The 71,438-nt window shown below is 42.6% G+C and overlaps 2 protein-coding genes across 2 annotated transcripts; both read left to right on the top strand.

Annotated features, from left to right (window-relative positions):
• Positions 1–2,038: 2,038 nt before the first annotated feature.
• Positions 2,039–6,707, top strand: EIF4E1B (eukaryotic translation initiation factor 4E family member 1B). Its single transcript, XM_044661635.1, has 7 exons — positions 2,039–2,059; positions 2,236–2,336; positions 2,655–2,750; positions 5,029–5,092; positions 5,714–5,827; positions 6,315–6,454; positions 6,593–6,707. The coding sequence occupies exons 1-7, from the start codon at positions 2,039–2,041 to the stop codon at positions 6,705–6,707; spliced, it is 651 nt and encodes a 216-aa protein (XP_044517570.1).
• A 6,202-nt stretch (positions 6,708–12,909) lies between these two features.
• TSPAN17 (tetraspanin 17) lies at positions 12,910–42,399 on the top strand. The gene is made up of 8 exons (XM_044661634.1): positions 12,910–13,106; positions 16,090–16,140; positions 16,280–16,426; positions 19,317–19,487; positions 24,083–24,208; positions 38,443–38,490; positions 39,785–39,901; positions 41,978–42,399. Exons 1-8 carry the CDS (start codon positions 13,020–13,022, stop codon positions 42,041–42,043), a joined length of 813 nt encoding a protein of 270 aa, XP_044517569.1. The 5' UTR covers positions 12,910–13,019; the 3' UTR covers positions 42,044–42,399.
• The last annotated feature ends 29,039 nt before the right edge of the window (positions 42,400–71,438 follow it).

Genomic DNA, 71,438 nt, shown 5'->3' with positions numbered 1-71,438 from the left:
ACCATAAGTAAATTAAAGGAACATAGAATAGTTTACCTGGCAGATCTATGAGGAAGTAGAGAAGAATTTATGACCAAACAAGAGATATGGAACATTATAAAATGTAAAATGAATAATTTTGATTATATTAAATTAAAAAGCTTTTCTATAAATAAAACCAACGTAACCAAGATTAGAAGGGAAACAACAAACTGGGGGGATGGTATATCTCATAGCAAATTTCTCTGATAAAGGTCTAATTTCTCAAATTTATATAAAATAAAGTCAAATTCATAAGAATACAAGTCATTCTCCAATTGACAAATGGTCAAAGGATATGAACAAGTAATTTTCAGATGAAGAAATCAAAGCTATGAATAAGCACATAAAATTTGTTCTAAATTCCTATTGATTAGAGAAATGCAAATTAAAATAACTCTGAGGTACCATCTCAAACCTAACAGATTGACCAGTAGGACAGTAAAGGAAAGTGATAAATCTTTTTTTGGGTTATAATTCATTTATTTAGAATATTTTTTACATGGTTACATGATTCATGATTTTTCCCATCTCTCTTTCCTCCCTCCCCCCAGAGCTGACAAGCAATTCTACTAGGTTCTACATGTATCATTGTTCAAAATCTATTTACACATCATTCATATTTGCAATAGAGTGATCTTTTAACACCAAAACCCCAATCATATCCTCATAGAATCACATGATTGATTATATGTTTTTCTTCTGTATTTCTCTTCCCACAGTTCAGAAAGTGATAAATCTTAGAGGTGATGTGGCAAAATTGGGTCACTAATGTATGTTGGTAGGATTGTATACTGATCCAAACATTTTGGAGGGCAATCTGGAAGTAGGTCCACAGGGCTATAAAACTGCATACCCTTTGATTCAGTAATACCACTACTGGGGCTCTATGCCAAAGAGATCATGTAAAAGAAGAAAGAAGCTACTTGTACAAAAATATTTATAGCAGTTCTTTTTGTGGTGGCAAAGGATTGGAAACTGAGGAAATGTCCATCAATTTGGGGAATGACTGAACAAATTAATTGTGGTATATGATAGTGATGGAATGCTATAGTACTGTAAAGAATGATGAACAGGATCATTTCAGAAACAGCTGGAAAGACCTTCATGAGCTGATGCAGAGTGAAATAAGCAGAACATGATACACAGACTGAAATATTGTGGGATGATCATCTGTGAAAGACTTAGCTATTCTCAGCAACACAACAATTCTGAAGGACTTAGGACAAAGAATGCTAGCCACCTCCAGGGAAAGGACTCTTGGAGTTGGATGCAGACCAAAGCATACTATTTTTCACATTTCTTTATGGTTTTATTTTGAAATTTTGCTTTTATATGAGTATTCTCTCACAGTCAATGACAAATATGGAAGTGTGTTTTGCATGATAATATGTGTATAACCCAGATCAAATTGCTTGCTGTCTCCAAAAGGGCGGAGGGAAGGAGACAATCTGGATCTTATAATTTCAGAAAACATGTTGAAAATTCTTATCACTGTAATTGGGAAAATAAAATATCTTTGAATTAAAAAAAAAGAAATATATGGCCTTAAAAGATGGGTAAAAAATTCAAAAGGCAAAGAGGCTGAAGGAAGGCCCCAATAGTATTAGGGTATATTGGAGTTAGAATAAGACAGACAGTGTCTAAAATAAAATAATATTTTAAAAGTCTGGAAAAGTAGAGCAGTGCTAGCTTGCTGAGAGAGCCTTGAATGCCAGGCAACTGAGTTTGGTCTTTACTTAGTCAATAGGGAGCTAATGAAAAATTTCTGAGTAGAGAAGTGACTTCATTAAGTACAGATCCATCTCTCTCCCACAAAGCTAAGCTGCCCTGGAAACCCTTCCAGTACCTAGAGGTAGGGAAAAAGAAAGGAAGATAGGGCTGTGGGATCAATTCAGCCTGAAACACTCCTTCCCTCAACTGTAGAAGTGAGGCAGGAGATGGTGACTGCTCCTTTAAGAGCCATGCCCTTTTATCAGAGGATAAAAGGAGCCCCCTGGGCAGAGGTCTTAGGCTAAGCATGGCTACAGCTGCTCCAACCGTGAGTCTGACACTCCCCCCTTCTTACGCATCTTTCATATCCCCACCTTGTTTTAACTCTGGCCACCAACCTGGCAAGGGCTTTGTGCTGAGAGAGATGGGGGAGGGAAAGGGAGCCCATCATGGATCTTGACTCTCCATATCCCCATCTCTGCCTTCTCTCCCTCTTCTGGCCAGGTGGAAGATGTACAGACTGAAACCCAAGTGCTGGAGGAGTCCCCAAAGGGGAAGAAGTTACCTCTTGGGGAAGGACTGGAGAAGCATCCTTTGGAGAACAGGTACTGTCAGGGACTGCCTCTGTGTATCTGCCTCAGTTTATTAGTAAAGTCCTTTCCTTCCCTTTGGGTTTAGAAGGCCTTTGGATCCTCTAACTCAACCTTTTTATTTTAAAGAATAGGAACCTGAGGTTCTTGAGAAGTAAAGTTATTTGCTTAGTTCCATACTGAGTCAGTATTAGAGCTAGAATTTGAACCCGGGTCTTTGGATTCCCAAACCTTTATACAAATTTTTCCCATTATATTTGACCAATTCTGCATTACTGAATTTCACTGTTTTGCTTTCTTTCTGTCTTCCTTCCCTTTCCCCACCCCCTCCAGGTGGGCCTTATGGTTCTTCAAGAATGACAGGAATAGAGCTTGGCAAGACAATCTTCATCTAGTTACCAAGTTTGAGACTGTGGAGGACTTCTGGGCGTGAGTATCTGGGGTATGTTGGAGGACTGTGGGAAGGAGCTTCAGCTGGGCCCAGGGAGAGAAGAAGGGGGTGGGTTGTGGATATGAAGTACACTTTTCTACTTAGAAAAATTTTTCATTAGCTCCCTATTGCCCAAGCTAAGCTAAACTCAGTTACCAAACTCCATCAGGAGAGGAGGGACAGCTCTGTCTAACCCTCTTTCTCTTCCCTAAAAAAAATAACAAAAAAAAAGAACCTCTTTCTTCTCTGGAGTCTTTCACTCTGCTAAGATACCTGGGTTTTCCTTTTCCTTTTCCTTTAGTGGATAGGAATCCTATGTCCTCCTGGCAAGACTTCTCTAATTTCTGCCTATGACCAGTACCATCGTAAAGATCCCACCCAATAGCACAACCCAGCTGGCCATTTGAATAATCTCTCTTTTCATAATGTGTGTATCTGGCTGACTAGTCTGACCAGGAAGCCTCTATGTAGGAATGGGGTCCCCAGGTCTAAGACTTAGACTCCATTTGGCTTATGTGAGCCTTGAACAAAGATGAGTCCTTGTTGCTAATGTGACCTCAGATGGTAACCTGCAGTTAAACGGGATTCCTTCCTACAACATCCCTAAGTGGTCTTTCATCAATCTCCTTCAAGATCTTCTCTGAAAACTCCCTCCTGAGGCATCAGTCACATTTTCTACTTCAGGACAGCTCTGATTATTAGGAAATTTCACCTAACTTCCAGGCAGAATCTAGTTCCCTCCTCATTGCTCTGCTTTCTGCCCTCTAGGGCCAACCAGAGCAAGTTTAATCCTTCTTTCACAAGAGAGCCTCCCTTCAAATCTTTGAAGACAGCTATCTTGTCTCTGCTAAGCCTGTTTATCAATGATGGGAGGCCATCTGGGGAAACAGAAAGACAGTACTGGTCTTCGTTCCAATATCCACAAGCTCTCTGAGCTTGGCTGAGCCAGATAATTATTGTTAGCATAGTAACTTTCACTATTAACATAGTGAAGTGTCCTGACTATGGTGACATGGTGAGTCAATGGCAGAGCTAGCATTTAACCCCATCTGTAAAATGGAGACAATATTGACTCTCCTACCTCCTTCCCAGAACAGCTGTGAAGAAAAAGCATTTCATACCTTTAGACTCTAAAATTTAGAGTCTAGTATACACGTGAATGAAAAGATCTCTTTTGGTTACTGGGGAAGAAGATCCCTTCTAGTCTTGCCTCGCTCTAGATTTTCCTTAAAGATTGGTGGAAAGAACTCTAGATTTAGAGTCAAAATGTCTTATTGTGATTCTTGGTTCTGTTGCTTTTTCCCTTGGTGATGCTGGAAAATGTGTTACGTGGGCTGGATGGCATTTGCTGACATTCCTTGCCTTTGTGGGTCCCGAGCAGATGGGCCCCTTAGTGGAAATGAAAGTGAGCAGTACTTTAGCCTCTGTTGGCTCCGAAGTGGTTTTTGATCCTGGACAAGCCCACACATCTAATACTGAACAACCATAGGGACACCAATGAAGAAATGCCACCCCTTCCCCTTGTTTCACCTAATGGACCCAGGACCTTCAGATCTCTCAATTCCCAAGGTCCGCTCCAAGCCTCTCCACCTCTAGACTGATTGCTCAGTAATCTACTCAGAATAAAAAACCAAAGCAGAAATATCAGCCAGGGGTCTAGGTACAAGCTCAACTAATTGAGTTCCTGCTCCATATAGGAGCAACCTTGGGATGGGGAAAGAGTGATACCCCATTTCCTTTAGCCAGAAAGTCTGGTGACCACTTGTGACAGATTTGAAGGAAAAGAGCCAGAAGGCCTCTTTTCTTTTAATGGATGTCATGGTAGGCCACTTCAAGAAACCACTGTGCCACACCAGACTAAAAAGTCAAACCCTTTCAAGGTTGACTTGTGACCAGAACTAGATCTCTGAGGTGCCCCTGTGGCAGGGAGTATCTATGCTTTCTCTGTTAAATCAGGGGGCCCAGAATGGAGAGGCTCCATGGTCCTTTACAGCTGTATTGCCTGTGATCCCTTTGAGGGCTTTAGCCCTAAACTCTTGCCCTTGGGGTTCTCCCATCCATCTGGTACTTGGGGCTCTGCTTTGGGACTTGACTTTTCTTCTGGGCCTTCTACCAGGTTAACATACAAAATGGTTTCTATACAGCATAGACTCCCAGCGCCGAGGGTGTTATGGTATCTCTCTAGGCTTCAGTTTCCCCACTTATAAAATGAGGGAGTTGGACTCTGTGGTCCCTTCTAGGTCTAAAACAATATGAGACTTGAATTTCTTTTCCCAGGATCCATAGCCATATCAAACTGGCCAGCAAACTGTCCTCAGGCTGTGACTATGCCCTTTTCAAGGTAATATTCCCCATCCTACCAAGCACCTGAGGGAGATTGGATGGGTGGGTGGGAAGTCAGGCAGGGAGAAACCTCCTGGAGGAATTAGCATCATCTTGTTGCATTGTGGTGCAGTGGAAAGAATGCTCCATTTGACTTCAGAAAGCCCAAGTTGAAATTCCTGACTTTGACATTAACTTGCTGGGTGACCATGGGTAAATTCCTCCTCCTTCCTGGGCTTCAGTTTTCTTACCTATGAAATGAGGGACTAAATTAGGTCCTTAAAGGTTCCTTTTAGCTCTAAATCCTACAAACCTGGATGTTAAGGCTCAGTTAAGCCTAGTTTCCCTTTCCTTGGGGAAAGGGATGAGAGCTGGGGGTGGACGTAGAGATATTTTGGGGATGGTTCATCCCAATGGCCCTAGAGAGACATTATTCCCCTCAGTTTTTCCCTACTGGAGAATACCAAGTCTGGGATGGGTGGGGGAATTTTGCCTTTTTAGGATGCAAGGGAGAATCTTCTCTATCATGGGGAGCTAAGTGGTAGCAGGTGTCTCTGATTCCTAGTAGGAAGGAGGCTGCTATTAGCCCAAGTTGGGATAAACAATGTTATCTTCCCTGTCCCCTGACCCCCATTGGCAGGATGGCATCGAGCCAATGTGGGAAGATAACAGGAACAAACATGGTGGCCGATGGCTGGTCAGCCTGGCCAAGCAACATCGTCAAAGCAACCTGGATCGGCTCTGGCTAGAGACGGTTAGTATGGGGGTTGGGGTGGTGGAGCAAGGAGAGAAGGTACCCCTTACAGGTTCCCCAGGCTGCAGCCATCTCCACCGAGGCTATATCCACAGTCCATACAGATAGATAATGGGATGTGGTCCAGCCTAACCTGGAATGCTAAATTTAAAGTCAGGACTCAAATCACTCAAAACAAAAAACAAAAACAAAACAACCACCACCAACCACCAACCCCAAACTGTGACTTTTAAACAGATACTATCCATCCTTTTCTTTGTAATGAGGGGATTTGGTCCATATCTACTCACTACCTCTCAACTGGGGTAGGAATTCTCTCTACAGGAATTCTGTAGGAATATCCATCGCTTTTAGGAGGGGATGGGTCAAGGGTCTGACTTCAGAGAAGGATTTTAGTCCCAGGGTTTGCCTGCCTCAAAGATGGCAGCTCTGGTCTCTGCTAGTCAGCACCAGGACTAAGCACTTCGTTCTTCTTTCCTGGGGCCAGCTTCTTTGTCTGATTGGGGAGGCCTTTGAGGAGTACAGTGAGGAAGTGTGTGGGGCTGTGCTCAATGTTCGCACCAAGGGGGACAAGATAGCCATCTGGACCAGTGAGGCTGAGAACCAGCCAGCTGTCACCTTTATTGGGTAAGTGGGGGTGGAGGAGGAAAAGCTTTCCAGCCGGGAGGATTGGGTGTAGGGGGAGAGGAACAGAGAATGCTGGAACTGGAGGGAGGGAAATACTGGGGACATATGGAGAAACCCTCTATTTCCTGTGTCTCCTAGACGTGTCTACAAGGAGAGGCTGGGGCTCTCTCCGAAGGTCATTATTGGCTACCAGGCTCATGCAGACACAGCCACCAAGAGCAACTCTTTCACCAAGAATAAATTTGTGGTGTGAGGCCCTAGCATGTATATAGGTTCTTCTTACTCCAGGCTATAGTAGTGTCCTCCCTCCCACCCCAACCCTCATTTCACCTGAATTAAAAACGAATAAAAATCAGTAGGTTGTAGACCATTGAGTAGTTCAGATCTGATATTTCTAGTGGAGAATCAAAGGGGAAAATTGTGGAACAAATGGGCAAAACCTATTTCCTGCAAGTTTAGGGAAACTAGCATCCCCTCTCTCTCTTATAAATTAAAGAAATAAAATCAGCCCAACCCTTTTCAAATGGAAGCCTCCATGTGAGGTCACTTAGACATTTGGGGAAACCTTTCTACCCACAACACATCTCATCTCGGGGGACACCAAGGTTACTCCAAAGCTAAAATGTGCTCTCCCAGGCCCCCCTCAAATCACCTGACAGTCTGACCCTATTACTCAACCTCCCAAATAAGCAAAGTGTCTGATTAGCCTCAGTGGATTCTTTTTGCTATTTGCCTTAAAGAAAGCTGTGTAAAATCTTATGTAGAATAAGAGCTGACATTTATGTAACACTTGCTAGGTGCTGAGGCTACAACTAAAAAAGCAATCCCTGCCCTCAAGAGTTTACAGTCTAATGGGGGAAGATTCTATACAAAAGGAACTGAAAATGGGGTGGGGGTCAGTATACAGTTCTGGGGCATGTTGGAGAATTTCAGAGAAGTCCAGAAACAGTGTAACTGGTGGGAAATGAGAAAAACAGACCTGAAGCCCTGGAGCCCACGGTCCTGGTTTCCTTGGGAAGGTCCAATCAAAAGGCCAGAGTACTGATGGGGTAGGAGTACTAGGGAGGTTCAGTCTGGCAGCACATTTCCCCAACGATAAGTTTCTTAGCAAAGGAAGGAAGACATGATAGCCCCTGAAAGTCCAAAAGCTGATAGGAAGTGGGGAGAAAAACTATCTTTTTGATACATTTCCTTTAAATGCCATAACAATTCTGGGAGTTGGATGTAGTCATTATCTCAATTTTGCAGAAAAGGAAATCGAGGCAAGCAGCTAGTAAGTATCTGAGGTTAAAGTTAAGCTCAGCTCTTCCTAATTCCAGGTCTGGTGTTCTACCCACTGTGCTACCTAACTGATTCACACATGTAAACACACACGCGTATATATCAATGTAGTCCAATCTTGGGTATCTATAGGCATGTATGCATGCCCATATATGCACTCATACGTGTCTATGTATCTGTAGCTTCCTCTGTTCTGCAGAAGTGCCAACCATCAAGCAATTCCCATCAGATGATGCTAATTAACTTTTTTTTTTAGCTTCTTTTAAAAAAGGCAGTGGGTGCAGACCTAGAGATGGGAGGTCCTAGGTTTAAATCTGGCCTCAGACACTTTCCAGCTGTGTGACCCTGGGCAAGTCCCTTAACCCCCATTGCCTAGCCCTTACTACTCTTCTGCCTTTGAGCCAATACACAGTATTGAATCCAAGATGGAAGGTAAGGGTTAAAAAAAAAAAAAGAATTAAAAAAAAAGTCAGTGGGTGTTTGGCTTTGTGCCTTACAGGCTTTTAAGATTTAAGGGTAGAGCAGATAAAACTGACCTAAGGGTCAAGAAGAGGCAGCTCAGTGAATAGAGCGCCAGGCCTGGAGATGGGACATCCTGGGTTCAAATGTAGCCTCAGACACTTCCTAGATGTGTAACCTTGAGCAAGTCACTTAACTCCCATTGCCTAGCCCTTATCACTCTTCTATCTTACTGTCATAGAATTGATAGTAAGACAGAAAGTAAGAATTTAAAAAAAAAAGAGAGAAGAAGAAGAGGCAACTACACACACAGGGAATAGAACTCTGGTACTAGAGTCTGGAAGATGAGTTCAAATTCAGACTGAGACATAAATTGGGTGACTGGGCAAGTCCCTTGACCTCTCTGTCCGTCTCCTCAATTGTAAAAGGGGGATAATGTTAGTCCTTACCTCCCAGGATGGTGGTGAAGGTCAAATGAGATAATGTTTGTAAAGCACAGCACACAGTAGGTATTCTATACATGCCAACTATCATCATCATTCAGGTCTTCTCTCTGTCCCTGGCTGGGTGACCCTGGGCCAGTGTTTCTAGACAAAATACAGTCCTAGTGAAAAGGCAAAAATAAATAAGTAAAAACATTAAGGTTGCCATGGATATTTTAGCATGAAAAAATTGGATTCAAATCCCACCTAAAATACTAAATGTGTGAACTTGGGCAAGTCATTTAAGCCATGTGTCTCAGTGTCCTCCTCTGTAAAACTAGGGGGTTGAACATAATAGCTTCTCATGCTCTTTTCAGTTCTAAACCTATAAATGGAGGCCCAGAAAAGGAAAAAAAAGTCACTTGCCCAGGATAACACAGTGAGTTAATGTAAGCTCTTTGAAGGCAGGGACTCTTTTGATCTGTTACCCAAGAGCTGCCTCTCCCAATTTTACTGGGATGAGTTCTTGGGTACACTGAGGGGGAGAGATCATGTTTGGGATTAGAATGGGATTAGCTAATCTCAGTCAGCTGTGTGGTGGTCCGGTGGATAGAGCACCAGGCATGCTCATTTTCCTGAGTTCAAATCTGGCCTCAGATATTTATTAGCTGTGTGACCCTGGGCAAGTCACTTAACCCTGTTGTTTGCCTCAGTTTCTTCATCTGTCAAATGAGCCAGAGAAGGCAATGGCGAACTGCTCCAGGATCTTTGCCAAGGAAACCCCAAATGGCATCATGAAGAGTCAGACTCGACTGAACAACAACAATCAATCCCCAAGGTCCCCTCTGGTTCCTCCTGGCTATAGTCTTCCTCTGTGTTCATCTCCTGAGCAGGGTAACTTGAGTATTTGGGCAACCTTGAAGACAGTAATGTTTCTGAGGTAGTTTTTTTTTCTTTGACCTCTACATAGGATTACTGAACAAGTCCTTGTCAAATGTTCCTCTGAAATTTATCACAATGCAGATTGAGCTGGAAGGAGCTAGCTTCAGTCTCCACTCAGATACTTATTATCTGTATGACCCTGGGCAAATTATTTAATCTTTCTAAGCCTCAGTTTCCTTATCTCTAAAATGTAAATAATAATACCTACCTCCCAGAGTTGTGAAAATAAAAGACATATTTGCAAATAAATAAAAGTATATAAAAGATAATTTTTGCAAAGCACTTTGCAAACCTTAAAGCACTAAATGCTATTATTCAGTTGCAGCCCATTCTTTGGGACCCTATTTAGGTTTTTTTTTGGTTAGAAAATTTTTTTCCATGGTTACATGATTCATGTTCTTACTCTCTCCCCCCATAGCCAACACCCATTTCCATTGCTTTCTTCACGTATCATTGATCAAGACCTATTTCCATATTATTGATAGTTGTAGTAGAGTGGCCATTTAGAGTTTATTTCTATTTGGGGTTTTCTTGGCAAATATACTGGAACAGTTTCCTTCTCTAGTTCATTTTACAGATGAGGAAACTGAGGCAAACAGGCTTAGGCGACTTGCTCAAGGTCCCACAGCTAATCAGTGTCTGAGGCCAGATTTGAATTCAGAAATGATGAGTCTTTCTGACTCCAGGTCCAGCATGCTATCCTCTGTGCCACCTAGCTGCCGAAAGCACTGTGTAAATGTTAGCTATTGTTGATGTCATGGAGCTCTGGCTAGTTCAATTCTCCTCCCTGTCCTGTGCCTCGTAGGCCCAAGGTCTTTCCCTGAGTATGGGCATGAGAGCCTGTCGTATTTGGGTGACAGTGGGTCAAGACCCACCAGAATGAGGATGTTTCAGAAGGGGAATCAGCAGGATTTAGTAACTGGATGTGAAACACTAGATAAATCAGGATTTCTTTGGAAACCTGGACCTAGAGTGTGGTCAGGCTAGGAGAGGCAGAGCTGGGCATTTATCTGCCCAGAGGGGAGTGACTGCAATTGCCTGGGGAGTAGGCACTGGGGACTGGAAGAGAAGGGCCAGGAAGATAAAGACAGCAAGGAGTAAGAAGACTCAAGGCCTCTGAAGCCAAATGGGGAAAGAATGTTGAGGTAGGAGGGACCAACTCTGTCCAAAGCTACAGATAGGCCAAGCGTGAGAATGGTAACAAGTGATGATCACTGAGGTTTCCCAAGATTTCAAGGCACTGATTGTGGGAGGGTAGAAGGAAAGAGAGACTTATTCAAGAATTCAAGAATTTTATCAGAGAATAGGAGGAAAGGCTAGGGATGGTATTGCCTAGACGAGGAAGAAGAGTCAAAGGAGAGTTTTAAATTTTCTTTTTGGGGAGATCTGAGCATTTTTTACTGTTTTTAAAATAAATTAATTAATTTGTTTGTTACATTACAATTCCCAGGTTAACCTCCTCCCCTCCCTGTACCAGAGAAGGCATCATTTGATAAACAAGTACACACACACACACACACACACACACACACACTATCTTCCTTATTTCTCAGATCTTTCTCTGGAGGTAGACATACACAAGTCATTCTTCAAACATTATTTCTGTTTTTGTATATAATGTTCTCTTGGTTCTGCTCATTTCACTCAACATAATTTGGTGTGGGTCTTTCCATGTTTAAAAAAAAATCATTTCTTATGGCATAGCAGTATTCCATCCCAACCATATGCCATGACTTGTTTAGCCATTCTAAGCATTTTAGAAACTTTTTTCCCAGATGAAAGTACCTGAGAGAGGGGATGCATGGAGAGCCCAGAATTCTAGACCAGTTTAATGGATAGACTTCCTGCATGGAAGGAACTTGGGTTTTATCCTTTGGAAACTTCATAGGAGGGGTCACTATTGAAAATTCCTGAACAAGGAGGTGACATGATTACAGTAAATGAGGAGGATGACTGACCTTGTAAAATGGATTGGCAGATGAGTAGCTCAGTGGATTGAGAGCCAGGCCTAGAGATAAGAGGTCCAGGGTTCAAATTTGACCTCAGACACTTCCTGGCTGTGTGACCCTAGGCAAGTCACTTGACTCCCCTTGCCTAGCTCTTACCACTTTTTTTCTTGGAACCAATATGCAGTACTTATTCTAAGATGGAAGGTAAGGATTAAAAAAAAAAAAAAAAGATGGGTTGGAGGAAGAGATGAAGTTCTGAACTAGGGGTAGAGGGAAGTGGAGAAAGGGAGTCAAATAATGTATTATCTTGGAGCAGCTGGGTGACTCAATGGAATGAAAGCCAGGCCTAGAGATGGGAGGTCCTAAATTCAAATATGACCTCAGACACTTCCCAGCTGTGTGACCCTGGGCAAGTCACTTGGCCCCCACTGCCCTTCAGGACAAAACCATAAACATTATCCTTATCTTATAGATTTGGATACCAAGACCCATAGAACCATGCTCAAAGTCACAAAGCTACTAAAAGGCAAAGAAAGGATTTGAACTCAGGTTTTCTGATTCTAAATCCAGTCTGCTTTGCCTCTCCATGACTTCCTCACTTTGGTGAGCTTCAGGTGTTGCTGACAAACGGGGTGATAAAGATACTTGCATCAAACCAATCCTCGTTTATTAACTGTCTGGAGGCCCCATGGGGATACAAAGACACAAATGAAAATAGACCTAGGCTTCCATCAGGGGAACAAACATATACACATATAGATACAAAATAATTTCACTTTTAGTAGCCAGGAAGATGAGGCAAAATCTGGGGTCAGAGTTTTAAAGGAAGCTGGAGATTCTTAGAAGCAGGAGGTGCATTCCAGGAATAAGAGGCAGCCTGTGGAAAGGCTTGAGGAGGAATTCAGTGTAGGAAGAACAGTACATACTTAGGTCAGTTTGGCCGGAATTGAAGAATGCCTGAAAGAGAGTAATGTGGAATAAGCCCGGGAACAGAAGATTGAGCCAAATAACGAAGTCTTGGATGCTAAATAGAGCAGTTTTTATTTTATCCTGGAGACAATAGGGAGCCACTGCAACTCCGAGAAGAGGGTAGTGACATGGTTAAAATGGTTAAAATGTCTTTTCGGAGGCGTGGAAGGGAGGGATTGGAGCCTGAGGTAGAGACCGAACAGGAGGCACGGCATTCCCAAAAGCACAGTTGCATTAGCATTGCTGGGGGTGGGGGGTGGCCGATCCCGGTCAGACTGGTGCCGCTAGGTGTCCTCGCCCGAGGAGCCGCGGCGATAGCGGCAGCGAGGGGCGGAGGAGGAGGAGGAGGAGGCCGCCCGGCGTGCAAGCCGGAGGGCGGGCGGAGCCGGGGACGGGGGCGGGGCCTCGCTGTGGTCTTAGCCATGGAGCCGAGGCCGCCAGCCCAGGCCCGGGGCCGGCACTAACCCAGGGCTGCTGCGGGCCACGGGCCCCGGCCCCGGGCGAGCGGCTCCCAGTGTGCGGCGGCCGCCCCGGCGGCTCACCATGCCGGCCAAGCAGCAGCGCTTCCAGGAGCCCGAGGTTGGCTGCTGCGGAAAATACTTTCTGTTCGGTTTCAACATTGTCTTCTGGGTAAGTGGGGGGTTGGGGAGGGTGAGGAAGGGTTCGAGGCCCGGGCTGGGGGTAGGAGGCGGGACGAGGACTGACCATCCTTCAGTACCCTGCCTCGGAGATCCCCCTAAACCACCCTCCCCCATTCATTTCCTGGGCTTCCCGGGGAGAGTAGCCCTCCTTCCCTTCCCTGGGAAGAGGGGGGGAGGGGGAGAGCTACACCCTACCCCCTTCTTTCCCTGGGGTTCCTGGGGAACTGCCCTGCCCCCACCCACTTGGCTGTTTTTTCTGGGGAAGGGGAAAGAATACTGAAGAAAGGGGTCTGGGAGAGCTACTGGTAGGCTAGACCTGCTGTTCCTCAGGTCCAGAAAGCCCCCCATGTTTAGTTGGGGGGGCAGTTCCCCATAGATTAATTGCATGAGGTCTTCCGCAGGGGCCCATTTAAAGACCCAGCCTGCTGGCTCCTGGAGGCCTGAGAAGGAAAGGTTTAAGTATGGGAAGGTATTTATTTGAAGGATCTTAGAGATTCGCACCCCCCACCCCCCTTCTTCCCCCCACCCAATTTTCTCTGCAAGATGAGAGCCATTCTTGTAGGACTTAGTTAATTGGGATTTGAGTACTTGGCTCTCCCAGTCACCCAGGAACAGTTGAGTGGAGAGACAGTTGCAAAATCCCACCTCTGCCCTCACCTCCACATTTGGGGGTAAGGTGTGGCCCCTGTGCTGAGCAGGGCCTGTTTCTTCAGGCCATTTGCTAGCTCTGGCCTGTTCTGTGTACCATATTCTCCCTCTCCCTCTGTCTTTGTGTCTCTCCCTTTCCCTCTCCCTCTCTCTGTATCTCTACCTCTCCTTCTCCATCTCCCTCACCCTCATCTTCTCTCTCTCCCTCTGTGTGTCTCTCTCCCTCTCTCTGTGTCTCAGTCTCTCTCTATCTCTCCCTCTCCCTCTCCTTCTCTTTCTTTTTTTGTGTCTCTGTATTTCTCTTTCTTTATCTCTGTCTCTCAGATTTTTCCATCTCCTCTAGACAGTAGCCTAGTCCTGGTTACCCTTCTTTTCCTTTTGCCTAAACCCAAGACTCTGCTCATGGGAGGGCCCTCTGCAGCTAGAGTTGGCTAATGATCAGAGAGTAGGCACAAAGGGTTTTATACAACCCTTTCAACTGGCAGAGAGCCTGGGTATCAGCTTGTAGCATAGGATTTAGAACTGGAAGGGACCTTCAAGACCATCCTAGGTTGGATGATCTAAGTCTGGGAGGGACTTCTCATCTAACTCCTTAATTTTCTAGAGGGAGGAAACAGGCCAGAGACTATCTCCAGGCCATATGAACAGGCTATAAGTGGCTGAGCCTAAATTTGAATCCAGGACATTTTACTTCTTGCCTAGAAGGCTGTGCATGGGTGCATTTACAACCTTTTGAGAAAGAGATGGGTGTAGAAATCAAGCGGAAATTGGCCCTTCTTCTCCAATGTAGCATATATTTATTACTCATCCCACCGATGAGAAGTCTGAGGCTCCCTGATTTGGTACCCTAGTTTCTGCCAAGTCATCTGTGACTCGTGTTTCCCTGCCCCTCAAAGTCAGACAGTCACTAAGTCTCTCATCTCTCCCTCCTTTTCCATCCCTTATTACTTTTCCATGGGATTATTGTGTTGACTTCTTAGCTAGACTTTCTACCTTTAGGCCATCTGCCCCACTCATTTGGCATCTATCATCATTTATTGCCTTGTGTTGCTGGTTGAAATGATCCTTTATGAACTAACTATAGCTGTTTTTGCCCTTTAATGACTCCAGTACCCTATGCAAATATATATGTATATATATATATATATATATATATATATATAGTTACTAGTAATTGGGTTATTAGCTAATTTCCAAAGCACTCTAAAGTTTTTTTTAACACATTTTCTTGGAAATGGTATGAGGTACATAGTGCCAATATCACCACTCCTGTTTTTTATAGATTTTAGAGAGTCAGCATAGAGTAAAAGGAAGGAGTACTGGCTTGACTTAAAAATGAGGCGATAGCTGGATTTAAAGGCCATTATCTGGCCCTTGAGAGTTGTGTGACCTTCATTAGGTCACTTAGCTACTCTGCGACAGATGAGGATATCTGTGAAATGGGCCCAATATTTTTCACTGTGACCTCCACAGGATTGCTTTGAGGGAAGTGTTTTGCAAAACATAAAGTGCTTTTTGTAAGAGTGAGTTATTATTATTATTTTCTTTTTATCTTTGTTGTATTGCCATCCCTTACCTTGTTCTCATGTTTTTATATAATATAAACATTGTTGGTAGAGATGAAACTAGACTCATCCAGGATAGAGTTTCTGCCCATGTTATAAAGAGAGGCTGGCCCCTTCTTGTTTTTTTCTTTTCCTTTTTCTTCTCCTCTCTTGACCTTCTCCTCTCTTGTCCTTCTCTTCTCTTCTCTTCTCTTCTCTTCTCTTCTCTTCTCTTCTCTTCTCTTCTCTTCTCTTCTCTTCTCTTCTCTTCTCTCTTCTCTTCTCTTCCTTCTCTTCTCTTTTTTTTTTTTCCTCCCTTGCCTTCCACCTTAGAATCAGTACTATATATTGGTTCCAAGGCAGAAGAGTGGTAAGGGCTAGGCAGTGGGAGGTAAGTGACTTGCCCAGGGTCACACAGCTAGGAAGTATCTGAGGCCAGATTTTGAGCCTAGGACCTCCTATCTCTAGGCCTGCTCTCAACCCACTGAGCTACCCAACTGCCTCCCTTCTTGTCATTTTCTATCTCCCTCTTCATCCCTCTTGCTCCAGACCCCTGAAGGCCCAAGTATCAGGAGAGCAAAGGTATCTGGGGACCAAGTAGCCCCTGGGAACAGTGCCTTGCTCTTTCAGGTACATGTTCTCCCAAGTTGGGGTCAAGGATGGCTGGGATAGGGGGAGTAGCATTGGGTGGAGGACTTAATGGGGATAGAGAGTGTGGGGTCTTTGCCCCTCTTTGTTCCCAGCAGACATACCCTGAGCTCCCTCTTCTTATTTCTCCAGCTGTTGGGGGCTTTGCTACTGGTCATTGGCTTGTGGGCCTGGGGAGAGAAGGTAAGGTGAAGGAACAAGGGTGGGAAGGAAGGGGCTGGGGTGTTTGGGGGAAGGTGAGGCAGCCTATAGAGGCCTTTGGGGTAGGGGTGGCACTTTTTTTGTGATTCTCAGCTTCCCTCTCACAATGCCCTGTGTTCAGGGTGTCCTGTCCAACATCTCCTCACTCACGCACCTGAGTGGCCTGGATCCCGTGTGGTTCTTTGTGGTGGTCGGAGGTGTCATGTCTGTGCTGGGCTTTGCCGGCTGCATCGGGGCCCTTCGGGAGAACACCTTCTTACTCAAGTTTGTAAGTACGAGGGGTCATTCCTTCTTCCTTGGAGGTTGGGGGTGCTGAGTTACTTGTTTAAGGATTGTAGGCCTCTGACTGGGGGTTGGGGTCATCTATTGAAGCGAGTGAGAAGGAAATCAGGACCTGTGATTCGTGTAGGACTCGGGGAGCTCAGCCAAGATAACTTGGAACAATTTGAGAAATAATTTTAAAGGGGGAATATAATTAGAAATAAATATTTCCCTTGCCAGGCTAGGCTGCCCTTAGATTTCCTTATTTTCCTGTTCAGTCTCACTGGGCCAAGCTTGCCCTGTAGTCCTTTCTGTTCTGGAATCCCTGTCCCAAGGGATCCAGTTGCTGCCTGGCAGAGAAGCAGACCTTGGGGTTAGAGGGTCTGGATGCAAAGTTTGGCTCTGCCACTTACTCCCTGTGCCATGGTTTCCTCCTCATCTGTAAAATGAGGGCACTGGGCTAGCTGACTTCCAAGGTCTCTTGTAGCACTGGATCCTTGGATTCTTCCTACCCTAGGAAAGAAAGATACCTCTAGCCTCAGACTTCTTCCCCCAATCCTTGACTTGAGATTTGCTTATCTGGAACCATCAGCTCCTGATTTTTGGTTCATTCTATAATCTCAGGCTCATTCCCAACCAAGTAGGCAGCCTCCCAGTGGCACGGCAGGTTTAGGTAGTTGAACCTACTGAAATACTTAAAGGATTCAGCAATCATTCAGCAAGATTTTTGGTTTTTTAATTTTTTTTACACTCCTGGGTGCCAGGCACTGTGCTAGGTGCTGGGAATAAATTCTTGGTAAACTTTTTTATCCATGATTCTGGGTTGGCACAGAGTGGCGCCATACCCTCATCAAGTCATCCCGTGGTGATGATCTTCCCACTGAGGAGCTTCCAGAGCACACTTAGCTAGGCTGGTCTTCTGACTGTAGAATATACAAATCCATTGCTGGGCCTATTCCCTGCTGGGAAGCACCTGTCAGAGGTGCTGCTCTTGCTTTGACAAAGCCTCCTGGAACCACAAATCATGCTGTGCTAAAACACTGGAAGAAGACTTTAATAGGGGGGTAAAAGGCCTGGCTCTGGATTCAGAGATTTGCTGTTGTTTAGCTGTTTTTAGCCATGTTCAAATCTTCAAGACCCCATCTGGTCTTAGTAAAGATACTGGAATAGTTTACCATTTCCTTCTCCAGTTCATTTGACTCTATATGCTTTAGGCATATAGAGGTGGGAAATGGAATTCTGTGTTAGGGGAACAGCAAGAAAAGCTAATTTGGTCAGACCATAGAGGGAGAGTAGATGAAATTAAAAAACAAAAAAACATTTATTAGATGTTTACTATGGGGGAAACCCTGGGGATAAAATGGAAAATGGAGATAGTCCTTGCTTTCAAGGAGCTCAGACTCTTAATTGAGGGAGACAACATCTATAGCAGCATTCATGTTCTTCAGAGAGAAGACCAAGCAGTATTTGGGCAGGGGAAGTAACAGGGCAGATGGCAAGGCCCAGAGGACTTGGGAAATAATGACAGAGATATGGTGCCCTTCTAGGAGGAGAGTGGCTGAAGATTACAATGGGCTCTGGCTGGGGGTGGGAGCAGCATTGATCTGATAGCAGGCAGAGAATATAGTGAGGCTTGAAAGGTTTGAAGGGCTTTAAATGTCAAACAGAGGAATTTATATTTGATCTTAAAGGGAATAGGAAGGGCAGCTAAGTAGCACAGTGGATAGAGTAGAGCTGGAGGCAGGAAGACTTATTTTCCTGAATTCAGATCTGGCCTCAGACACTTCCTAGCTGTGTGACCCTGTAAAAGTCACTTAACCTTGTTGGCCTCAGTTTCCTCATCTATCAAATGAACTGGAGAAGGAAATGATAAAGTACTCTAGGATATCTGCCAAGAAAACTCCAAATGGGGTCATGAAGAGTCAGACACAGCTGCCTGAAATGACTAAACAATAACAACAATGGTAATAGGGAGCCATTGGAATTTATTGTCTAGAAGGGTGACATGGTCAAACCTGTGTTTTGGGAAAATCACTTTGTCAGCTGTGTGGATACAAGGTTTTCATCACCTTAAAAATAGAAGACAACATCTCTCCCTGTGAAAGGAGCCAAAGTCTGGCTCCTCCGGCACTGAGTGTAATCGCTTACCCTCAGTGCCTTTCTCTACTTATGTGCCTGTGACTTCTGATCCCTAACTGTGGGTTTCCAAGTCTGAGGTGGTTCTGCTAGCACGAGACAGTTTATGGGCATTAAGAAGAGCCTGAGGAGCAAAATTTGAATCTCCAGCAGGCTTTTGCCTGCCCCAAACCCTTTCAGCCTTCTTGTGGACCATGGAGCATGAGTCACCTGCCTCAGGGCTGGGGACCATAAAAAGTCATTGGTTCTTAAAGCTATAAAGGCCTTCAGAGTTCCTCGAGTCCAACATCCTTATTTATTTTAAACCTTCCATCTAAGAACCAATACTATGTCATCTTAGGATCACTACCGTGTATTGGTTCTAAGGCAGAAGAGCAGTAAGGGCTAGACAATGGTGACTTGCCCAGGGTCATACAGGTAGGAAGTGTCTGAGGCCAGATTTGAACCCAGGACATCCTGTCTCTAGGCCTGGCTCTCAATCCACTGAGCCACCTAACTACCCCAAACGTCCTTATTTTACAAAGAGGAAACTGGAGCCCAGAAATGAAAAATTATCTATATCAGGTTAGTGGTAGATCCAGGACTAGAACCCAGGTTTCCCCACTTCCAGTCTGATTCTCTTTTCACTGCTCCAGCCTGTCTGCCTTAGCTCTTGTCTGTTCCCTCCATGATCTGGGTGGGTGCAAGATTGGGGGTAAGGTCCAAGCTGGATTCTAACATCTTCCGTTCACTCTGTGCCTGTCTCCTCCTCCTCCCCACAGTTCTCAGTGTTCCTCGGCCTCATCTTCTTTCTGGAGCTGGCCACAGGAATCCTGGCCTTTGTGTTCAAGGACTGGATTAGAGACCAGCTCAATTTATTCATCAACAACAACGTCAAGGCCTATCGTGACGATATTGACCTGCAAAACCTCATCGACTTTGCTCAGGAATATGTGAGTCATCATAGTTTCAACTTTGTCCTTGGTCTTACTGTACTCTCAACTTCTCTCCAGTGTGGGTGGTAGAAATAGGAGGGCCAGGAGGGAGATTTCACATTGAGAAGAGAATCCAGCAATTTTATCTCCCAGATAAAGGGTCCTGATCCCTGGGAGCAATCTGATTTAGGTTAGATTAGAGAGAAAGGGGTTTTTTGGGGGGTACGGGGTGTGGGCCGTCTAACTTGATCATTGTCTTCAAGTACAAAGTAATAACTCAAGATTCACATTTCTTTAAGGTCTTTAAGGTCTGTGAAATTCTTTCTTCACAATAAGCTAGTAAGATAGTACATCATAAGAATTATCCCCATTTTACAGAGGAGGAAACAGGCTAAAAGCTGTTAGTTTTGTGACTTGCCTGTGGCTAGTAAGTGTCAAAACTTGCCAGTCTTTAGTTTGAAGAATCACCTTATTCTTCTCTTTGAAAACTGGGACATTTGCCCATCTCCAGTCCAACAGCACATCCTCTGTTGCCCACAATTTCCCAAAGATCACTGTAGGTGGCTCAGCCTGTCCTTTCAGTTCTGATGATATAGCCCATGTAGGCCAGAAATCCAAATCCTGCTCTCAGACGTGATCTTCTTAACCAGCTGTTCACTTCCCAAATCTGCCTTTCTCTTCTGAAGCCTTCACCCTTCCATGGGCTGATGAAAACATCTGGGTCCCTGAGGTCTTTAGTTCCCTTCTTGGCCTCTCCAAATCCTTCATGATGCTTTCTGGGTTCTTCTTGGCAATATTGTTCTATTACATACAAAACACACATTACAATGTATTATATTATAATCTATTCTTCATATTATTCTAAAATCACTAGAAATGTCTAGTTGGACAAAATCTTGAAAGACTTTCTGTCATCCCAAGTCTGTCTGAGAAGACAGCAGGCCTTATTTATTGTTTGTGGTCATGGATAGATTCTCTCCCCAGTACCACCATTCATTTCTTTTTTTCTGGGGTTTGGATCTTTAGTATCATTATAGCATGAGAAGGGGCTTCATCTTCTGAGGGTGCAGTCCCACACATTCTGGAAAAAGCCTCAGAATGTGACATAACTCAAAGGTTCAAGGATCTTTACTTTTCTTCTCTGTGGCATCTTCTTTCATCCTCCAGCCTTCTGACACAAGTTAGTCTCAAATTCTGCCTTGAATTCTTTTTCTTCATTGTTCACAGAAAATAACCTCTTTCCATTGTTTCTAGGAATCTTATTCACACTAATAAGTTGGAGAGCCTATCATAGGTTCTTTTCCTAAAGTCCCTAAGTATACTTTTGAAAAAAATATTTTGGGGGGCAACTAGTTGGCTCAGTGGATTAAGAGCCAGGCCCAGAAATGGGAGGTACTGGGTTCAAATCTGGTCTCAAATAATTCCTCGATGTGTGTGTCCCTTGACAAGTTACTTAATAATATCTCCCCCCTCTCCATTGCCTAGACCTTACTGCTTTTCTGTCTTAGAATCAATATTCAGTATTGATTCTAAGATCAAAGGTAAGGGTTTAAAACAAAATTTTGATAATTGTATTACAGTATAACTGGTTTCTTCTGTAAGCCTATGCATTTTGTTTTATTCATTTAAAAACATTATTTTGAGAAGGGATCCATATGCTTGGCCAGCTAGTTGGCACAGTAGATTGAGTGCCAGACCTGGAGTCTGGAAGATATGAATTCAAATCAGGTCTCAGACACTGACTAGCTGTGTGACCTTGGGCAAGTCATTTAACCCTATCTGCTTCCATTTCCTTCCCTTCATTTCTTTGCCCAGAAAACCCCAAAAAGGGGTCGTGAAGAGTTAACTACTTGAAAAACACCTAAACAACAAGCACTACCACAAGCTTGGGCAAATTGCCAAAGGGGTTCAAGGACCTATAATAAAGGTTAAAAAACTACTGGTATAGTGAGAGAGTCCTTCTGCCCTTTTTACCTTCTCTGGGAGAGAGTCTAGCTGGAATCTTGCATGCATGTACAGAATACTCCTTCCTTTCCTCTTGAAGAATCACAGATACTGAACAGTCTTTAGGTCACTAGAACACTTTCCTCACCCTCTGTGTTTGCTGATATTGGTGGCTCTCGGCCACTGACTCTCACTCCCTGGAGTTTGCAGCTGTCCTGGGGCTCCTGAGCTAGGTGGGCACAGACCCAGACTTTTCCCTCATTCTGCTTAGCTGGCTCTGATTCACAGATCAGCTCTGGCCCTAAAACTCATACAGTAGCTCCCTTCGCCAATGTTTGTGGAAAGATCTGAGGAAGTCTCTAGCCACCTCTGGCCTTTTTTCTTTCTCTAGTCTCCTCATTATTGATTAGATATCAGACACCTACCCCTAGTGCCCCATCCTAAGATGGTGTTTTTTTCTAGTACCCCAGTCCCTCCCACCTACTAGTCCTTACCCTTGTGAAAAGCCCAGAAAAGATCCAAGATCTTTGTTTGGATGTCTTGCCAATGCTCCTAGTTCTCTATTCTTTTGGGAATGCCTGCCCCCTTCCTGATAGAGACTGACTCCCTTCAGGGTCTCACGAAGGGTACTAGGTGGAAGGACCAGAAGTAAAGTCATGATTCTTAACCTAGGGTCCCCTCAGCTTTAAAAAAAAAAAAAAAAAGATGACTATATTTCAACATAATTGACTTATTTGTAATCATATATATTTTATTTTCAGGATTTAAAAACATTTTTCTGTAGAGGGGGCTGGGACACAGAAAAAGTTAAGAATTCTTGAGGTGTAAGATTTTGCCTCCCTGATCTTTAAATCAGCTCCTCTTCAGAATTGGTGACCTTCACCCTCTTTCCTAGGGCTCATTCCTTTTATTGTTTTCTAAACTAATCTGATTCTTATGGACACCACCCTTCAGCCCTGAGCCTCCTGATCTCCTTATTGACTGCTGTCTTTTGGTATCTGGTTCTAGCACTCACTTCCCTCTTTTTCTTCTTCCCTATGTGGCTAAACTTTTCAGAGCAGAATGTTTTTTTCTGGGATTTATTTACAACCTATTGAAGTATTATTTTCAAGATGAAAAAATGTACAAATTCATAGGTTTATAGGATTATGGACTTAGAAGTAGAAGGGACCTCATGGAGGCCATCTCTGGCCATCTAATCCTTTCATTTTTACAGATAAGGGAATCTAGCCCCAGAGAAGGGTAGGGACTTGCCCAAGGTCACATGAGGTATTAAATAACAGATCTGGGATTTGATCCCAGGCCATATTAGGGGGAAGGTCATTTAAAGGGTGTCTTAAATCTATGTTGTCCCAGCTTAGGTTAGGGAGCTGGCTGGGGAAACCTGAGCAATCTAACCTAATCTTTAAAAGAGAGCACTTTAAAGTTTTCCAAATATTTATTATCCCTACTTTATTGATAAAAAACTGAAGGGCATGGGAGTGATGACACCCAATAGCCATACAAGTCATAGGATCATAGAATTTTAGAGTTGGGAAAGATGTGAGAGGGCATTAAGTCCCATCCTTTTTTTTTTTTTTTTTTCAAAAGGAGAAAGCCAGAATTAGAGCAGTTAGGTGGTGTAATAGAGAGATTGTGCCAACCTTAGAGTCAGGAAGATTCTGCTTCCTGAGTTCAAACATGGCCTCAGATATTTCCTAGCTATATGATCTTAAGCAAGACACTTCACCATATTTGCCACCAGTTTCCTCATCTGTCAAATGAGCTGGAGAAGGAAATGGCAAACTCCTCCAGTATCTGCCAAAAAAGCCCCAAATGGGGTTGCAAAGAGTTGGACACCACTGAAATTGACCAAAAACAAGTAGTCAGAACTAAGAATTGAGCCCAGCTCTTCTGTTCCCAAGTCCAGCACTCTTTCTCTTTCCTCTTCAGGCCATAAGTTCAACTGTTTTAGTCCCTCTTGGCCAGAGAGGAAGATCTATCTGAACCCTCTGGAAGAGAAAAAAATATAGACTTAGAGCCAGAAGGAATGTTAGAGGCCATTTCTAGCCATCATTTTACAGATAAAGGAATCTGTGCTCAGAGAAGGGAAGGGACTTACCCCAAGTCACATAAAGTATTAAATGACCATCATTTTATTTTATTGCTTTTAATTTTGTTACTTTATTATATACCTGCTATGTGCTATGCTCTGTAAGTGCGGGTGATACAGAGACAAAAATGACTTAGGTCCTGCCCTCAAGGAGTCTGGACCTAGTTCTCTGTAGCTTTAGGTCTGTTGTTTTTTTTCAAACTCTTTAGTAAAAATAGTTCAAACTCTATCTTAGTAAATAGCTTTTAAGACAGAATGGGCAAGGGCTAGGCAAATGGGGTTAAGGGACTTGCCTGGGGTCAAGCAGCTATGAGGCTAGATTGGAACCCAGGTCCTTCTGACTCTAGGCCTGGTGCTCTATCCTCTGTGCCGCCCCCATTCCTCTGTGCTTTGTTTGCTGTTGGCCAGACTTGGACAGCACTCCCTTACAGGGCAGGGGCCAAAGTTGTGCTTAGGGGCATGTACTCAGCTGTGGCAGAGGCCTGATAGGGTTCAGGCATTGGGGATTGGGGATCTCTCTCCTGGGGAAGGGAGGAATCTTGTCACAATCTCTCATCTGGGTTCCTCTTCCTTCCAGTGGTCGTGCTGTGGAGCCCGAGGGCCCAGCGACTGGAACCTCAACATCTATTTTAACTGCACTGACTGGAACCCCAGCCGTGAGCGCTGTGGGGTGCCCTTCTCCTGCTGTGTCAAGGATCCTGCGGTGAGCGGGGACTAGGGTGTGAGTGGGGGGTGGCCAGGGCCTATGGACAAAACTCTAGTGTTGGGGACAAGGGTTGAAAGAAACTTCTGCTCCCTGGGCTTCTTCCTCTCTGTTCCTGAGCTCTGTAGGCTTCAGCTTCTTTCTACCCAGAGCCCACCTTGTTAGCACGGATAGTCATCTTTCTTGGCTTATGGATTAGACAGTGGTTGCCTTCTTACCTTAGAGGCGGAGGCTGTAAGAAAGATGAACTGGTATTCCTTTTGGCCTTAGTTTGGAAAGCATCATTAGGTGAGCAAAGATCCTTTCACCCTCCCTTCAAAACCAAATCAAACAAACAAACAAAAATTGAGGGAAAATCTGATGGGGAAAAAAATGCTTAGATTATCCAAGTCTCTCCATTCATCTGCATTTGTGGAAATGTGAAATGGCAGAACTAGAAGGGGCCTTTGAATGTGGAACATATCAGGCCTCAAAGGAATCTTAGGACACAGAATGTTGTAAGTGGAAGAGACCTTAGGACATAGAATGTTAGAGTTCGGAGGAAACTTAGAACATAGAATATCAGAACTGGGAGGGCCCCATAAGATTTAAATTAATGTCCAACACTCCAAGAATTATATTTTATAGAGTTTATTAATATTCACTTGAAGTAGAAGGAATAAAAAGGAAATAGAAGTAAAAAAACCTAATTATCTAACAAAATTATTAGAACCGTGGGAGCAAGGTCTCCTGCCTCTTGCCTCACCTCACCTCACCTCCACAGCACACTGTCACTGTAAAAAAGCCCCAGAGGTGGGGCTACACCAAATTTATATCCTGCCTAGGTCAGCACCTAACGTGAGGAGAGTGGAGTGCTGGGAATTGTAGGTCTAGGTTTCAGATTCCAATTACACAACTCCCCCCCACCCCACCCCTCGTGATTCCCATGGAAAATGAGCATGTAGAAATCTCCCAGATTTACATGCCTAGTTTCCCCATGGAATCAGTACACATAACCAACTTATATCTCTAAAGATCTTCGACTAGAGGTACATACAATATTGCACTTTCTAGGGGGAAATTACAATAATTTGCAGATAAGAGGGAAATGAAAGAGAACAGAACTAATGATTGCTAGGTGCATTGACAAAAAGCCAGTTAGAGGGCAGTCCCCTTTGGCATAAGAGTGTATATTCAAAATAAATGCATTCAACCCTGTCCTCCCCACCTCTCCAGTTCAATTTCACTACATCCCAACGTTCATTCTGGTTCTTTTGGTGCAGTGTGAGGTTTCTGCAGGCATCTCCATGGCACCTTCTCCAAATAGTTCACTTTCTTGATTAGGGGAGGTAGCAAGTTTCTTAAAATTACTCTCAAACAAGAAAAATTTCATAAATCTAGAATTATATGACAATTATATAATCCCCTCTTAGGAGGATATTGAAAAACACACAGATCACTCAGGGATACATGGCTGAGTTATGAGGTATCGGAATCAATTGTTAAAAGGAAGTCAAAAACAAAATAAAAATATAGAAGCAAAGAAAAACAAAATTAAATAGTATATAAAAATTCTGAGTAAGTAAGAATAAGCCCATAATAAGGCCTAGAATCAGGGCCCAATAAAGTGATTTATGTCCCATAAGCCTGTAGGACCATTGCAGCAATATGCACTTACCCAGTCAGCAGCCAGGACTATAGAAAACTGTCCACACTATGAAAGACAGAAGAAGAACTAGATTTTTTTTAAAAACCCTTACCTTCTGTCTTGGAATCAATACTGTGTATTGGTTCCAAGGCAGAAGAGTGGTCAGGGTAGGCCCAGGGTCACACAGCTGGGAAGTGTCTGAGGCCAGAGTTGAACTTTGGACCTCCCATCTGTAGGCCTGGCTCTCAATCCACTGAGCTACCCAGCTACCCTCAGGGACTAGATTTTTGCAATAAATGGGAAATACCATTCCCTGGTCTGATTTTACCTTTGTTCTCAGGGATAGGGGAGCCAATATTCTAGCCAAACTGAGATACTTTGTCTGAATCTGGCACGAGGAAATCCTGCGTCTGATGTTGTCAAATAGCTGCTCCTCGAGCCCCAAAGCAAGTCCTCTGTCTTGGTGCAGATTCTCATCCATCCCACTGGGATTGGTTGGTCTTCTTGACCTTGTGCTTCTTGGCACTGTATAATGGCTCTTTTGTGATCCCTTCTCCTGGAATCAGACACAGTCATTAATCAAAGTCCCATAATATTTAACAACCAATGGCAGGTTTCCGTGGTCTAAAGCTTTTGGGTATGCATTGATATTAGGGCTAATGTATATTGTAAACTTATATTAGTACAAAATCAAAAAACCATTAATACTGGTAATGTGCTTTAAGTACAAAAAATGAGAGAAAAAAGAAAACTCAAATACTCTATTGCACATACAAAGAAAAACAATAATAAAATTAAAAAAAAATCAAAAACATATAGTTCACAATCACTGACATCTCTAATCCAGGCATAGGACAGTACAAATAAAGATAGTAGGACTGTGCAAATAAAAACAGTGTAACAGAATGCATATCTAATAAGCAAAACACAGTAACTTAAATTGACATAGTGTAACAGAATGTATTAGATTAGATCAATATGGGAATTTAACAAAACAAAATTAAAGCTTAAAATAAACAATCAGCAAATACAATATATGTGACAAGATACAGTCACTTAGTATCAGTAGAGAGTACTCTTTACATGAGTACCAAGAGTCCTTTTCTCCAATTTTGATAGCCATTGGAGTGGTTAACAGTACTTGAAATGGACCTTCCCAGGCAGGCTGAGTGCACAGGAAGTTCTTTATATATACCTTGTCTCCTGGATGTAAGTCATGGAGCGAGAAGTCTATAGGACCTGTTTGTACAGCTGCTCTGGATTCATGGAGTTCTCACAATTTGATTTGCAAATTCTATATATATGAGGCAATAGAAGTGTCTCCCTGTAATAGTGACGTGTATGCAGAAGAGAAAGGCTTAGCCTGCATAGGGGGATGTCCAAAAAGTATCTCAAATGGTGAGATGTGTAAATCTCCCCCTTCCACTTCCAAACAACTCTCAGGTGGGCAATCAGCAGTGGGAGAAAAGTGATGCGTACAGCAGGACCCCCAGGCAGTTAGTGAGGGAGGCAGAAGCAGCAGGCAGCAGCAGCAGTAGCAGCTAGAGTTCCCCAGATTGGGGATGGTGAGAAGACCGTGGCAGGAGAGAAACACGGTTTTTTCAAACTAAACCAATCACTTAGTAAGGGTCCTAAATTCCAGACTTTTGGTCACCATAAATGTAAGATTTAAATTAATATCCAACACTCCAAGAATTATATTTTATAGAGTTTATTAATAATCCCTTGAAGTAGAGGAATAAAAAGGAAAAGAAGTAAAAAAAAAACTAATTATCTAACAAAATTAAAACCATGTGAGCAAGTTCTCCTGCCTCTTGCCTCACCTCACCTCCACAGTGTGCTATTGCCAAAAAAAAAGCCTGAGAGGTGGGGCTACACCAAATTTACATCCTGTCTACATCAGCATGTAACATGAGAAGGAGAGTGGGGTGCTGGGAATTGTATCAGTTCTGGGATTCAGATTCCAATTACACAGCCCTTAGAAAATAGAATATTAGGTCTTGGGGGATCCTTAGACCACAGAATGTCAGAGTTGAGAAGGCCCTTATAATATAGAGTGTCAGGTTTGGTGGAGAACCTTAGAATGTAAGTTCTGGTGGGGACCTTAGAATACAGAATATTAGTTCTGGGGAAGAACTTAGAACATAGAATGTCAGAGTTGGGAGGACTCTTGGAAAATAGAATATCAGGTCTGGGGGGAACCTTAGAAAATAGAGTATCAGGTTTGTGGGGCACCTTAGAAAATAGAATGTCAGAGTTGGGTGGGCTCCTGATACTTCACACTTCTGTAGTACTTTTACATTTACAGTAGGCTTGTGAGGCGGTTACAAGTGAAGGCCCAGAGAGGAAATATGACCTGCCCAGGCATACCAGTAGAAATTGCTGGAACCAAGAATTGAGTGCAGATCTAATGACTCTGAAGCTGGTACTCTGTCCGTTATATTCAGCAGTCTCTTAACCTCATGATGCACTGATACTGGGAAATAAAATTTAAAAATATATTTTGATTAAAACTAAAAATAAGGGGCAAGTAGGTGTCTCAGAGTATAGAATGCCAGGCCTGGAGTTGTGGGGTATCTTCCTGTCTATCTGTAGATTGACTTTGAGGGGTCCTCAGGCCTACGGTAGATTAACCTAGAAGCATCAAGACAGCCTGGGGAAGCTTAGCACTAATTTTATAAATTAGGAGAATGTCAGAGTTGGATGAAATCTTAGAGGTCTCTAGGGTACAAGGTACCTGGTCAGGAGTTCCCCTGACTGCATCCCTGATGAGTGGTCCTCTAGCCTCTCCAGTGTCTCTTTGAAGACCTTCCATGATAGGAGTTTTCTCTCTCACTGTCTCTCAAGGCAGCTCGTTCTGCTTTTGAAGGACTCATAATGAAAAGGTTTTTCCTTATATGGAGCCAAAATATCTGCTCCTTGTGATCACTAGAGCTAATTCTGCCCTCTGGGGCCAAGCAAAACAAATCTAATCCCTTTTCCCCATGACAGTCTCTTGGATACTAATGATCATAGTATTCCATTTCAGAATGGGAGAAAACCTTTGAGATTATCTCGCATGAACTCCTCATTTTACATATGACATAAATGAGGACGAAAGTGAAATCATTTGTTCAAGGTCATTTTGAAGACAATTTTCACTCTCTTTTAAGCCAGTTCTTCTAGCTGTCTTCAGGTATCACAGTTTCCTGGCCTTTCCCGTGCTAGTCACATTCTGAGGACAGTCCTCCAGCTTGTTGGTGATCTTTTTGAAATATAATATCCAGAAGTAGACATGTTCCATGAGATACTGTCTCACTAAGTCTCCTTTGTTCCTGAGGCCTTGTGAATATGAGGAGTATATTAGATTCTAGAAATTGTTGGGAGAAACAAGAGAATAAGAACTAGGTCTGGATTTATAGCCTAAACATCTTTTAGGCCAATTCTTTTTTCTTTTTCTTTCTTTCTTTTTTTTTTTTTAAAACCCTCACCTTTTGAATTAGAATCAATACTCTGGGCCTGGCTCTCTATGTGCTGAGCCACCTAGCTGCCCTCAGGCCAATTCTTTAAAAAATATATTTTGATTAAAACTAAAAATAAGGGGCAGGTAGGTGTCTCAGAGTATAGAATGCCAGGCCTAGAGTCAGGAAGTCCTGGGATCAAATGTGGCCTCAGACACTTCCTAGTTGTGTGACTCTGGGCAAGTCACTCAACCTCATTTGCCTAACCCTTTGTCTTTTTGTCTTAGATTCTTACTAAGACAGAAAGTAAGGGCTTTAAATTAAAACAAAATAAAATAGAATCACTTACATAGCAAAACTCAGTATAATCCTACAGGGGAAAAAATGGATATTTAATGAAATAGGATTTTTATGCATTTCTAAAATTTCTAAAGTTGAATAGGAAATTTTAACATTCAGAATAAAAAGATAAACATGAGTGAGAAATCATAAAAGATTTGAAAAAGAAAAAAAAAAGTTTTTGCCCAGCTTGGCAATACTCACGTCTAGTCCCTGCTCCTGGTGAGGCTGAGGTGGGTGGATCACTCAGGCTGGGGAATTCTGAGTTGCAGCAGGGCCAGAGATGACCTCATGCTTGCACTATGTTTTTCACCAATAAGGTGAGCCCTGGGCAGTGGAGGCCCAGGCCATCCATCACATCCTGGGACATGACCAGTCATCTTGACTTTTGTCCCACCCCCGGACTTCAATGACTCTGGAATTTTGATTGATGGCTTTGTTCAACTTTGCCTCTCTTAAATCCAGTTTATGCCTGAGTGAAAATATATTACCCAGTGGGTACGCAGTACAGCCCTGCGTGTGAAGGGCAACCACCAGAATCCCTGGGGAGTGGAGGCCCAGGGTGCAGGATATTCTCAGGCTCCGTTTGGCACTATTTACAGTAAATACAGGAAGATGCCATCTGGTATTCTTTGGTTCCTCATACACATGACTTCGGAGCATTAGGGGACAGCCCTGTGGGACAAAGGATGTTTTTATTTATAATATATTAATTATATATAACAATATAGAATACATAATTATATATAATATATTAATGCATTATATATAATTATACTATATGGTGGGATTTTACCATTTAAGGATGGATTTTGGATATGATGTGTTCATAGAGACTGATATAATAGGAAGGGTGCCTGACAGAGGCAGGGTTCAAATCTTGGTTCAGCCCCTTGCTTACTGTGTGACACTGGGCAAGTTATTTAACATCTGTGAACCTCCCTTTCTACGTCTGTATAACCAAGCATCAATCAATCCAAAAACATGTTAAGACCAATTATATCAGCTGATAGGAGAATTTTAATTTTACTAGATCTAAATAAAGTACATTTCAAATTTTAATATATAAATAATAAGCTACTATAATTTCTTCCATCTGTACAAATGCATTTTCTTTTTTTTTTAAACTCTCACCTTCCATCTTAGAATCAATACTGTATATTGGTTCTAAGGCAGAAGAGCGGTAAGGACTAGGCAATGGGGGTTAAGTGACTTGCCCAGGGTCGTCACACACCTAGGAAGTGTCTGAGGTCAAATTTGAACCCAGAAACACCTATTTCCAGGTCTGGCTCTCAATCTACTGAGCCACCTAGCTGTCCCTGTACATTTTAAATATAAATAATTATAAGCAGTTATTATTTTACTTTGAAATAAAAAATTTTAACTACTATCTCTAAACTATAAAAATGGATGTTGTTAAGTGATGCAGCTCAGGCCCTTGAGGTCTTTTAAAATTTTAGTTCTTCTCATGTTAAGTGGTTGCTATGTTCCAGGCACTGTGCTAGGGATACTAAGACAAAAATGAAACAACTCCTGCCCTTCAGGAGCTTACATTCTACTGGGGGCTGTGACATGAGATACATGCTGTACTAGGTCTTTTCAGGAGGGAGCCACTAGCAGCCAGGGGATCAGGAAAGGTGCATGTTGGGGCTGAGTTTTGAAGGAAACTCGTTGGGATTCTAAGAGGTAGTGGGAAGGGAAGAGAAAGGGAGGGAAGGAAATTAGCATTTGCTAAGTACCTCCTACATGCTGGGTGCTACGCTAAGCACTTTAAAAATATTGTCATATTGAATAGTAATATGATAACAACCCTGTTGGGTGGGTGCTTTTGTCATCTCCATTTTACAGTTGAGGAAACTGAATCAGGCAAGCTCAGAGACTTGGCCCAGGGTCAGTCAGCAGTAAGTGTCGGAGGCTCAGGAAGGGGAGTCTTGGGGTGCCCCCTAGCTGCCTCCAGACGTGGGGGAGGAAGGGTTGTATTGTACATGGATCATAGATTTAGAGTTGGAAGGGACTGCAGAGATCATCTAATCCACCCTCCTCATTTTACACAGAGGAGGAAACTGATGCCCCAAGAGGTAAGTGACTCACCTAAGGCTCCACAGGGAATAATTTTAGATTTGAATTCTTGTCTTCTTCTTCCAGATCCAGTTACTTCCATTAAACTACTGCTGCCCCTCCCTGGAAGTGGTCTTAGATATTATCTAATTCAGTGGTGTCAAACTCAAATAGAAACAGGGCCCACTGAGCCTTATATTGCAGTGGCTCTATACTCCACTAAACTCCATAAAACACTCCAGTATCTTTTTTTTTTTCTTTTAAACCTTTATTTTCTGTCTTAGAATCAATACTGTGTATTGGTTTCAAGGCAGAAGAGTAGTAAGGGCTAGGCAATGGGCGTTAAATGACTTGCCCAGGGTCACCCAGCTAAGAAGTGTCTGGGCTCAGATTTGAACCCAGGACATCCTGCCTCAATTCTCTGAGCCAACTAGCTGCCCCCACTCTACTATCTTTGCCAAGATAACCCTAAATGGGGTCATGGGGAGTTGGACATGAGGGAAAAATGACTGAACTGACAACAAAAGCCACACATGAGGCACTCTGTGGGTCACATATTGATTTAGAAAACCATATATTAAAGTCGTTCATGTTTTGTTTTACTTTATTAAATATTTCCAATTACATTTTAATCTAGTTTAGGCTACAGAGGGAAGTGTTGTATGCTTCTTTAATTCCCATGGCCTTTGATACCTTTGATCAAATCCATTCCTTTTGCAGATGAAGCTAAAGGACTCAGGGAGTAAGTGCTGGAGCTGAGATTGAATCCAGATCCTCTGGCTTCCAAACCTGGTGCTCTTTCCATTGTACTACACTGCCTGGAGGTAGCTTGTGGTGCCTTAGATAGAGCCCTGGGCCTGAAGTCAGAATGATCTGAGCTCAAATCCAACTTCACACTCTTACTAGCCTTTGTGACCCTGGGCAAGTCACTTCATCCTGTTTACCTCAGTTTCTTCATCTGTGAAATGAACTGGAAAAGGAACCATCCAACCCCACACTCTGATCCCAAATGGGGTCACAAAGAATTGGGCACAACTAAAAGCTGACCTACCACAACAAAACACTTATTCCCTTCCAGTTCCCCAGTACAGTCTGCTACCTTCTTCATAGGTCTGCTGTCAGGCAAATGTATATAGGTGCTATATGCTTCCAGCGTGTGTATGTGTTAGGGTAAGGAACACATTCCATAACCTCCCCAGCCCCCCTTTCTCCATTCCCCCAAATACCCTGGGAAATGCACGGATTATTTTAGACTTCCACCAAAAGGAGCTAAAAGAAATATTTGTGCACTCTGAGGGTTCATCCTTTATTTATCTGGGGATCAGGCTACCTGGAATGAGCCTATTCCTTGGGGGAAGGGAGGCAGTGGAATATATAATTGGGCCAAGTGAGGGGTCAGGGGAAGCCCTGAACTCTGGTTTTCAGTCCCAGCTATGTGACTTTGGGCAAGGGGAATTGGATAAGATTACCTTTAAAATTCCTTTCAGGGGGATGCTAGGTGGCTCAGTAGAGAGAGCCAGGTCTAGAGACAGGAGGTCCTGAGTTCAGACCTGGTCTCAGATACTTCCCAGCTGTGTGACCCTGGGCAAGTCACTTAACCCCCATTGCCTAGCCCTTACTGCTCTTCTGCCTTGAAGCCAATAGTATCCATTCTAAGACGGAAGTGTGTAATTGGGTTTTGCTCCCCAGAACTCTCTTTCCCAGCATCCCATTTGTGTATTTACGCTAACTTACTAATGTAGGGAAGATGTAAGTTTTGTGTAGCTCCTCCTTCTCTCTTTTCCTGGGAATGTGGTTTGTGGAGGTTGGAGTGAGAGCCAGGCAGGAGAAGTTTACTCACATGGTCATACTTAAGTTCTGTACTTTCTTCTTTTATTTCTTCTACTTTGTGATTACTAATAAATCTTGTAAAATATAATACTTGGAGTAATTGGATATTAATCTAAATCTTTTTTTAAACTCAGAACTGATCTTTATTTATCTAAAAAGTTCGTTCATTTATTTATTTATTTGTTTATTTGGTTTTGAATGTTTTTCCATGGTTACATGAATCATGTTCTTTCCCTCCCCTCCTCCCACCCCACTCCCATAGCCAATGCGAAATTCCACTGGGTTTTACATGTGTCATTGATCAAGACCTATTTCCATATTATTAATATTTGCATTAGGGTGATCATTTAGAGTCTACATCCCCAGTCATGTCTCCATTGAACCATGTGATCAAGCAGTTGTTTTTCTTCTGTGTTTCTACTTCCACAATTCTTTCTCTGGATGTGGATAGTGTTCTTATAAGTCCCTTAGAGTTGTCCTGGATCCTTGCATTGCTGCTGGTAGAAGAGTCTATTATATTCGATTGTGCCACAGTGTATCAGTCTCTGTGTACAATGTTCTCCTGGTTCTGTTCCTTTCACTCTGCATTAATTCCTGGATGTCATTCCAGTTCACATGGAATTCCTCCAGTTCATTATTCGTTTCAGCATAATAGTATTTCGTCACCAACAGATACCACAATTTGTTCAGCTATTCCCCAATCGAAGGGCATCCCCTCATTTTCCAGTTTTTTGCTATCATAAAGAGTGTGGCTATAAATATTTTTGTACAAGTCTTTTTCCCTATGATCTTTTAGGGGTATAAACCCAGCAGTAGTATGACTGGATCAAAGGGCAGGCAGTCTTAATGCCCTTTGAGCCTAGTTCCAAATTGCCATCCAGAATGGTTGGATCAATTCACAGCTCCACCAGCAATGCATTAGTGTCCCAATTTTGCCACATCCCCACCAACATTTATTACTTTCCTTTGCTGTCATATGAGCCAATCTGCTAGGTGTGGGGTGGTACCTCAGAGGTGTTTTTATTTGCATTTCTCTAATTATAAGAGATTTAGAACACTTTTTTCATGTGCTTATTGATAGTTTTGATTTCTTTATCTGAAAATTGCCTATTCATGTCCTTTACCCATTTATCAACTGGGGAATGGCTTGATTTTTTTTTTGTACAATTGATTTACTCCTTATAAATTTGAGTAATTAGACCTATTAATTTAAATCTTACAGAAGGTAAGGGTTTAAAAAAAATTCCCTCCAACATTTCTACTTTCTAAGGTTTCTTTCAACCCTAGTATCCTATTGTGTGTTCTAATACCCCTTCCAGCTGTGAACATCCTATACTTTACTTTCTAAGGGTTTTCCCAGTTCTGGGAAACATTCTTTGTTGTAGTTTGAGGACCTGTTTAGCAGAAACATTCCCTGATTCTGATTAGGAAATAGCTGTGGTTTTACTCTAAATAAGGGTTTGTAAACTTGGGGCCCATGAAAAATTTTTTTTAAACTCTTACCTTCCATTTTAGAATTGATACCAAGTATTAGTTCTAGGGCAGAAGAGTGGTAAAAGGTAGGCAAAGGGGGGTGTGTTGGGGGTGGGGGAGGGTGTTAATTGACCTGCCTAGGATCACACATCAATGAAGTATTTGAGGCCATATTTGAACCCAGGACTTCCCATCTCTAGGTCTGGCTCTCAATCCCCTGAGCTACCTACCCCACCCTCACTGTTGCACCACCCCCTTCCCTACCCCCCCAACTTGCTTTAAAAACGATTTGTTAGTTATTTCACTGAGAAAGGGTCTAGCAGGATGCCAAAGGGGGCCATGGCATAAAAAAGGTTAAAAACTGTGCATTAACAATATTTGAAATACAGGACATTCCAACTAAAGAAGTCAGATCAAAGACCCAAAAGATCACAAGCCAAGAACACCAATCTTACTGGAGCCCTATCCTATAGCCAGTGCATTTAAGTGCCTATGCCAGGCAATGAGGATTCACAGACATCAATGAAATAGTTTCTACCTACCCATAAGGAGTTTATAAATTCCATAGTGAATAGGAAAACAGAAGCCCAGAGATTTTTAGAGATTTTTTTTCCTAGGTTCTGATACCTTGACCTGTTTAAAGAGGTTGATACCTGATTGAAAGATCTCCTGGAACAATGTCTACAATTATAAGTGTTGTAAAGATAAACAGCTTTTGAAAGTCTTAGGAATTCTGATCAACAGAACCAATCACCATTCCAATGGACTCATGATAAAACATGATATCCATCTCCAAGTAGAGAGCAGATGCACTCAAGTTTCCCTCTCTCCTTCCCTTCCTTTTTTCCTTCCCCTGGCTAGTGTCAAGAGATTTGTTTTACTTGATTTACTTGTGATGCATTTTGTTTTTCTTGCTTTCTTCACTGAGTGTAGAAAAGGTAGGAGGAAGAGAATTTGGAATTAAAAGTTAAATCAGGTTGAATTACAGAATTAAAAAAAAGAAAGGTTTCCTTTAGGTAATGATGTCTTATTTAGAAGATTTAGCATTTTGACATAAATGAAGTACTCACCCTTGCTGCCCATATTTTTACGAAGAGTTTCAGATACTCCAGTAATAATTTTTTAAAAATAAGTTTTATTTTTATTTAATATACAATTTTGTTTCCTAGTACTTCCAGTTCTTCTCCTTCCTTCTTCCCAGAGTCAGATAGAAAAAAAAGTTCCACAAAACTAAACAGCTTTTTTTGGGGGGGTAGAGGGAGAGTCTGATGTTGCATACAGTATTTCACCCCTTCACTTTTTTTTATGTAACAGTTTTAATTTTGTATGTAAAAATGTCTGACATTCTTAAAAAATTTTTTTTGAGTTCCATATTCTTTCTCTCTCTCCTCTCCCTGCCCATGAGAAGGCAAATAATTTGATATGGAATATACATGTTAAGTCATGAAAACATATTTCCATATTAGCCATGTTGTGAAAGCAAACACAAACAAAAAACAAGAAAAATAAAGAAAAAATAGGCCTCAGTCTGCATTCAGACTCCATCCGTTCTTTCTCTGGAGGTGGATAACATTTTTCATTACAAATTCTTTGGAATTATCTTAGAATGTTGTATGCTGAGAATAGCAAAGCCCTTTACAGTTGATCAATGTGCAATATTGCTGTTTTTGTACAATATTCTCCTGTTTCTGCTCCCTTCACTTTGCAACAGTTTATGTAAGTCTTTCTAAGATATCCTGAAACCATCTTGCTCATTATTTCTTATAGTGCAATAGTATTCCATTACAATCATACCACAATTCTCCAATTGATGGGCACCCCCTCAACTTCCAATTCTTTGCCATCACAAAAGGAGTTGCTTTAAGTTTATATAAACCCTTTTCCCTTAAAAAAAAATGTCCTTGGGATACAGATCTAGTAGTATTATTGCTGGGTCAAAGGGTATGCACAGTTTTCTAACCCTTTGGGCATAGTTCCAAATTGTCTCCAAAATAGTCGAATCAGTTTACAACTCTACCAAAAGTGCATTAATATCCCAATTTTCCCATATCCCCTCTTAACATTTGCCATTTGCCATTTCTGTCATGTTAGTCAATCTGATAGATATAACATGGCACCTTGGAGTTGTTTTAATGTGCATTTCTCTAATTGATAATGATTTAGAGCATTTTTTCATTACCATACATAGCTTTGATTTCTTCTTCTGAAAACTGCCTGTTCATATCCTTTGGCCACTTATCAATTAGGGAATCACACTCTCACTTCTGCAGAGAATTGGGGGGAGATGTTTTCTCACATCCATCATTCTTGGTGTGTAAGGAGGCCTTTCTTTTTGCCATAGAATTCTATGGGGTATATACCTCCTGGTGGACTTTTTTTTTAAACCCTTACCTTCCGTCTTGGAGCCAATACTGTGTATTGGCTCCAATGCAGAAGAGTGATAAGGGTAGGCAATGGGGGTCAAGTGACTTGCCCAGGGTCACACAGCTGGGAAGTGTCTGAGGCCAGATTTGAACCTAGGACCTCCCGTCTCTAGGCCTGGCTCTCAATTGACTGAGCTACCCAACTGCCCCCTCCTGGTGGTCTTTTAAAGGTTATGTTTAAATTATTTTCATAGCATAACTCCAAGTGATTTTCCAGAATAATTATATCAGTTCACAGCTCTACCAACAATGAATTAGTGCTCTCCTCTTTCCTTGATCCCTCTAATATTACCTATTCCCATCCGTTGTCAGCTTTGTCAGTTTGGCCCTAGCCATAAATAACTTAGAGATTGATTGATGGCCAGGGTCTAAATGGGTATTGCCATGTTCCGGGTGCTGCAGGCTGCTCTTTGCTCAGGGGCTCTCTTATCCCCTACAGGTCCTTTTAAAATTCTAAAGGGTCTTGGCCCAACCCACATGGGTCTTTTCCCATCATGTAGAACTTGGTCCAGGTCAACCTGCTTTTCCCTTGTGCTGCTCCTGAAGGCAAGACAGAATAGACCAATCCTTGGATCCTGCCTTCAGGAAACTGATGGTATACTAGGAGTGAGAACCCCATAAGATAGATTAGAGCTGGAAAGAACTCTTAGGAACTGTCTAGTCTGACATATAAAATTTTTAGATGAGGAAACTGAGGCTTAGAGAAGTTAAGTGACTTTTTGTTAATTAGTGGCAGAACCTGGGGCCTCTGCCTGCTGACACTGGCTTTTACTACCAGGCTGGGGATGGCCTGAGGGGTATGGTGTGATGGGCTGAGCAAGGTTGTGAAGTAGAGCAGTACCCTAGAAATAAGGAGAATGCAAGCTCGAGTCTTCATGGGAGGAACTGCCAACTCTCCTTTGTATTTGTTTCCCCAGCTTCTAGCAAAGTGTCTAATACATAGTAGGCACTTCATAAATCAATATTGGTTGGTCATTTGGTTGATTTATTGGTTAAAGGATGGGGTAGAGATCCAATCACTAATAAGTCTTTGTTTTTCCTTAGGAGGATGTGCTCAATACCCAGTGTGGCTATGATGTCCGGCTCAAACTGGTGAGGGGGCAGTGTGGGACTGAGGGCCTCTGGGGGTGGCAGGAGGATGGTTAGTAAATAAGGCTGCTATTTGGTAATCTCAGGGCTAGTGTGGCCCATGCAGGAAGCCGTTTGAACTGGAGCTTAGACTGTGGCAGGGTTGGGGATGAAGGGAGGTATGTGTGACGTGACTCTGGGACAGCTTCATCACCTGGAAAATTTGGGGCTTGCTCTGGAGGCTTACAATCAATACTAGGTATTGGTTCCAACTCAGAAGAGCTGTATGGGCCAGGCAGTGGGGGTTAAGTGACTTGCCCAGGGTTGCATAGTGAGGAAGTGTCTGAGGCCAGTTTTGAACCCAGGACTTCCCATCTCTGAGCCTGGCTCTCCATCCACTGGGCCACCCAGCTGCCCCCTCCCAGAGCTCTTCTAAGAGCACAGTGGTGCAGGGTAGAGTAGTGTAAGAATAATAACTTGCCTTGGAGAAGGTGGGCTAGAGCCAGTCTGTGCATGAATCTAAATGACAGAAAAGTTGTAGAGTCCAAAGGAAGTCACTGAGAAGCTTCTCTGGGTAGAGAGCTGGGCCTAGAGGCAGGAAGACTCCTCTTCCTGAGCTAAAATCTGGCCTCAGACACTTCTTAGCTGCGTGGCCCTGGGCAAGTCATTTAACCCTGTTTGCCTCAGTTTCCTGAGTTGGAGAAGGAGATGGAAAACTGCTCCAGGATCTCTGACAAGAAAACCCCAAATGGGATCACAGAGAGTTGGGTGAGACTGAAAAACAACTGAACAGTAACAAAGAGAAGCTTCTAGGAAGTTGCCTGGTGTTGGGGTGTGGAGGGCCACTTGAAGCTACAGGATGGGGAAGACTAATGGCAGGAAGATCAATTAAGAGACTGTTATAGTTGGGTACATGCAAATGAATGAGCCAGTCTGAGCCCCAGTTTCCTTATCTATAAGTGAGGACAATAATACCTACCATGTGTAGTTTGTTTATTTGTTTTTTTAAATTTAAAACCCTTACCTTCCATCTTGGAGTCAATACTGTGTATTGGTTCCAAGGCAGAAGAGTGGTAAGGGCCAGGCAGTGGGGGTTAAGTGACTTGCCCAGGGTCACCCAGCTAGGAAGAGTCTGAGGCCATATTTGAACCCAGTACTTCCCATCTCTAGGCCTGGCTCTCAATCCACTGAGCTACCCAGCTGCCCCCTATCAGGTGTAGTTTTGAGGAAGCCCTTTGTAAGCAATGTCGGGGTTTGTGGGAAGGCCACGATGATCATGTGTGGACATGTGTGTTCATTGCTTGTGTTTGATTCAAAGGAACTGGAGCAGCAGAGCTTCATCCACACTAAAGGCTGCGTGGGCCAGTTTGAAAAATGGCTTCAAGACAACCTGGTTGTGGTGGCTGGGGTCTTTGTGGGCATCGCCATGCTTCAGGTACCAAAGGCTGGGCCTGGTGTGGGGGGCCTTCTGTAAGCACTGACCCACTCCGGCTAGCCCCATTGCTGAGGCTTGGTTCAGGTCCACCAGCCATTTCCTTGTGCTGGATCCTGAGGGGAGTCAGGGGAGGCCGAGCTTTGGGCCTTGAGGGGTGTCAGAGAGGCCAAGCCTTGGGTCTTCCTCTCAGGCAACTGACAGTATTTTAGGAGCAAGAGGGCCCATAAGATAGATCAGAGCCGGAACGGACTCTTAGGACCTATCTAGTCCAATATTCTTCTTTTCCAGTTGAGGAAACTGAGGCCTCGAGAAGTTAAAAGCCTTCTCATTAACCTGGGGTCCTTGATTACAAATCCAGCACAATTTCTTTTCTTTTCTTTTCTTTTTTTTTAAACCCTTACTGTAGCATCCATGTTTCTGAGAGGGGTTCAAGCTGCATCACAGAATCTCTCAGAAACATGGATGCTACATTACTTTTTTTTTTTTTTTTAAACCCTCACCTTCCATCTTGGAGTCAATACTGTGTATTGGCTCCAAGGCAGAAGAGTGGTAAGGGTAGGCAATGGGGGTCAAGTGACTTGCCCAGGGTCACACAGTACATTACTTTCTATCTTAGACTCAATACTGGGTATTGATTGCAAGGCAAAAGAGCAGTAAGGGCTGAGTTTTTTGCCCTGGCTGCCTCCCAGCACAGTTTCTATTGTACTGTTGTAATATGCTGAAGGAATGTTGGACTTTGAGTCAGGAGCCCTGGTTCAGATCCTGCCTCTGTCTCTTATTGCCTGTGATCTTCTGGGATGAGTTACTTCAGCTCCTCTGTAAAGTGAGGGCAGAGTACCAGCCAGGCTTTGCAGGCCTCTTGAGCAGCTGGAGGCTGACACCAGTCCCTCCAGGTTATGTGTGATCCGGATAGGAAGAAGGGAGAGAGAAAATGCTTCTCAGCTCTCCTGGGAGGGAAGGGGGCCAGGAGGGAGTGGGGCAGAGCCCCTGGGTGGGTGGCACCTGAAGGGGTCTTTAAGACAGCCAGGATTGGGAGGGGGCGGGCAGAGCCCGGGACAGTGTACCCCTGCGGAGGTCCTGGGTGGCACTCGGGGAGCACCATGTCCTCCGGTTTGTCTGGGGTGTCTTCCATGAGGGGAAGGAGGGGGATGTGAGGCTGGCGAGTGATTTGGAGCCCAATTGGGAAGAGCATTGAATGTCAGGTTAAGGAGTTCAGATTCTGTCCCATAATAACAACAATAAGAGCAGCCCCTGTTGCTCTAGGATGCAGGAGTGGGCAGAGGGGGCCACTTTGACTCTCAGCACTGCCCCTCACCCAGCTTTGTGACTGACCTCTCGGGGTCCACTTCTTCACCTAGTAAATAGAGGGCTCAGCCTGGAGGATCTTGAAGGTTCTGTTCTGCCTCCTGTGCTCCTGGCTCACTTTCCAAGCCCAGCTTAGGATGCTGTGACGTAGGGTGGTGTGAGACTTAGTAACTCCATTTTATAGATGAGGAAGCTGAGCTGCAGTGAGCTGAGGTTTGCCCCAGATCATGCAGCTTCCTGGGACTCAGACTTGGGTTTTTTGATTTTGGGGTTAGGGCTCTAGCGAGGCCCCTGCAGGGTGGCCCAGAACTGGAGAAAACTCCTAACAGGGCAAGTCGGTGGGATGTTATGAATAAAATTGATATAGATGGATATATTAAAAAACATTAATGGTTTATTTAAAGCCATATTTGTAATTAAGAAGGCCATGTACCTGCTAAGAGCCAATTCAAAATGCCCACCATGCCTTCCCTCTGGCTGCTTCCTAGGAAAGAGAGTGTCCCAATCAAGTTCTGAGACTTTATACCTCTGTCTACGTAATCACACTTCCTGTCCACCTGTATTACACAAGAGGAATCATGGGAAATGTAGTTTTCAAGTCCCCTAAACATCCACAGGAAGTTTATACCCGAGCCCTCAATATTAAAGCTCAGTGAACCTCAAGGAACCCCAAATTTCCAATATGGGGGGGAGGGGGGAGGGGAAGGGGCGGGGTTGCGGAATCAGGGTAGAACATGGCCTCCTCAGCCGCTGATTCTCTTCCTTTTCCAGATCTTCGGCATTTGCCTGGCCCAGAATCTTGTGAGTGACATCAATGCAGTGAAAGCCAATTGGTGAGGCCGTGCAGGGTGATTGGAGCCTGCAGCCTCCGGGCCCGGAGGGCGCCCCGGCCAGGCTGTGCGGATGAGCTCGGGGATGACTCAGCAGGCCCACCTCGAGGGGCCCCCACTCGGCACTCCTGGGTCATCCCAGGCGAGCGGGGCCACAGGGAGGGTATTTATATTAGGTGCGCGGAATGGGGGTGGGGCACGTGTCTATGCTGGGGCGACGGAAGGGGTGCAGCCGCCTGTTCCTTCCCCTGGGCACTGCCCAGAGTCCGGAGATGATGATGAGGACTTCTGGGGTGGCTGGTCGTCCTGGAAACAGCTCCGAGTAACAAGGGGTAGGGGGTAGAATAAAAGGTTCTAAATTGGGTCCTGGTTCCTGAGAGTCCTGATTTAAGGAACACGTTATGTTCCCTGACGCTCCCGGGACCCCAGACCCTGGGGTGAGGGGGGAGGGGACGTGCCGGGAAAGAGGGGGTGGGGAGGGGTTCAGCCGTGGCCCCACCAACCCCACAGAGATTAATAAACTGTCCTCACCCTCGCTCACCTGCCGTGTGCCTTCTGCCTGTGCCGCACCACGCTGGGAGGCTCTTCCGGAATCCTGCCCTTTCCCAGGGTGGGAAGCAGGAAGCAAGAGGCCTGTTTGTGTGCTTCTCCCTCACATCCTACTACTTAGAGCAAAATGACAGGAAGAAAGGGAGATTGTTGAAAGAAAACTAAGCATCAAGCCAAAAGACCTGAATTTGAAACTTGACTATCACCTATTAGCTATCGACTGTGCACAAGTCATTGTACCTCTGGGCCTCGGTTTCTTCAGCTGTAAAGTAAGGCTGCTGGAAAGACAAATGAAATAATGGGCCTAAGGCTCTTTAAAAATAATATTTTTAAACCCTTTCCTTCTGTCTCAGAATCAATTCCAGGTATTTGTGCTAAGGCAGAAAAGTGGTAAGGGGGCCATGGGGATTCAGCGACCTGCCCAGGGTCACACAGCTAGGGGAAGGTTCTTTTTGAATCTCCTTTTAATAGGTGAGGCAGCGGAGGCCCAGAAGAGGAAGCGACTTCTTGCCTTGGGCCAGCTCAGGGGCTGGGGACTTCCTTTCAAGGTCTTTGCTGTAGCAGTGTCTAGATTCGAATACAAGCCCTCTGACCCCCAGGGCTGGTGTGCTTTCTACTGTGCCACCCTGGCTCTTTGGGCCAGAGTAATTACTAAGCGTTCATTAAGTGCTGATTTGTAAGTACAAATGCCAAAGTGAGACGGTCCCGGCCTGGAAAGTGTGGCGAGAGCTTTGGTCTGGGCACTCAGACACGGGCCCTAGTTCCCCCCTTTCCAGTGGGTATGTTTACTTCATGACTGCTTCCTGTGCCAGGAGCGAAGGGTGGGCGGCCGGCAAGACCGCTGGGCCGGCTTGCAGGGTTCCTGGACAGGTAGGGCCAGAGGATCACAGAGAGGGCGACTCCGAGGGGAGGCTTGGCCCTACACACGTTTTAGGGCAAAGCCTTCTGCAGCCTTTGATTCACAGACTTCACATGGGAACGACCTCGGTGTTTAGCCTGCAGTGTTTAGCCGAGGGTCTTCACTGGGGAGTTTGGGGAGATCTGAATGTCTGGATGGGAAGAAATGACATCTTTATTTTCAATAACCTCTAAATGAATTTTTAACATTTCCTTCAATTAATGAATTGGGGGTAAAAAAAAAGTTCTGAGGAGAGGTTCTCTTCAGAGGTCCCCCGAGTAGGTCTGAGTAGGCTTCACAAAGGGAGTCTATGGTACAGAAGAGGTCAGGAACTCCAGCTTCTCTTCCCATACAAGAATTTCTCTAGCATTCTAGCCTTGCCTCGAACACTTCCACACCCGAGGAGCTCTCTACTCAGCGGGCCCAGTCAATTTTCAGATGATAATAATAACACACGAACCCCTTTTAAGAGTCATTAGATGCTTTATAGCCATTCTTTCCCAAAAGACCTCAGCTATGACGCAGCAAAGCCAGGGTGCAAACTCGGGTCTTCTGACTTCAAGCCTGGTTTTCTAGATTTCTCACGGCTTTGCCTCGTGTTTCCTGCCTGCTTTGCTCTGGAAAGTGAGGGCCCGAAGGGAAGGGCTTCTTTGTTGGGGTTTGCCTTTGACCCTTTTTGTTCCCAGGGTGTAGATAGGCAGTGGAGTGGGTGGTCCTAGGCCCAGACAAGGGACTTCTGCCTTGTCATCACGTGGAGTTTCAGGCCAGTTTCCCAGCCCTCTTCCCTCCAGCTTTGTAGACTAGGGTCCCAGCTTCCACATTCTCATCCCCTTTAAAGAACCCACTCCTCCCACACAGGGCAAAAGGCCATTTTTGAAGGATGCTGTTTTCCCAGTGGCTTCTTGAGATTTTTTTTTTATATTCAAAGATTTAGAAAACTGGTAGAAAGCCCTGGACTTGGTCTCAGGAGGTGTGGAACATAGTCCCACTCCTATTTTTAATTTGCTGTTCTCCCTCGAACAACACATTTCCTCTCTCTGGGTCTCCCTTTTCCCACGGATCAAATCCTGGGTTAGATGAGATTCGGCTTTAACATTTCTTCTTGGAGATAGTGGTGGCCTTGACAGAAAGTGGGTGGAAGAGGGGAGAGTTTGGGGGAAAGATAGTCAGTTCAGTGTCGGACGTGTTGAGTCTAAGATGTCAGCGGGACAAGCAATTTGAGATGTCCAATAGACGTTTGGAGATGCAGGTCTGGAGGTCAGCAGAAAGGTCTAAATCATCAGCCTCAAGATGATTGAATCCATGGGGGCTCCTGAGATCCCTGCGTGAAAGAGTAAGTGTGGAGAGTGGGGCAGAAGGCCCTCATCACCTATTGCCTGGATTACTACAAAGAGCCTCCTATTGGCTTCTCTCCCTCAAACGTCTTCCAACTTCAAATCCATCCTCTGAGTAGCTGTCAAAGCAATTTTCCTAAAATGCAGGACTGTGGTCTTCCCCACCTCCTACCCAACTCCATATATCATTCACTCAACAACCTCCCATGGCTCTCCTGCTTCTAGGGTCAAATATAAACTCCTGTTTGACTTAAAAAAATTTTTTTAAATTAATAATTAAGTAAAAAAAAAAATTTAAGTTCATTATAACTTGGCCCCTTCTTCCCTTTCTAGTCCTCTTTCACATTAGTCCCACACTTGTTGTGAGTCAGCCATACTGGCCTGCATCCTGTTCCATATACACAACATTCCATCTCCTGTCTATGGGACTATGGACTGACTGCCCCCCCCCCCCCCGGGGCTGGAATGACCTCTCTGCTCACCTCTGTTCCTTGGAATCCCTGGTTTCCTTCAAGGCTCAGCTCATGTGCCTCCTTCTACTCAAAGCCTTTCCTTCACCTCTGCCACCCAAAACCCACTCATTTTATTTTGCATATATATATATATATATATATATATTACCTGTATGTGTGGTGTCTTCCCCATTGAGTATACCCTTTGAGAAGGTGGAAAATGTTCAGCTTTTTTATTTGTATCCCCAGAGCTTAGCACAAGGCCTGGGACATGGTACAATTTTTTTTCTTAACCCTTACCTTCCATCTTATAATCAATACTAAATATCAGTTCCAAGGCAGAAGAATGGTAAGGACTAGACAATTAAGGTTAAATGACTTGCCCAGGGTCACACAGCTAGGAAGTATCTGAGGTCAGATTTGAACTCAGGATCTCCCTTCTCTGGGCCTGGCTTTCAATCTACTGAGCCACTTAGCTGCTCCCTAAGTGTTTAATAAATCCATTTTTCATAATCTAGAACCTTCTAGTTCTGATTAATGGGGCGAACCCAGGGAAGAAAGTTAAGAGGATTTTATTTAGCCCAGTTGGACACCGCTCTCCATACCCTCACACCCCCAATTTGAAATCCCCACTGCTTTTTGTAAATGGGAGTAAACAGCTTCCATATTAGGGCATAAGTGGTTTTGATTGGTGCATGTAATTAAAAGGAGATGGGATTAATGCCTCCCTCATTATGGCATCATAGGGAGATGGGGTTCATCATACAGGCTTCCTGTCATATATCCCAAACCTAAAGCTTGTGAGGTCACTCAGACTGACCGCGCTAGGGTCTGCCTTTGCACAGTAATCGCCACTTTAGTGCTCTCTGTGCTCCTGGTGCGGCACACTATCCAACCTGTTTTGTTCCTCTAGCTTCAGTGGCATCATCCTAATCTCTGCTATTCGTTATTTGGGAATCATTTCTTTGCACCGAGGGAGGTGTGTAAACCCCAGCAGCACACAGGCCCTGTGGGGGCACATGAGAAAACCCACAAAAAAAACCCTCCACATTCTCCAGCCAAGAGAAGTTTGGGAGCCAAGAGGTTACGGCTGAAGTTGTCGGGAGCCAGGTCCGGCACTCCTGATCCCTGAGCCAGCCTGTGCGGTAAGGCCTTGGGTCTTTCCTCCACTGGACCTGTGGTTTCATTAGCAAATGCTTGCAAAATTTTGTTCATTTTATTCAGGAGCGCCAGATGGCCTCCCTTCCACACTTAGGTAATAGAATCCAAAAAAGCACGCTCAGTCTCACTCTCTAAAGGGGAACGGGCGGCAGGAGCTTGGATGGCTGCACACTTGCATTACAAATGCGTGCGAGGAGGCAGGGTAGGTGTGGGCAAGAGGCCAAAAGGCAGGCACTCGCGCAAACCTTCTCCCCTCTCCCCAGCCCATTTTGGGGGAGCTAGTAATCGCTCTTGTTACACGGGACATAAAATCCCTGTTGGGGCTATCCTAAAAAAAAATTCCATTCCTGTGTTCCAGGCCTCTCAGCTTAAGAAACATTCTCCCAAGTCCCTTTCTATCCTGACCACATTCTGCTCCACGGAGAGGGTATAATTACATCCCATTTGTCATCCATCCCGTTTCCTGACCTTGTGTTCTGTTTTGCTCATAACACAGAACTGGCGGCCTGACGCTATATTACCAGTGTGGGGTGTGTGTGTGTGTGTGTGTGTGTGTGTGTGTGTGTGTGTGTGTGTGTGGTGTGGTGTGAATTGCAAAAGGCTAATGATCTTTTCCTAATTAAAAGTGAATGAATGGGAGGACTCATCCTCCGGCCCATGGTGGTACAATTTGGTGGTGTTTCTAAGTTTGCCTTATTGATCGTAAAGTGATGATCACACGCGTCTCGGATGTCCACCCCATGACCCCCATGCCCATGAGCGGCATCCTTCCCCCAAGGACAGAGGGGCAGACTCACATCCAGCAGCTGGTTCGGTTAAAAGCATGGCTGGCATGTTGGACCAGATTCTGGAAGTATGGTTGGCTTTCCTGTTCTCCCAACCCTGAGGGTGCAAAGCAAAGCAATAAAACACAAACAACAAATGCTTGGGAGATAACATGTGAGGGATTATTAGGTCCTAACGAGGTTCAAAGAAACAAGGGGTCAAAGACTGCTGATTGGTGCCCCTTTTAGCTTAACTGGGTCTAGAGACTGATCAGGGGTTGTTTCCTCTGCTGGCCTGAGGTCAATCCTGGCAGGCTTCACACGGGAGTGACCAGTCCTGCTCTACCACTTCGGGGGCTCTATAAAGGGTCTAGTCAGGAAAGTGAGTAGATCTATTGCCTAACCTTTTAAATGATGATAATAGATAATATTGATTTGTTCTTGAAGATAGGTCCTAAAACCCTACTCTAGCCTAAGGCCTAAATTCCCATATTCCACCTCCCCCCTCCCCAGTCCCCGGGGAGGCTTAGGGGTAAATGAATACTCAGGGTGAAGTCAGGGGGAAAACAGAACCCAGCCTTGGGTTTCCAGGGCCTTTTATACTCTCAGTTCAATTGCCAGTTGGTATCTGCCATGTGGTGCATGCCACCCTCAACATTCCATCCAGGGCAACTGACAGGTTTGACCTAAGCCAAACGTGGCAATGCTAAAACCTGTATTACAAGGGTCGGCAGAATCTGAAAATGTATCTGCTCAGTGGCTCCACTGGTTTCTACCCCCAAAACATCTGTAGCCCATAAAATTTGGCAGTTTAATAAAGTCAATCTATAGATGCTCAAATGGTAGGGGCAATAGAGTCAGTCTTTGGGTGTTCCGCTTTCTCTCCCCTTTTGTCAGTTTTCTTCTGAGAGGAGTTAAACTGTTGACAAGGAAAACAGCTAGAGACCACATGATGGGCTTCAACATAAAGATTATGGGCAAACCATGACCTGCAAACTTAAAAATACAAGGGCCTCCATTTCCATATTGGCATGAGTCCAGGCAGAAATGGTACATAACACACACACAAAATTTACAAATAAGCAAAAAAGAAAAGGGTGGATAAAGAAACCCATTAGAGTTGTAGCTTCAGGGGTATCCAGTCCTCTGGCCATGTCCATGATCTTTAGGGGTCTGGGAAGGACCTCCTTTTGGGCGTAGGGCAGGGCAGGTGTGTGGGGATGTTTCCTTGGCCATTCCCATGTCACTTGTAGAACTTCTCTAGGTAATGCTGCTAAAGGTTACCAGTGATAAGACAGAAACAAAATCTAATCAGATTGGCCTTCTGGTAATTAGTTCATGTGGTGAAAATCAGTTCAGATCTTAGGGATCTAAATCCTTTTAACAACAGAGCTGTAAGAAAAACACCAAATTAGGAACCCATCGTTCACCTAAGGCAGCTAGGTGGTGCAAAAGAATCTTCCCGAATTCAAATCTGGCCTCAGACATTTACTAGCTATACGATCCTGATCAAGTCACTTAATCCCATTTGCCTCCGGTTTTTTTTTTTTTTTGTTGTTGTTGTTGTTGTTTGTTTGTTTGTTTTGTTTTTGAAACCCTTACCTTCTGTCTTAGAATCAATATTGTGTATTGGATCTAAGGCAGAAGAGTGGTAAGGGCTAGGCAATGGGGGTCAAGTGACTTGCCCAGGGTCACCCAGCTAGGAAGTGTCTGAGGGAAGATTTGAACTCAGGACCTCCCATCTCTAGGTCTGGCTCTCCATCCACTGAGCCACCCAGCTGCCCTATTGCCTTAGTTTTTTCATTTGTAGAATTGACTGGAGAAGGAAATGGCAAACCGTTCCAGTATCTTTGCCAAGTAAACCCAAATGGAATCCTGAAGAGTCAGACACGACTGAAAAACAACTGAACAACAATTTATCTAAAATTTCAGAGAGTTTTGGTTTTTACATAGCACCTGCCCTTTCTATCCTTACCCAAATCCTGTATCTGATATGGACAATGCCATTAACAGCCTGAAGGAAGAATCTTTTCCCCCCTCCTTTATTTTATTCTTAATGACATGTAAACAAACATTTTTAACATTCTTAAAAAAATTTATTTTAGTTCTATATTCTCTTCTTCCCACCCTCCTTTCTCCCCTCCTTAAGAAGACAAGCAATTTGTCAAAGATTATACACATGCAGTTATGTTATTAGCCATGTTGCAAAAGAAAATGCAGACCCCTCTCCCTCCCGCAAAAAGCCCAAAATGATAAAGTAAAATGTATGCTTCAATCTGCATTCAGATTCTATCAGTTTTTTCTCTAGAAGTGAATAACATTTTTCATCATAAGTGAAGGAAGAATCTTAAAAGGGATCCGTGAGGGCCTGACTTGGAGAAAATGAGCCCTTCTGTCCTTCATTATTATCAGTTGGAGACTTCAAAAAAGGAAAAAGATGATTTAAAAATTTATTTACAATTATTAATGCAATTTTATATGTAACATCCCTAATCCAATTTTTAGAACTTATTACTAAAACATACTCCAAGCCTGAGTTTCCCATTAGAGACATTTAGAAGCCAATGGTTTATATATAACCTAGCTCTCTGATTTCTAATCTTGTTGCTTTCTCAAAGCTTGCACCATTAAATTAAAAAAAAAAAACCCAACCTTTTACATATTTTTCCTATCCATAGCTTTTGAGGATATATAAATATATATGACATATATTCCAGTTATAGATATATTCCTCATATCATCCTAAAAGAATGAGACACTTCAAGGACCTAATCTTATACATGAATATGTAACTATTAGCAAGGGGATGGCAAGCTTCAGAACTCATTTACTTAATTGTTTAGGATGTGGAGTTGACTACAAATTCAGATTAAAAATAGTAAGCTCTTTCATACTTGCATCCTATTATAGTAACTCAGATGTTTTATGTTAATCTATCAATGAATAGATTTAGCCCTGCAACAATAAAACTTCCACTGTTCACCTGCCCTGAATATAGGGATTTACTCTGAAGGAAAAAGGAGGGACGTGGTGATGGCAACATGAAGGGCACAGGCTGGTCTGACATAAACCACAACGGGAAAAAAACACCCTTGGCTCTGCTTGATTCCATATGAAAGGTATAATTTTATTTATTTATTTATTATTTTTTTTTACTAAAGAAGACTTAATTTCACTCACCTAGAAAATGTGTAAGACGCAAAGAACTCACAGGAGCCCACAAACAATTACAGAAATATTCAAATAACCCATTAGATTCTCTCGAAGGCATCTACATTTTGGGGGCTACTTAAAAGTATGTCCCACGCAACTTGGACTTGTACTGTCTTAGTAACTCATAGGATTGGGATGTAAAGGCTGGAAATCTTTTGTGCACCCACCTAGGACATGTTCCAGTCGAATGGTATAATTAGCAGCCAATATTGTAGCAAAATTCCACATTATTCACAGGGTATCATTGCAAGGTTCAAAATGAACCAGGTTGGAAAAATTTCCCATTCAGAAAGCAAATAGCACAATGGGGAAACCAAGTCACAAAGCTCCTACCTTTGCCTACACAAGGTTGTCTCTGTGCATTTCCTAAGCGCAGACATCTCTACATGTAGCAGTTCTTGGATCATATTTCTGTCTGGGCAGCATATGGCATTATGGTGATCTATTAGCTTAATGACAATCATACCTGAAATCAAAACTCAAAACAAAATCAAATTACAATTTCAAAAGACTTTACCTCAAATAGGAAAATGTCATTAGTGATAGCTTAGGGCTAGTCTATTATTATTATTTTCTTATGCAATTATGCATATTTTGCAATAATGGTTAACAATGAGCACATATAAGGACATCTCATTTATCCATTGTTTATAAATGAAGAATAATCATAGTCTGGGGATTCATACCTACAGTGAATCCATGATACTTTACTCAAAACCCCAGAAAAAGCTGACCACAGTAAGCCTAAGGCAAAAATGAAATCTTTGCACCCAAAGTCTATTGTTATGAAGTTGGTTCAAAGATGTAACTTCACTACATGCAGCTCATCAGCACATACAATTTCATACTTTTCATAAGTGATGGTCAAATAATCTCCAAGAAAATGTACTCTTTATTGTAACTAAGTTTATAAGTCTCCCTACTTTGTCTGGGAATAATTCTAGTTCCCAAACATTATTACTTTAGTATTTTACAAAATGCTGTTGACAGGACTGATGGGATTTCATGAGTGCCCAAATAGACGGTCCTGAAAATTCTGCATAACTTAAGAGGTCTTTGATACCTTTTTCCCCCAAAGGGTAAGTTGTTATTATTATTATTATTATTAATTATCTATTTTAAAAAGCGAAATGTACCCAGTTAAATTTGTAATAGTTTTCAAACATTTTTACCACATTCTTTATTTTTTATTTTTTTAAAATTTAAACTCCTTATCTTCTATCTGTATTGGTTCCAAGGCAGAAGAGTGGTAAGGGCTAGGCTATGGGGATTAAATGACTTGCCCAGGGTCACACAGCTAGGAAGGGTCTGAGGCCATATTTGAACCCAGGACCTCCCGCCTCTAGGCTTGGCTTTCAATCTACTGAGCCACTCAGCTGCCCTCAAAAGTTTCCTTTCAAATTATATAATTGTAATGCTTTCTGAGTACCATTTTTTCAAGTTCACAGCATTTCTAATATAATGATTTCCTAAAACTCACAATATGAGAAAAATTGTTAGAAACACAATAATAACATACGTGATATCATGTATTTAAAAACATGAAACAAAACTTATTACTAGTCAGATGACATCAATTCAGTTGAATGCACTTCCAAATTACCTTATGCAGAAAATTATTCATTTTATCACTTTTGGCATTCTAAACTGATTGCATTCAAGACTGAGATAGAGTAATTTTGCTCCAATTATCTCTTTTAACAAAATTTAATTTTACAGTTTCTAAACATATTGCCATGATGCCAAATAAGAGGTGTCTTTTCCACTAATACCCAACTTTTTCAAATAATTCCATACTACAAATATATATTTACACTGACTGGCAGTGGAAGTGGAGTAGAATGGGAGCGGAGGTGTTGGTGGGAGTTGGAGTGGCAGTTTATTTTTTATGGGGCCCCTGCTGATAATCTGGAGGATATCACTTCAAGTTTCCTGCAAATTCTCTTAAAGCATCTTTCCTTTTTACAGTAAAACACCCTGGCCCCCTTCATAGTATCACCAATGTTGTTTCCTTAGCCTTAATTTCCTTCTTCTCTTAAGTAACTTCTTTTCGGATTATTCCCTAAAAAAGTGGTTCTTTTTCCCCATTTAATAATATCCCCCCCCACCAATTGCATGTAATAGCAATTTTTAACATTAATTTTTTAAAAGTTTTGAGCCCTGGATTCTTTCCCTCCCTCCTCATCCCTCCCACTCCCACCAAGATGACAAGTAATCTGATATCGATTTTACATGTGTAATCATGTAAAACATTTTTCTATATTAATCCTTTTGTGAAAGAAAATTTAAACAAAACATGAAGAAAGTGATATATCATATGCTTTAGTTTGGATTCAGATCCTATCCGTTCTTTCTCTGGAAATAGATGCCATTTTTGACTTGAAGTTTTTAGTATTGTCTCGGATCATTGTATTGCTGAGAATAGCTAAGTTATTCATGGTTGTTCATCACACAATAATTGCTGATATTATGTACAATGTTCTCCTGGTTTTGCTTTCTTCACTGCATCAGTTCATGTAACTATAAGTTTTTCTGAAATTCTCCTGCTCATCATTTCTTATAGCACAATAGTATTCCATTATACTCATATAACCAAACTTCGCCATTTCCCAATTGATGGATATGCCCTCACTTTCCAATTCTTTGCCACCACGAGAAGAACAGCTATAAAAATTTTTGTACTTATAGATCCTTTTCCTTTTTTTCTTTTGGTATCTCTTTGGGTTATGAACCTAGTAATGGTATTGCTGGAACAAAGGGTATGTGTAATTTTTTATATCCTTTGGGCATAGATCCAAATTGCTCTCCAGAATGGTCAAGTCAGTTTACTATTCTCCCAACAATGCATTAGTGTCTCAATTTTCCCATATCCCTTCCAACTTCTGTCATTTTCCTTTTCTGTCATAATAACCAATCTAATAGGTATTGGGTGGTACCTAAAAGTTGTTTTAATTTGTATTTCTCTAAAAGTGAGTTAGAACATTTTTTCACATGACTATAGTTAGTTTTAATTACTATGAGAACTGCCTATTCATACATTTTGACTATTTATTGATTAGAGAATGACTTGTATTTGATTCATTTCTTTATGTGCCTTTATTTGAGAGTACTATAAAAATTGTTTTCACCATTATGATTCACCATTATTATCCTCTATCCTATTTTCCCTCTGTTTATCCTACTCTCTGTCCTTTCCTCCTGTCCATCCTCAAAAGTGTTTTGCTTGGGACTACTATCTACCCCAATGCCCTCTCTTCTGTCAGCATGACCACACATTCTCTTATCCCCTTTCCCTCCTACTTTCCTATAGAGCAAGAAAGATTTCTATATTCAATTGAATATGTATGTTATTCCATCTTTGAATCAATTCCAATAAGAGTAAAGTTCAAGTGTCCTCTTTCCCACCTCCCTTCTGTAAAAACTCTTTCTTGCCTCTTTTATATGAACTAATTTATCCCATTCTACATTTCACTTCTCCCTTCTCCCAATGCATTCCTCTTTTTCAACTCTTAATTTTATTTTCTTGGATATTATCCCATCCTTTTCAACTCAAACTCTTGCCCTCTGTGTATACTCCTTCCAACTGCCCTAATAATGATAAAGTTCTTAGGATTTACAAGTACCATCTTCCCAACTAGGGATGTAAACAGTTTAACATTATTGAATATCTTATGATTTATCTTTCCTATTTACTTTTTAAAGCTTCTCTTGAGTCTTGTATTTGAGAGTCAAATTTTCTATTCAATTCTGGTCTTTTCATATGGACTGCTTGAAAGTCTTCTACATCATTGGATACACATTCTCTTCCCCCATCCTCAATGCCCCAAAGGATTATACTTAGTTTTGCTGGGAAGGTGATTCTTGGTTGTAGTCTTAGCTCCTTTGTTCTTCAGAATATCATGCTCCAGATCTTCTAATCCTTTAATAAAGAAGCTGCTAAGTCTTGTGTTTTCCTGACTGTGACTCTATGGTATTTGAATTGTTTCATTTTGGCTGTTTGCAGTATTTTCTTCTTGTCCTGGGAGTCCCAGAATTTGGCTACAATATTCCTGGAAGTTTGTATTTTGGGATCTCTTTCAGGTGATTGGTGAATTTTTTTCAATTTCTATTTTACTCTTTGGTTCAAGGATAATTGGGCAGTTTTCCTTGATAATTTTTTGAAAGATGGTATCTGGGTTCTTTTTTTGATCATGGACTTTAGGTAGTCCAATAATTTAAAAATTATCCCTCTTGCATATGTTTTCTTTTTTTCCCCTCTCTCCTGGATCTATTTTCTAGTTATTTTTCCAATGAGATATTTCACATTTTTTTTTGTTTTTTGACTTTGTTTTCTTTTTTTCTTGATGTCCTATAGAGTCTTTAGTTTCCACTTGTCTAGTTCTAATTTTTAAGAAATTATTTTCTTCACTGATCATTTGTGCCACCTTTTCCGTTTGGCCAATTCTACTTTTTAAGAAGTTCTTTTCTTCAGCAAATTTTTGTGCCTTTTTTCCCCATATGGCCAAGTCTGTCTTTTAAGGAGTTCTTCTCTTTGGTGATTAAAAAAAATAACCCTTACCTTCCACCTTAGAATCAATACTCTATATTGGTTCTAAGGCAGAAGAGGGTAATGGCTTGGCAATGGGGGTTAAGTGACATGCCCAGGGTTACACAGCTAGGAAGTATCTGAGGCCAAATTGGAACCTCCCATCTCTAGGCCTGGCTCTCAATCCACTGAGTCACTCAGCTGCCCCAGTAAATTTTTGTACATCTTTACCATTTGACCAATTCTGTTTTTTAAGAAGTTCTCTTCAGTGGACTTTTGTGCCTCTTTTATCATCTGGCCTATTCTGTTTCTTAAGACATTATTTTCTTCAAAATTTTTTGTATCTCTTTTACCAAGTTGTTAACTCTTTTCATGATTTTCCTGCATCACTCTCATTTCTCTCTCCAATTTTTCTTCTACTTCTCTTATTTGATTAAAAAAAACTTACATTCTATCTTAGAATGGTTAGTATGAATGGTAAAGGCTGCAATTAGGGCTAAGTACTTGCCCAGGGTCATACAGCTAGGAAGTGTTTGAGACTAGATTTGAACTCAGGACCTTCTATCTCCAGGCTTAGCTCTTAACCTACTGAGCCACCTAGCTGCCCCTTATTTTATTTTTTAAAACCTTTTTTGAGCTTCTCTAGTAATTCTTTTTGGGCTTGAAACCAATTCATATTTTTCTTGGAGGCTTTGATTGTAGCATTATTGACTTTGTTGTCTTCTGAGTTTGTGTTTTGATCTTCTCTGTCACCAAAATAACTTTCCATATTGTTTCTTTTATTTATTGTTTGTTCATTTTCTAGCTTTTTAATTTTAAAAATGATTATGGGAAGGTTCAATTCCTGTGATGAAAGAGGCACTGTTCCAAGCCTCAGGTTCTTTGTGCAGCTGCTTATGGAACTAGTATGGGAATCTATATAAGTTTTTAGTTCTTCCAAGGTGGCAAATTTGACATAAGGAGGGGTTTGTTTATTACTCTCCCAGCTTGTACTCTGGTCTGTGAGCAGTCACAAGCATTCGTTACTGCCCCAGGACTGTGACCAAGTTACCATGAGACCACAAAGTATTGGTATGTGCTGGTATTCCTCCTTAGCCTAGGTCTGCCATCTTGGGATTTTGACTTCGATTTGAGTATGGGTATTACAACAAAGTCTCAAACCCAGGGCCAGCAAAGGGACCTGTGTAATGTCCTTCAGACCAGTTGACTGACCCCTTTACCACCTACAGCCCATAACTCTGCAAGCCTGTATTGCTGATTCAGTTGCCTCATGGTCTGTGCTGGTTTGCAGAGGAAGTGCCTGGTGCTGCTCTGTGTTCTACTCCCACTGGGGTACAACACACCCCTCCTACCCACTTTTACAATGTCTTGGCTTGAAAAATAGTTTTACTCTACATTTTTATGGATTCGGTCACTCCAGAATTTGTTTTGAGATTTTATATCAATGTTGTTTGGAGGATAATTTGGTAGAGATCAGGGAGTCTGTGTACCTTCCCACCACCTTAGCTCCACCCAAAAGTGGTCTCCAAGGGAACCATGGTCTTTGTTTCTGAGAAATAGAGATTATATGGATATGGTAATGAAGGGCAGTCTCAGTTTAAAAATCCTGCCCCACAGCACCAATAATCCATTAGCACAGGTTCTAGGCTGATAATAATCAAAGGCCCTGTATTTATCAGGCCAAATTTGCTTCCCACAATTATCTAAGTACTGAGGCTAGTCCAAACACAGCTCCACAGATCAAGGTGTGGAATTCTCATTTGAATGAGCAGTTTTCCCTCATTCCAAGCTTTGAACAGCTTGACTAAGGAGGAGTGGATAAGAGGTTTACCCTTGTATCTCTTTGCCTTGTGTCTGTGTAGTGTTGGGCTCTCACCACTGCCCTGTGTTTCTGTGCATGTACTGCTCCTTTTCTTCATGCACAAATGAGAAAGAATCAATTGTGAGTTTGAGCCCTATTTCTTCTTATCCTTCCTGAGTTTGGGGAGGTTGATTCTCCAGCTACTTCATGGTTGATTAACCACTTGGGGGAGCTTTCTTGACTAGTGGTGGACAAAGGTTTGAGTGCTGGCTATGGAGTCTGATAATGGACTCATCCAATGATGTCCACGTGAAGAACTAGCTCCTGCCCAGTTCACCAAGTTATTAAATAAAATTTGGCTTTTGCCTAGTCCTTATTAATGAGGTAAACTCAAGAAAAAAAAGTGAAAAGGATTTGATTTAGCACACCAAGATAACTAGCCTGGTTGGGTGCTACTTGGGACCCTCCACCTCCACCCCATGCTCACTGCTTTTTTTTAGAAAGGAGTAAACAATTTTCATACAAGGACAAAAGTATTCTTGATTGGCACATGTGATTAAATGGAGATGGGGTTAATGGCACTTCAGTCCTTTCTCATTCTCACAACATAGAGATAGGATTAATGCCCATGTGCACTGCATCTCATATAGGCTAGCTGCCATATGCCCAAAGTCATGAGGTCATGAGGTCATTCACACTGACTGCAGCAGAGATCAACTGTGCACACTTAACGTGTGTGCGTGTGCGTGTGCATGTGTGTGTGTGTGTGTGTGTGTGTGTGTGTGTGTGTGTGTGTGTGTGATAGACCTTTCTGGGACTGAGGGGACCTCATGGACTCCTCAAAATAATGTTTTTAAAATACTTAAAATACATATGATCATAAAGAAAACAAATTATATTGAAATAGAGTTATCAAAATATTAAAAGCCACTTTCACGGATTCTAGGATAGCAACCTCTGACCTTGAGCGAAAGCATAAAATGAGAGGAATCTGAATTGTTGAAATGATGGGTGTCTTACTAAGTTTCCTAGCAGTCTTGACAGGACTTCACAGACTCCTCAAAAACTCCATTCTGACAGAACTAGGCCTGCTGCTCAGTCAGCTAGGCTCTGTCCATATTCTTCTCCCTTGACACGAAGGGGTGGGGTATGAGTTGATTGAAGGAACAGATGGGATGAGACAGTCTCAGACCTGGAAGGAAAGCCAGAGGACATTAACCCCCCAACAACATCTCTGACAAGCAGTCATTCCCCCTTTGCTTAAATATCTTCTGTAATGGGAACCCTATTATTTTTGTACCTACTTCTCTGAAGGGAAGCAATCTATTCCACTTTTCAGACAGCTCCAATTGTTTGGGTAATTGCACATTGCCCACTGAATTCTTGTGGAGTCAAGTCAATTCAACAAGCATTTATTAAGTACTGATTATGTGCTAAGGACTGTTCTAAGCAATGGGGGAAAAAAAGAAAGGTTAAAGAAAAAAAAACAATCTCTGTCCTCAAGAAGCTTGTAATCTAATGAGGGAACTGAGAGCAGTAATCTGCCTTCTCTGCAATGTTTCAGGTACTGGTCACAGTTCTATCCTCTGAGGCCAAGCAGAGTAACCTGAATTCCTCATTTCCATGGCCATCCAGGAGGTCCTTGAAGGCAGTTATCATGTTCCTGCTGAGTCTTCTCATTTTCTGGCTAAACACTTCCAGTTCCTCAACCCATATGTGTACAGCATTGTCTTTAATCCTGGTATGACATGGTCAATACTCCTCATCATTATTTCGATTGCCTTCTGAATTTCCATTTCTTCTTTTTTAAAAACAAAAAACCCTTACCTTATGTCTTAGAATTGGTACTAAGTATTGATTCCAAGGCAGAAGAGTGGTAACGGCTAGGCAATGGGGGTTAAATGACTTGGCCAGGGTCATACAGCTAGAAAGTGTCTGAGGTCAACTTTGAACCCAAGATCTCCTATCTCCAGGCATGGCTTTCTCTCTAGCTTCCCCTGGACTTCAGTTTCTTCAATGTCCTTCCTAAAATGCAGTGCCCAGAATGTGAAATAATACTTCAGTTGGAGGTCTGGCCAAGGTCAAGAATGTTGGGATTTTTATCCATCCCATTCTGGACTCTTTACCTCACACAGCCTAAGAGCATGGTTAGTGTTTTGTGCTACCATGTTCCACTGTTGCCTCACGTTGAGCTTGGGCTTCATTAACCCCCCTCTTTTCCTATTGTCTGGTCACACCAACCCCATCGGCTACAGTTTCCCCATATTTGTCTTCCCTGATGCTCAGGATCCAGTTTAAAATGATTCAATTAGCCAATAGAACTAGATTCTCACAGCATAGGATTAGTTGAAAGATCTGGGGATTTTTAACTTGACAAAGAGAAGACATAGAGGAGAATCACCTCTAAGACTGTTTCCAGCCAAGACTATGACTCTATGACATGAGAGCTTTTAAGGAACTGAATGACTACCACGTGGAAGAGGGATTGGATTCTTTTTGGCCCCATAGGGTAGATGCACAAAGCTGCAGAGAAGGCTAATTTAGACTGAGCGTAAGGAAAAACTTCCTAATAATTAGAATTGTCTTAAAATAGGACAGGCTGACTATGGAGATAGCAAGGCCTCTCTCACTTGAAGATTCATGATCCATAGCTTGAGAACTCAGTGGTCTCATCCACCTCCTCATTTTAAAAAGCATTTTCCAATTTTCTCAAAATATCTACTCATCCATGGCATGCCATTAAGTTGAACCAAATTTCTTTTTTCTTTATAAATATATACATTTAATAAATATATTTATCTATAAGTATATAACAAAGATAATTATTATCTAGGCAAAATAAGAAAATATTAATCACACAAATGTATATTAACATATAACATATAAACATATTTAATACATTAATAGATCATATGAGTATACAAAATATGTTATATACATTATACATACCAAATGTGTAATTTACATATATAGATATAAGTTTATATATAATATAGAAATATAGATATCTGTTTATTAATATATACATTTATATTGATGCTTTTTGATTTAATATTACAGATATTTCACACTCCCAGATTGAATTCTCCCTCATGACAAAGAAAAATAAGCAAAAACATCTGATACAGAAATTAGATTCATTAATGCCTACTAGCCCTCTACTTCTCCATCTAGCCATGAAATCTAGGTGATGCTGAGGAATTCCTCAGCCCAGATAGCCCAAGATCCTCTAGGAGAGCAATTAATTCCTCCCATCTAAATCCTTTTGACTAGTGGTCAAAAATCTAGATGCAAGGGTAGAAGATAAAAAGTATAATTAGGATCAACTAATGTACACTTGCCATAGTGGCTAGCAACTCCTTCAGAATGGAAGACACCCAGATCTATAAGGTTTTACATAGCTTTAGGGAAGGTGGCAAAAGGAGCCAAGCAGGTGAGACTGCTCAGCCACTTTGCATATTAGGGAGTTTGAGTAATAGGACTGGATAGCAAGTGGTTTGGGGAAGGTGAGGGAAACTATCTTAGCTTTGGAGTAACCTTGGTGTCGATCAAGGTCATGTTTGTTTTGTTTTAGGGTGTTTGCCTACAGCTAATTTCATCTCAGAACACAGATTTTTTCCGTTTGCTCTTAGAAGTCTCATTAAGTATGGACTACACAATGAGAGGTGTAGGGGATGTTCAGGGGGAGACTACCACCTCTGGTGTTTGGACTTGCTGAGTCCGTTTCTCAGGGCTGCTTGTCCACCTTTGGTGTCCCTCTTTCACCCAACTCTCACATGTGGCTCCAAGAAGCTGTAGCATGCACCGCAGCCACAACCTGGTAAAACCTTCTAGGTAGATGGGCTAAACCAGGTTGAGGGTAACTAACAGACATCAAATCCAACACTGAGTTAAGTTGGGAAGTCTATGCCAAGTACATGAAGACTTCTGGTGGAATGGATGGATGAGAACAATTTGTTCCAAGGGCCATGAAGGTGGCTCAAGTAGATACTGTGTAGGGCTTAGAGGTTAGACATTGAAGGTCATCCACTACATCCCAGGCCATCACCAGTCATCCTGACTTTTGTCTTGCCACTGGACTTTGATGTCTCTGCAAGAGAGAGCGAGGCTGGGGGCAGCAAGGTGGCTCAGTGGATTGAGAGCCAGGCTCAGAGACTAGGAGATCCTGGGTTCAAATCTGGCCTCAGATACTTTGTAGCTATGTGATCCTGGGCGTGTTACTTAATTCCCATTGACTAACCCTTACCACTCTTTTACCTTGGAACTAATACACAGTATTGATTCTAAGACAGAAGGGAAGGGTGAGAGAGAGAGAGAGAGACAGACAGAGAGAGAGACAGACAGACAGACAGACAGACAGACAGACAGACAGACAGACAGAGAGAGAGAGAGAGAGAGAGAGAGAGAGAGGCTAACTTTGTGCCATTCTGCCTCACTTAAATTTAATTGAAATGCAAGGTTCTAATACCTTACCCAGTGATGTCATTGGTTCTCTTTTAAAGGAAGGACAAACAATGAACACAATAAGTAGGTTCACAGTATAAGAAGTCAATTTGTATAGCAAAATATGAAGTTTAATCTATAGAGGGTTATGGTGGTAAAAAAAATATGGATAATAAATCATATAAAATCCAAAAAATCATCTTAAGGACTAAATAGCAAATATTGGTCAATACAATTATTGTGCTGCAATTAGTATGGAAAAGATTATAAAGAGTTTGAATAACTTAAATCTTAATTTTCCAAAAAGGTTAGGGCATTCTAAGAGACAATGAACATAATTACAACCAGCAGGACAAAAACATCTTAATGTTCATTTAAGACAACAGGTTTCTTGTTCCATCTTGGGTTTAGCTGTCTACTCCATGAAGTCAACTATTTCTAGAAAACATTTTCTCTTTGAAATTCTGAATCAAAAGTAATTTGTCCTAGACCACATATTGTCCAGCTTTGTCTGCCTATACTGCAGAGGACCTCTCTACCTTGTTCCTAGATTAAACAATTCTCCATGGAATCAAAGCCTGTCTACTCAGGCATTTATTTATATGCAGAGGCATCTGTGCATATTCGGATGGACCTGAAGGAGGTTCAGAACTTTACTTTAAACCTTTTTTTACTTATGTTCTCTCTTACAGAACCAAATATAAAAACTTTATTAAGGCAAGAATGCTCATTTTTCCTTTTGTCACTTTTTTTCATAGGCACAATATACAGATTCTAAAGGTACTAGTCATATGATTACATCTATCTCAGCTCCTTTAAGTAAATCCTTTTACACACTGGAAAACATTTGGAAATCAACTCCATATAGCATAGTTCTCAAGTAGAAATAGTCTAATCTTCTTGCCTTTTTCAAACTAAGGTTCAAAGAATTAGAGTGTTTGTGTCTTTAGTATTTCTTCCCTTTGAGGATTTATTTTAGCCTCATATCATGGAAGGGGTTATTCAAACAAGAAGAATGTGAGTCTGTAAGGACATAATCTTCTACATGAATATAAATATTAAACCAATGGGCAAGAACGTGGCAAATCCAAGAACTGATTTGTCCTCATTGACTAGGTTAAGAGGTTAAGACAAATAATGACCACAAATTCAGAACAGTACAGATAAAAGCAAAAGGGTCTTTTATATCTGTATCCCATTAGGGAGGCTTAGTAATTCTAGGTGATGGGAATAGTAAGATTATAAAATATTTGCATTGTATTGGACTATTGTAATGGACAGAGAATTTTGCTATGAAAGGAGGGAAATAGTTATGCAAAACTCATTCGGTTCTGTTTTACTTCAACAGACAACATAAATGCTTTTTGGAACAGCCAATAATACAACAGAGTTCCACATTGCTCAAAGGATCTCATAGCCAGGCTCATGTTTACAAAGTGGTGAAGTTTCCTGTTCAGAAAGGAAATGACACAATGGGGAAACTAAGTCAAGAGGATCCTGCCATTACTTTTGGAAAGTTGTCTTCTTAATCTACCCATTCATTGCCATCCATCTGTAACATTTTAAGATGACATTCCCTTTTAGCAGCTCTTAGTATTTTTTCTTTTTTTTTTTTTTCTTTTCTTTTTTATAAACCCTTTACCTTCCATCTTGGAGTCAATACTGTGTATTGGCTCCAAGGCAGAAGAGTGGTAAGGGTAGGCAATGGGGGTCAAGTGACTTGCCCAGGGTCACACAGCTGGGAAGTGTCTGAGGCCAGATTTGAACCTAGGACCTCCCATCTCTAGGCCTGGCTCTCAATCCACTGAGCTATCCAGCTGCCCCCAGTATTTTTTTCTTGAATGGAGGACAACCTCAAACAGTCTAGTAACTCAAACAGTTATACCTGGATTCAAACTCAGAGCAAGTCAAATGACAATCTCAAAATGTTCCATCTCCCATAACATGTTTGGCTACACAATTTAAGAACAGAATACAATCATTCCCTGAGTTAAAAGTACTATCAATAAAAATATTAGTTCTTGTGTACTTAAAGAATAGTCAAGTTCTTTCTAAGGCTTTCAGTTTTTTAATTTAAAACATCCTAATGCAAAAAAAAATCAGAAATTAAAAAATAACACTCTGAAGTTTTACGTATAAAGTAAATCCGTGAGTTCACTCAAAATTCAAAGATACTGGCTGAATTTGCCCTGGATATTCTTTTAAGCACTTACTTTCCTGGAATCATTATTAAGTTTTCAAGGCAGGAGAGCAGAAAAGGCAAGGCAATTGGGATTGAGTGACTTGCCCAGGGTCACATAGCTAGGAAGTTTCTGAAGCCAGATTTAAACCCAGAACCTCCAGTTTGTAGGCCTGGCTCTCAGTGAGTTGAGCCGCCTAGCTGCCCCTGGCCTCTGATATCTTACTGAAATGCATACCAAACCCTAGGACAAAAGGCACATTTTTAAATTCAGTTTTGGTCTGGTGATCCAAAGTCAACTCAGACATAATGCTGATCTATAGCAATTAATTGAGTTACAATTTTATCCAGTGAGTTTCTATAGCTTTCATAAGAATCATACAATTCACAATGTAAATCATTTTTATAGCATCCAGGCAACCTTTAATCTATCCCCCCTAGGCTGTGAGTGTTTGTTAGGGGGGAGGGAATTTTAATTCCTTGGTAAGCCAAATTTAAAAGTCTTAAAATTATCTCTAGTCTCAGGATAGAATTTATAAAACTCATTTACATATCCCTCCCTGTAGCTTCTTTCGCAGAGCTAAGAAGGGTATTTATGATCTTACTAGAGTGCAAAAAATTTAGGAAGTCTGGCAAGATCTCACAAAGCTTCTCAATGACAATGAGACTTTTCAGGGTATTAAGTTAATTTTGACAAGCCAAAGGATACCCATTTTAAATACTTAAAGACAGTCTATAACCAGAAGGGCACACTGCCTCAAGTTATAAAATCAGAGCGTTGGGACCGAAAAAAAGGCGCTAACCTCCTAAAGATACATTTGTAAAAGTATCAAACTCTGGGTACCATCCCATAATTCAATAGCACTTCTATGCAAAGATATCACAAAATCTCATGGAAGAAATGCATAAACATAATAATAGCAGAATTTTCACCATGAATCATGGATTTGGAAATGGAACAGGAAACAAAACTTATTGCTGGTCATTTGACACTTGAATTCAGTTGAATGTCTCTCCAGAGAAGCTACACAAGTAATTTAATTCATCTACCACTTTTTGGCATTCTCTACTAGTTGCATTCAGAAATGAGTAGGGGAAGAGAAGGGGATCAGTATTTATATTGTGTCTACTATGTTCTGGGCACTGTGCCAAGCCCTCTCCCCACCACCTTTTTTTTTTCCCCTGCAAATATTATCTCATTTGCTTCTTGCAGCAGCCCTGAGAGGTAGGTGCTATTATTATCCCCATTTTCCAGTTGGGGAAAAATAAATAGAGCTTTTGCTCTTATGAGTCCAAAATTGACACAAGCAGTTCCTGTTCAGAGCACAGATCCACCATGACATGCTTCATTATTTCTTCTCTGGGATCGTCAATGGTTCGCCGTTAGTCAGCCTTCACATTCCTTTTCCATTGTTCTAGTCACTGTGTTTATTGTTCTCTTGGTTCTGTTTATTTTATTCTGTATCAGTTCATAGAGATCTCTCGTCTTTCTTTGAATTAATAATAGCCAGGAAGGTTTGCCAAGTGCTTTACAAATATTATCTCATTGTAGTCATTTCTTCTAGGGCCATCCATCTCCTCCTCTCCTCATTTTAGAGAGGATAAAGTCAAGACCAGACAGGTTGACTTGCTGAAGTTTGCACAATAAGTGGGAAAGTTCAGATTTGAACTCGGGACAGACCCAGCATTCTCCCACTTCATCAAGTGGTCTTCTTCAAGCAAACGCTGGCTGACCATTTGTCAGGAATGGATGCGTTTAGATGGCTCCGAGGTCCCTGAAAACTTGGAAATTCTGTGATTGGGAGATAAAGGCAGGGGCAGCCTGGCCAGGGCCTTTGGGGGGTAACCTGGAGGCAGGGTGAGGCTGGCTGGGGCCTTTGGGGGCGTAATCGGTCTGAGGGCACCAGCTGAAACCTGAGTCAGGTGTCTGAGATCATCACCAATTTGCCAAGTCAGCAGAGAGGATTTATAGAGATAAACAGATGCCCAGGCCTCTTATCCCCAAAGCTCAGGGCTTCTATCCCAAACACCCAGAGCCACCCGGACTAGGGGCAGTGATTCAGTTTAATGCAAATAAATATCAAGTGTGAAAGAGTGATCTCCTGGGCACTAACAGAGATGACAGATTTAGTGATGACCCCATCCTCTTGAGTAGAAGCTCCTTGGGTACATAGGGATGGTTTCATTTCATTTCACAGTACCCCATGAGATGCCTGGAATATAGTAAGCACTTAATAAATGCTTGTTGAGGGGCAGCCAGGTGGCTCAGAGGAGAGAGAGCCAAGCCTGGAGTTGGTGGACTTGGATTCCAATCTGGCCTTAGATACCCCCCCTAATTGTGTGACCCTGGACCAGTCACTTAATCCTCAATGCATAGCCCTTAATGCTCTTCTGCCTTAGAATCCATATCAGTTCTAAGACAGAAGGAAAGGATTTGGGGAAAAAAAAACAAAAAACGCTTGTTGATAGAATGACTAATTTCCCTTCAGTCTAAAGTATGGGCAGGTGGGGAAGTAACGCATACACAGGTAAATTGATGAGAATTAGTCCTCCTCATGATTTGGCAGAATTAAAGGTGATTTCTCTGGTTTGGGAGAGCACCCAAAATTCATTCATTTCTCCATTTATTTATTCATTAATTCATTAATTAATTTATCTATCCATTCATTCATTCATTCATTTATTTATCTATTCATTCATTCATTCATTCATTTTTTAAGGCCCTGACTTTCCACCTTTTTTTTAATTAAAAAAAATTTTTTTAAACCCTGACCTTCCATCTTTTTTATTTTATTTTTTATTTAAAAGAAAATTTTTTAAATCCTTACCTTCCATCTTAGAATCACTACTGGGTAGTGGTAAAAAGGCAAAAGAGTGGTAAGGGCTAGGCAATGGGGGTTAAGTGACTTGCCCAGGGTCACCCAGCTGGGAAGTGTCTGAGGTCGGATTTGAACCCAGGACCTCCTGTCTCTGGGCCTGACTCTCAATCCACTGACCCATCCAACTACCCCCTACGGGGCTATTTCCCAAAGAGCAGATCTGGGTTCTCCTTGCAAGGCTTCATGTCCAATTTGATCCAGTCAACTTTCCTGCCTGATCAAGAGGCAGGAATGTCAGTCCCTGGCATCCTTTAGCCTGGAAGCTCAAGAAAATCAGGGACACTGGGGGAAGCTGGGGGCCCCCTTCTCAGGGTGTCTGTCGGCTCTATAGCTTTCACTGAGTACTGTGGAGGCTTTGCCCTGCCTTTCAGGGACCTCCCTTCTCAGGCTCCTCTCTGATCCTGTCCTGGGCCTCTAGACAGGGTTTCCCAGAACACAGTGACCAGCAGACAGGAGGCAGTGTGTCCTGGGGGTCGGGGAAGGGGTCTCAGGAGCCCTTTCTGTTCTTAAAAATTATGAAGATTTCCAAGGAGCATTTTTTTTTGAAAAAAAAAATGGATTTTACCTATCTATTTTTATTGCATTAGAAATGAAAATGTCCTCGTATTATTGTGAAAAATAATTTGACTTTGTGGATCCCCTGAAAATATCTCATGGATCTCTGCGGGGCCTTTGAGAACAGCTGGGAGTGCATAAGAGCAAGCCTTGGAGTTAGTTGGGCCTCCTTTCTTCTCCTCACTATGACCCAGGGCAAGTCACTCTCAGTGTTGCAAGCAGCTCTAAGGCTGTGCATGGCAGAACAGTGAACCGTTGGCTTTGGTGGAGGGAATTTATATACTAGGTTTTCCCTATAGAAATCTCAGGTGCAGACAAATAAATGAATATTGTATTGATGCTCTTTTTGGACATCTTCCCCATGACTCTTCCCCAGTCCTGTCGATTATTCAGTCATTTCCAATTTTTCATGACCCCATTTGGGGTTGGTTTGCCATTTTCTTCTCCAGCTCATTTGTCAGAGGAGGACACTGAGCCAAGCAGGGTAAAGTAACTGACCCAAGGTCACCCAGCTTTGAGGCCAGATTTGAACTCAGGAAATTGGATCTTTCTGACTTCAGGCCTGTTGCCTCACCCAATAAAGGCCTCTCCTGTCAGAGGGAGGAAAGCAAAACAAATCAACGTGACAGAATCATCTGTGATCCCTCACCTCTCTGCCCAGGGCTGGCTTCTCACTGTCGTCAGGATTGGTCCCCAAGCTGACCAGACCTCCCCTCTCCCCCCAGAGTTGATTTGTCATCTTTGTCATTTTCTCTCAGATTATTGTGGCTGGTGTGCACCTTCGTCCCTCAAGGTTCTGCTTACTCAACTCTCCATTAATTCATTGGAATGTACCCAAGTTACCCCAAAGTCTTCATAGTCTAACATTTGTTTAACTACATAAATATTTGACATCTGTTATCTATCTCTTTTGATTCCACAGTGACCCAGTAAAGGCAGGTTAGCTAGCTGGTGTGGTAGATGGAGAGCTGGGTCTGGAGTCTGGAAGAACTGGGTTCATATTCATATATGTCATAGCTGGTCAACCCAGGGGAAATCAGCCTCAGTTTCCTCCTCTGTAAAATGGAGATAATTGTCATACCTAGGGTTGTTGTGATAATTATAAAGTTGAGATAATTATAAAGTGCTTAACACAGTGCTGGCACATATTAAGAAATGGTAGCTATTATTAAGGAATAAAATCTCCATTTTACTTTTGAGAAAGAATGCTATCCAGATCAAGAGAAAGAACTGTGGGAGTAGTGTGAAGAATGAATCAAACTCTCTTTGTCAATCAGCAACTTAAGTTAATCAATCAAAACCTCAAGTACTCCTACTTAGTACCTTACCAGTCACTACTAAGTATTGTAATAAGTGGATAATGTGGCTAACAAATGGAGCTGGTGGTACAGTGAGTCACCTGGGCCTGGGAGCCCGTAACTACAGTAACAGGTGATTTGAGACTGTGATGTGTAGCCTGAGCTGTGATGCCCAGTCAGTCTCCCTGCTACCTATAGGCTCCTTTAAGGTGGGGAATGAGGGGCCCCTCCCTGCTGGAGTGAAAGCAGAACTCAACAGGAAGTGAAGCTCACACACTTCCTGGATACAATGGATGCTTGCCCAGTACTTCCTTTAAAGTCAACTGGTTGAAATTCTCCCCTCTCCTCAGGCCCTCAGCCCAAGATGATGTTATAATAATTACGGAAATTCTCAATTTCAGGCTAAAGGTTTATTTTTAACTGAGGTAAGAGGGTTTAAGGCTCTTGAGAGGCTGTTGCTAGGGGCGACTAGCAAGTGTTGGCTATGGACCTAGAAGGTAAGGCCAGGCTGAGGGAACCAGCCCTCAGCCAGAGATAATTTGGCACTGCCCTGATGTTAATAATCCACCAGTTTAACAGAATAGTTGATGAGTTGGTTTAGGGATGTCCTTGTTGCTAGGCTACTCTAAGCTAAATCCTACCCACTTTCCACAGCCCAAACCTCCCTTCAACCTCCCTTCAACCTCCCTTCAACCTTCTGGGGTCCCCAAGGGGAAGTCAGGGGTAGCTGGGTGTCTGGGTGAGGTCAAGGAAATCAGAACCCCCAGGTTGGTTCTGCAGGGGTTTTTATAGTCCCAGCTCAAACTGTCAGCTCCTGGGACTGGCACATGCCTGGCCAGAGTTCCATTCTCCTAACTGACAGGATTACCTAGGGTAATTTTGCAAATGCAAGAGATCTTGCATAAATCCCACATTACAGTATGAGAGTTCACAAGTCACTTGCTAGACTGGGTGACAACTCCAGAAGCCAGAATGCCCCCTTCCCCCAAGCAGTGCTAGGCAAATTGAAAGACTGTGATTAGTTCCTGTAAAGTGGGGAAGTGAAATGAAAAAAAGGACTATAAAAAGTCCTGAACTTCCTGTCCAAGGGACTTCTCTTTGAGGATTCTCCTTTGGAATTCTTCTTTGGAGGATGGCTCTTTGGGGCTTTTGGACTTTGACTTGGAGCTTTGGGCCTTTCAACTGGAGTTTTTGGCTTTGGGACTTCGACTTTTGACTTTGGAGCTTCTTGGAGTTGGGACTTTCTTGTTGGGTTCACTGCTGCCTTGGTGAGCTTAGCTCATGAGGGTTTTTCTGCAATGAAACCTTGCCTGGATCCTGCCTGACTTGCTGGTGAGTGACTAGGATTCCCATGTGGAGATTGGAACTCTGTTGGGGAGTGAGCTTCATTTCACCAGGTCAACATTTAGGATAGGATAGGCAGTCTCCTTACCTCTTTCCCTTCCACATTTCCCTCTTTTTATTAATATTCCAATTAAACAAAATTGTTAAAAACTGCTAACAGTTTTCCTGACTTAAGGGATAATAATTGGTGATTACTTTTTTTTTTATAACTCTCTTATTTAGTCAAATTCCCAATTTAACCATTATAGTAGAAATGCAGAAGAAAAACATATGATTTATCATCTGTTTATATGGGTATAGGATGTGGAGTTTTGGCTTTAAAAGACCACCCTATTACAAATAAGAATAATATGGAAATATGTTTTGAGTAATAATACATGTATGATCCAGCAGAATTGCTCGTCAGTTCCAAGAGGGGGGATGGAAGAAGGGAGGGAGAGAACATGAATGGAAAAGTATTACAAATAAATAAATAAACTTCTCATTTTGCTGTTTGGAAAGCCAAGACCCAGAGGAGATCAATGTCATATGGTTGTACCAGCTGGAAGTGTTGGAGTCAGGATTCAAACCCAGGTCTCTGACTTTATGCCACCTTTATCCTCAGGCTCCTCAAACTCAGAAAAGTCCAACCAGTTTGGGAGACTGACTGGGATGTGAAGACACTGACTGTCATTGTGATTGCTTCAGCCTCATATTCAACCAAATTTCCCCTCCTCTAGCTCTGGACAAATAGCAATCTATATGCTAGTGTTGACTCCAATGGACTCTGAGATGATAGTTAAATATTCTGGAGTGAATTCTACAAATCAGGGCTTGGTCTTTTGTTTTGTTGATTGTTTAGATTCAAGAAAACAATAAAGAAAATATTAATGATGCAGATAAAATTTATTTATTTATTTATTTATTTATTTATTTTTAAAGCTTCCATCTTTGAATTAATACTGTGTATTGGTTCCAAGACAGAAGAGCAGTAAGGGCTAGGCAAGGGGGGTTAAGTGACTTGCCCAGGATCACACAGGTAGGAAGTGTTTGAGGTCACATTGGAACCCAGGAACTCCCATCTCCAGATCTGGCTCTCAATCCACTGCAGCCCAGTACACTCAACCCGGCTACCTCCTACAAATTAATTTTTTTTTTTTAAATCCTTACCTTCTGTCTTGGAGTCAATACTGTGTGAAGCCTGGCTTTCAATCCACTGAGTTACTCAGCTGCCCCCTCCTACAAATTAAATTTAAAAGTGTGTCATGGCAACATTTTTTTTTTCGGAGAGCCGATCATTAAACATTTCCCAGAAGAGCTCTCAGGTTCTTTCCACATCTCTCTCTGACCTCTCCTAACACCTAAACCCAAGATGCTCAGATCCTGTTACCTGAGCTGGGAACGTGGGCTGTTAGACATCCAGCGTCCGCCAGAGGCCGCCATATCCCCAGACATGAGATCCTCGTTTCTAGCCCTCAGAGCTGGAAGGGCCCGGGCACACCATCTCTCTCCAGTTTTGCTCCCTCCACAGAGTGAGCATTTGCCCCGTCCCTCGGGAGAGAGCAGTAGGGACAGGCCTGGGGCCCAGACCCAGAACTCTTTTCTCGGGGAGCTAATTCTCCTTCCAGCTTCTGCCTCGGCCTCTGTTCTCTCCTGAAGGACCCTGAAGAGGAAGGTTCCTCCCAGTCCTCTTAGTCTGCCCTCTTCTGGGGGGGACCTAGGCAAGCCTGTCTTCCCCCAGCCCCATCTCTGCTCCTCTAACACTCCTCTCCTGCCCCGATCCCCAGGCCCTCCCTGTGGGCCCCAGCGGGCTCCTTCTCCGGGGGCTCCCCTTATCGGTGCCGGGAGTCCCCTCTGAGCCCCGGCAAGAGGGTGCTGTCTGTCCGCCAGAGGAGGCCAGGGGAGGCCATGTCCCCGGCCTAGAGCCTGACACAGAATTCCAAAGCTAGGAAGCTTGGGCAGTCGAACCTGGTTGGGCCCTCATGAGGCATTTTTCCAGCCAGGGCAGAGGTCCAGGAGGGGGACAAT

Source organism: Gracilinanus agilis, chromosome 2 (assembly GCF_016433145.1).
Source record: "Gracilinanus agilis isolate LMUSP501 chromosome 2, AgileGrace, whole genome shotgun sequence".
NCBI classification, from domain to species: Eukaryota; Metazoa; Chordata; class Mammalia; order Didelphimorphia; family Didelphidae; genus Gracilinanus; species Gracilinanus agilis.
The sequence above is the reverse complement of the archived record's forward strand: the minus strand, read 5'-3'. Positions and strand labels throughout refer to the sequence as shown.

Bases quoted from the DNA above. Each gene is read 5' to 3' on its own strand.
- TSPAN17 (XM_044661634.1), top strand. From the start codon at position 13,020: ATGCCGGCCAAGCAGCAGCGCTTCCAGGAGCCCGAGGTTGGCTGCTGC. The intron at 16,141-16,279 runs GTAAGGTGAAGG...CCCTGTGTTCAG, and splicing joins TGTGGGCCTGGGGAGAGAAG to GGTGTCCTGTCCAACATCTC. The intron at 16,427-19,316 runs GTAAGTACGAGG...TCCTCCCCACAG, and splicing joins ACACCTTCTTACTCAAGTTT to TTCTCAGTGTTCCTCGGCCT.
- EIF4E1B (XM_044661635.1), top strand. From the start codon at position 2,039: ATGGCTACAGCTGCTCCAACC. The intron at 5,093-5,713 runs GTAATATTCCCC...CCCCATTGGCAG, and splicing joins GTGACTATGCCCTTTTCAAG to GATGGCATCGAGCCAATGTG. The intron at 6,455-6,592 runs GTAAGTGGGGGT...TGTGTCTCCTAG, and splicing joins CCAGCTGTCACCTTTATTGG to ACGTGTCTACAAGGAGAGGC.